The following is a 70,949-nucleotide window of genomic DNA, read 5'->3' on the forward strand; positions in this document are numbered from 1 at the left end:
CTTCTTTTTGCTAGACGGTACACTCCGATGGAGCAGACAGAGTACCCCATTCTGCCTCAATACAGTCCCAGCTACTGGTGTGTGGTTGTTACACTTAAACTCAGAGGGATCCTTTACTGCCGACTTTAACTTATACAGTCCCAGCTACAGGTAGGAGGGTTGCACTCATTATCACTTGAAGAGAATAAAAACCTGACCACCGCTCTGCAGTAGTATTCACAACTCATTATCACTTGAAGAGAATAAAAACCTGACCACCGCTCTGCAGTAGTATTCACAACTCATTATCACTTGACAGATACTCAGCGACCAGGCAGAGTACCTCAAACCCCCTTGTTTCACACACTGTGGGAGTTATCATTCTGACACTTACAGGAGGCAGAGAGTTGAACCAAGGGTTGAACAAAGACAACTAGCTACTGTTTCCCACAGTTGAATAACTTACTATTGACAGTTTTTTATTTTAGAGAACAAGCTGAATGACTGAGCCCTAGTTCCCTACCCTATCCCCTTCTAAATGGACTTATGTATGCTTGTTTGGTGGTTGTCCACAGAGGATGGGTGTCCTGCATGTGGCCCAGCGGATTGAAGAACAGGACGATTTTGAGAAGATCTACAAGAATGGTAAGTGGGCCCCGCCCCTCTAGGCCATCAGTGGCAGCTACTTTAGGTCTTTTTACACTGGATCATTTTAGCCCGGGGCTACCACTAACCTGGGTTAAACTTAGCCCGGGGCTACCACTAACCTGGGTTAAACTTAGCCCGGGGCTACCACTAACCTGGGTTAAACTTAGCCCGGGGCTACCACTAACCTGGGTTAAACTCAGCCCGGGGCTACCACTAACCTGGGTTAAACTCAGCCCAGGGCTAAGGAGGCTGTCAGTGTGTGAACGCAGCTTTTGAGTGTCATATGAGGTTGATCTGTCTAGTCTGTCACACTGCTCTGCTCACTAACAATGTCTTGTCTGTTTTCTGTGATAGCTTGGGCTGACAATGCCAATGCATGCGCCAAGCAGTACGCTGGTACGGGAGCCTTGAAGACTGACTTCACCAGGTATAGAAATGCGTGTGCTGCTGACCTCTGAACTATACAGTGCCTAGAGATATTTTCTACATTTTCTATTTTCTATTTTTCAACGTTTTGTTGTGTTACAGCCTGAATTTCAAATGGATTAAATTGAGATGTTGTGTTACTAGCCTACACACAATAACCCATAATGTCAAGGTGGAATTATGTTTTTCGACATTTTTACAAATGAATAATAAAATGAAAAGCTGAAATGTCAAGTATTTTATGTTATGACAAGCCTAAATAAATTCAGGAGTAAAAATGTGCTTAACAAGTCACATAATAAGTTGCATGGACTCACTCTGTGTGAAATAAGTGTTTAACATTATTTTTTAATGACTACCCCATCCCTGTACCCCACACATACAATTATCTGTAAGGTCCCTCGGTCGAGCAGTGAATTTCAAACACAGATTCAACCACAAAGACTAGGGATGTTTTCCAATGCCTCGCAAAGAAGGGCACCTATTGGTAGATGTGTAAAAATTAAAAAAAAGCAGACATTGAATATCCCTTTGAGCGTGGTGAAGTTATTAATTACATTTTGTACGGTGTATCAATACACCCAGTCACTACAAAGATACAGGCGTCCTTCCTAACTCAGTTGCTGGAGAGGAAGGAAACCGCTCAGGGATTTTAACATGAGGCCAATGGTGAATTTAAAACAGTTGCAAAGTTTAATGGTTGTGATATGAGAGAACTGAGGATGAATCAACATTGTAGTTATTCCACGACAATAACCTAATTGACAGAGTGAAAAGGAAGCCTGTACAGAACAAATATATTCCAAAACATGCATCCTGTTTGCAACTAGGCACTAATGTAATACTGCAAAAAATATGGAAAAGAAATGAACTATGTCCCGAATACAAAGTATTATGTTTTGGGCAAATTTTAATAAAACGCATTAGAGTACCACTTTCCATATTTTCAATCATAATGGTGGCTGCATCATGTTATGGGAATGCTTGTAATCGTTAAGGACTGTGGAGTTTTTCAGGATAATAAATAAATGGAATGAAGCTAAGCACAGGAACAATCTTGGTTGTCTGCTTTCTATCAGACACTGGGAGATGAATTTACCTTTCAGCACGTCAATAACCTAAAACACAAAGCCAAATATTCACTGGAGTTGCTTACCAGGAAGACAGTGAATGTTCATAAGTGGCCGAGTTAGTTTTGACTTAAATCTACTTGAAAATCTATGGCAAGACCGGAAAATGGTTGTCTAGCAATGATCAACAAACAATTTAACAGAGCTTGAAGAATTTTGAAAAGAATAATGGGTAAATGTTGCACAATCCAGATGTGGAAAACTCTTAGACTTACCCAGAAACACTCACAGCTGTAAATGTGATATTTCTGTATTTTATTTTCAATACATTTCTACAAACATGTTTTCACTTAGTCATTATGGGCTGTTGTGTGTGTATATGGGTGAGATAAAAACATATATTTAATCCTTTCAGAATTCAGGCTGTAACACAACAAAATGTGGAATAAGTCAAGGTGTATGAATACTTTCTGAAGGCCCTGTATGCAGGCCTGCATGTCTGTGTGCTGCTGACATCTGAAATATATACAGGCCTGCATGTCTGTGTGCTGCTGACATCTGAAATATATACAGGCCTGCATGTCTGTGTGCTGCTTACATCTGAAATATATACAGGCCTGCATGTCTGTGTGCTGCTGACATCTGAAATATATACAGGCCTGCATGTCTGTGTGCTGCTGACATCTGAAATATATACAGGCCTGCATGTCTGTGTGCTGCTGACATCTGAAATATATACAGGCCTGCATGTCTGTGTGCTGCTTACATCTGAAATATATACAGGCCTGCATGTCTGTGTGCTGCTTACATCTGAAATATATACAGGCCTGCATGTCTGTGTGCTGCTGACATCTGAAATATATACAGGCCTGCATGTCTGTGTGCTGCTGACATCTGAAATATATACAGGCCTGCATGTCTGTGTGCTGCTGACATCTGAAATATATACAGGCCTGCATGTCTCCAGAGACTATGCTTGTTTAGTTGGAGGTCAACTGTTTGTTGTGTGGCTTCAATTTGAGGTCACGTTTTCATTTCTATGCAAACTGTCTAGGTACTATCTGGTTGGTAGATAATGTCCGTGTGGCCATGAGATGTTGATGGTGGTTATTTCTCCTTCACCTGTCATTCGTATTGCTACGTGGACATTATGGTAGACAGTCTGACTACTTGCTTGTTGGTGACTGACAGTGTCTGTTATTGATGGTTGTTATTTCCTGTCTTGTTGGGAGAGTTGACAGTGTGTGTGTGTTATTTCCTGTCCTTCATCAGGACAGGGAAGAGGACCCAGATGGGTCTGGTGATGGACGGTGTGAACTCTGCCATCCGTTACTACAAGAATAACTTCTCTGACGGCTTCAGACAAGTACGTCTGATTTTTAAATTTGAAAAAGGCCTAGAAAAATAACACATTTTGAACTACATAAGGTAGGAATAGTGTATTACTGTCATATCTGCTGTGTAGATGGACCAATTTCCTGCTTAAGACCAATGTTTTCCTCAAATCATAATTTTACAAAAACTATATATAATTCTTCATCCATGTGTTTTAGAGAGACATGGAGTTATTTCACTGTGTTTTTGTTGTCAGTCCTTTTAAGCAATGAAGGGTATGTGTGTTGTCTCCAGGATTCCATTGATTTGTTCCTTGGAAACTACGCTGTTGATGAAACAGACGGACCAACTCCACTTCGCATCCAAAAGGACTGGAAGTTCCTCACGGTCAGTTGCCTCTCTCCATCTCAAAGTAGTAATGGGGATGTATCATGGTCAGAAGTGGGGAGAGGCCTTTTTGGGATGTCCTGGCACCAGTCAGGATGTCCAGACTGATCGTCATGTTTTGTGATTCACTTTACATGACTACGTCTCTGGTCCTCTCCTCCATTTATTTGTATTATTTTTTTAAAATACTGAGTTCTGCTTCCCACCCCAAACTATGAGTAATGTATTTTTGTTGTCTTTGTCTTGCAGCTGCCCATCATCATGGTGGTAGCATTCTCCATGTGTATCATCTGCCTCCTCATGGCTGGTAAGAAAAAACCCATCTGACAACCACTTGTCTAAAGGAACATTCTAGCCTTTTAACTTTTAGCTCTGTTAACCTCAGGACACAAGGGCATGCTAGTTCTGTTTGTGTCCTTAACAATTCGTTGTGATCTCTGGTCACACAAATTTATATATTTATGGTCTCTGACAAGTTTCCCCCTCCATCTTTGTATCCTTGATATTTGTCGTTCTCTGATGAGTGGTGTCCCTCTCTCTTTCCCAGGTGACACGTGGACTGAGACCCTGGCCTATGTGTTGTTCTGGGGCACTGCTGCTGCCGTCACCGCTGCCGTCATCGTCTTCAACGGCCGTGACTTCGTGGATGCCCCCAAACTGGTGCAGAAAGAGAAGATGGACTGAACGTGCGTGTGTGTGTGTGTGTGTGGAAAGCAGCTCGGCCCAGCGGACTCCTATACCTCTTCATCTTCATCCAACTCTTCTTCCTCCCGGCTGCTTGAGGCTCGGACACTGTCCTCCTAGGTTACGTTCCAAATGGCACCCTATTCCCTATATAGTGCACTGGAATAGGATTCCATTTGGGAAGTAACCCTATAGTTTCTATAGGGGTTTCTACTCCGACCCAGAACTCCTGTTTATCAGGCAGCATACCTACTGAAGCCGCTCTGAACTCTACAGTCTCCTATCAGACTCTGTCCTCCTTCACCTCCTTCCTAGCCCTTCCTTCCTTAGATCATGGTGTATGCTGACCTTTTTTATTATGTTTAATTTCTCTGTGTTGGACAAGGCTGGTGTACAGTCGGTCAACCTCGGTGATGGTTTAACCACTTTGAAGGCACCACACGGTAATGGCTATTACAGAGGTCTCTCAGAAAACATTTTGATGGCACTTTAGTGAATTGCAGCGTAATTCTTCATTTTTCATGAAAGCAACTTTAATAAGACGATATTCAATATTCTTGTTATACATTAAATGAATGGTTTCTTTGGTTTAACTTTTCTGTTTACTGTAATTCAAATGCAATGTATTTTTAGACTAGGAAACTACAGAGAAACGGTTGGCACTATAACATGCACTATGACTGGGGTACATTGTTTAGAAAGATAACATGTTTTGGTTGTTCTCTTGAATGTAATAAGCCTTACTATACTACTCGTTTAAAGAACACACACACACATATATATATATCGCTAAACTAGCTAGTTCCCCTAGAGACGAATGACGTGGCGTGGGGGGGAGAATGTATTGCTACTATGAACATAAATCGTGCAAAATATTTATGAATCTATTTTTAAGTAAGGGTTTCTTGCTTAGCTTACCATCTTTTATTTTTTTGTATTTTGGGTGAACATGAAATAAGTTGCACCTAGTATGTGATCTGAGCGGTGGGAGATGTTGTTCATTCATTGTTGATTATAGGGTAGTCACTATACCATAGTTCTGTCATAACCTTGACTTGTCAGTGTTTTCTAGTTTACTTCTCACAGTATTTAGGGATTGTTATGCTCCAGATACAGAATTTAATTTAAATGTACATTTAATTGAATTTAAAACCACACTTTAGACCTGCCTTACAAGCTTGCCCCCCTCCATGATTTGAGGGAGTGGACGTAACCATTCCTTGTTATCGTGAATATGATTTCTCGTCTTAATGGGTTTCGGGATTTTTCCAGATTTTTGTCTATTCAATAGATTTGTTTTGTAGACAGTTTATGTTGCTATGCCTTTGTGTGTCTACTTTCCTGTTCTGATGATTTCCATCTTGAATATGCAGTGTTGAGCACTTATTCTAAATACAGAAGTAGAGGTCACGGTGTAAAATATTTTACAACATCAGCACAATTCCATTGTTCCTTTTAGAATGTGTTATGGTAATCTGCCAGTGATTTACAACATTTTAACGCTAAATTAGAATGTATTAGTTAATATACTAGAACTAATATTTATTCTAGCTGGGCAGTGGTAACTACAAAGGAGGGAGGACCAACTCAAGCTTGTCTACTGTTGTGTTTCCATGAACATCCTTGCAATTATATATATATATATACTGTATATTTTACAATGAGATTGTATGCTGAGCACTTATTTGCAGAGTCTATACTAAATGTAAAGATCAAGCAGTGATTTATATATTTTTTATCTGGATGAGAATTTAGTGATCTTTTGAGTCAACAACCGCATTTTAAAGGCGTATGATTTGCCTGGTGAATATTTTTTGCTTATAATCTTGGGTTTACGTTTTGAATATTTATCTCAGACAGTGGAGGTTGGTAGCACCTTAATTAGGGAGGACGGGCTTGTAATGAGGGGAATGGTACAAAACACATGGTTTCCATGTGTTTGCTGCCGTTCCATTCGCTCCGTTCCAAGCCATTATGATGAGCCGTCCTCCCCCTCAGCAGCCTCCACTGTTCTCAGAATATTAGATGTATTTTGGAATATGGTTGTTTTTGTGAATGTATTAATAGTGGATGATTTTTCTTTTTTGAAACCCATTTTTTCCCTCTGTCACCATTCCTTTTGTTGGTATTCAAAACCCTGAACATTCCCATAATACATGTAACTGAGCTGTGATGTAGCCTGGTCCCAGATGTGTTTGTGCCATCATGCCATGACAAATCAATGAGTGACATGGAGTTGGCATGATAGCACAAAGAGACTGGAACCCAGGATAGCTATGAAGACCCTGGACAGTATATCAACCGACTGAGGTTAGTGGTAGACTTTTACATTTTGTAAGAGTAAGTGGTGGGCTGTTTACTATGAAACTAGTTCTCGATCTTGACTGGTTTACCAGAAAGGCCATGTTCCCAGTAGGTGCGCTAAAAGATCATAGAAACGACTATTGAATAAAAAATATCCAAGTACTGCCACTGGCAAGAACATGTTACTGAGTGGTTCAGGGGTATGACAGGATCAGTAGCTAGCTACAGTAATTTGATTGTACAACTTGATAAATGATTATACTTACATCCAATCAGATGGAATTAAGTAAACGACATAAGATCTAACTGGTAATGTCATTGGCAATTGTGCTCTTTCATCATGAATGGCCATATACTCGAATAGGCCATCCTACCTATCCCTAGCCCAATATTGGACTAAAGGTGCTTAACATTACTCCTTAGGCTCAGTTGAAGGACCTTACATGTTCTATTTAAAGGGCGAATTGGCTATGGATGCCAAAACAGCCAAATACTCCCTCTAAACCTGAATCGATTCACAATTGCGGTACGGTTCTAGAAACAAATCCCTCGACTTTCATATCACATCAAAATACACACGTACTGTAGACTGTTTTTAACCGGTTTTAACACAGTTGCAGCCAACAGTATAGTTTCAGTTACACGTTTGTGGCGTCTGTCTTCCGTTTACACACAGGTGAACACAGTGTGTTCCGTTTACACACAGGAGACGCAGATAGCTAATTAGCACAGGTAGTCAGTCCACTCTGTCTTCCATCTGTGAGCTGTAAATGGCCAGTAAGAACCCTAATCCTGTAAAGGTATCAATTCAACCTTTTAGTTTGACAATTATTTCTCGCTGATATGTAAGATAAGGTCCTTATGCTTCCAAAACCATATTGCAAGCGATCCATGTTAATGTTCAGATCGAGCGTCGCGGTTCTTATTTACAAAACTCCCGCCTACAGAAGACACCTTTTCCCAATGATCCTTATGTGTAATGTAATTGAACTGAGTCACGATTAAGGGTTAACTTTTCCCCAATGTCCTAGGACTAGGTAATGACCTTGCTGTAAATTAAACTGTCAACTGACACATTATTCCCTACTTGTTTGATTCCACGTAAGAGGTTTATGGATGATTTATAAATAAACTAACAATGTTTTGTGCTCAAGTTGATATTTTTTTAAATATATTTTGGGGGCGCATGACAAGGAGTGGCACAAACAGATCTGGGACCAGGCTAGAGAAGTCTTTTTTTGCGCGTGCGCAGAAACGTAATTTCACGACAAGACACGTACAAGGGGTTGTGTTTCATTTAAAGGGTTCACACTTACAGTTGTATGTAAAGAAAAGCGTTACAATTTCAGGTCCAAAACATGAGCACACTATGGATGGGAAACGTGAGTATCGAACTGTTTCAATCGATTTTTTTTTTTAACACTTCCGCTTATTTGCCAGCATACTAACGTTATTTGGTTAGCTAGCTAACGTTAGTGGCTACCTAAATAACGTTAAGTGGCTAGCTAACGTTAGCTAACTGACTTGGTTTATTTGTGCTAAGCTAACTTGATGCAGATGGTACTGCATTTTGACACCTAATGAGTAGCTAAACACAGCCTTTATAACATTTGCAGGTGACGTGTGGTAGCTAACTTATCTACGTTAGCATGTTATGATAACGTCTTACTGTGTTTGTTATGATAGTTGGAGCCCTACATGGACGAGAAGTTCATTACCCGAGCCTTCGGCACCATGGGGGAGTTGGTGGTGAGTGTACGGATTATACGCAACAAGATGACTGGGTGAGTTTTTTCGCTAACGTTAGGGCGTTTGACCTGAAAGTGTAGATCTGGTAACGTTAGCTACAATAAATAGCCACACCAATCTGTTGACATGACAAGGCGTAGCCAGGACAAACATATTTCAACAATTTTACTGATATAGTCGATAGCACGTTTTTGGCTCATTCAGTAATTTTTACCTGAAAGTAGATTCCTGTTGCAAAGTGTTTTAAAGTACAGTTGATATTGCTAAACATTGAAAATGATCATTTAGCTACTTCCTGTTGTCATGGCTTTTTGATTTATGGCGGAGTGTCAAAACTGTTCAAATTCGGTTTAGCTGTACAAATTCATAATCAGTATGCTGAAATAAATTGTGATATTTTGAAGACCAATACATATGTTCCTCCCTACACAAGTCACACTTGTGTTCAGATTACTTGTATTTTGGTAAATTAGTACCTTCTAAACTGCATACCCACCAGTATTTACGAAGTGGTCACTCAAGACTGAAAAATGATTAGCTTATTCTACTGTAATCAATAGCGCATGCAAATGAGTCACTCACAACGGTATTGTCTTGAAGTCAATGGAACTGGGACAATAACAGGAGCAACATGTACTGTTTGCTCTCTTCTAGCAGTTACGAGCATTGGGCCAGTAACCGGAAAGGTCTCTGGTTCAAATCCCAGAGCCGACTAGGTTAAAAATCGGTCTGTGCCCTTGAGCAAGGCACTTAACCCTGATTTGTATGTCAGCTGTAAGACACTCTGGTTAAGAGCTTCTGCTAAATGACCTAAATGTAATGAACTTGGGTATACTACATCTGTTTATAGATGACAACCTGTAATAGCCATTTATCAAGTTCTATATCTGAGAAGATTATTTTTGGTAGATGGCCAATACGGAGAAGGAAACGCAACATTTTTTTGACTGGATAATTTAAACGAATAACCACCTCACATCTGTTTCTAAATAGAGGCAGGGGTTGGGTTTCTTTTAAATGATAGCTTAACTCTCAAATCCATTAATTCATGTGAGACCAGAGACTTTTATAGGAGCAGCCCCCCCCAAAATGGCTAAAGCACCACTTACACCTTCCATGAGTACTCTTGCGATTGAAGGCTCCGTTGTGAGACTGGCTCGGCATACTTTGAAATTTTTCCAAACTCAGTCTTCTTCAGACTGGTCTGTCTGTCAAAGAACAGGAGTTACCAAACTACAGAAGTAGATGAGAAGATGGCAATGGGTTTATGGGATTGCTAGTAATTTGTAAACAATGACCCATTCCTGTTTTACTTTGTGATGGTAATGACATTTGTGTATTACTGAGTGTTTATGGGTAATATGAACAAGGCTTAAGTTCCACTACAGACTGGATTGAGTATGAAAAAGAAAAAAAAACACTGATCAAAATAAACAGATCAATATCTTTGCTTTAGTACCAATCGATTTTGTTGGATCGTGGTCACTATGGACTTTTATGCTAACTTCACCAATCTGAGGTAAAAATATTTGTATTTCTTGTAATTCTTGTGTAGTGAAAACGTTAGTCTGTGTGATGTAGTCACATGGTCGGTCCGCCATTGGGAAATTAGCGTACTGTAACATAATTTAAATTAACACACTCACACATTTTTACAACAATTACATCTAATTCTTCCTACTTTAAGAGTTAAAAAATGCTCCTAACCATAATTTAACCAGGCACTCTAAACTAGAGCGTCCATCGGGTCTCTGCAGCAGGCTGAAGGTTTGACCTCCCTACAAGGAGTGGCATGATAGCACAAACCGACTGGTACCCAGGCTATAGCGACACACAATACACCGCTAAAAGAAGCCATCCTTTTGAATGCAACATTGGACCGATATGTCTTCTCTGTGTTGCTCATCAGTAGGGGTGCAGCAGGCTACTGCTTCGTGGAGCTGACAGATGAAGCCACAGCTGAGCGGTGTCTTCGTAAAGTCAATGGAAAAGCACTACCAGGAGCCACACCGGTAAATATACCGTTTAACAAGGCTACTTGGATGTCATAGATTCTAGTAAGCATCCCGAATGGCACCCCATCCCCCATATAGTTCACTACTTTTGACCAGAGCCCTATGGCACCCTATCCCCTATATAGTTCACTACTTTTGACCAGAGCCCTATGGCACCCTATCCCCTATATAGTTCACTACTTTTGACCAGAGCCCTATGGCACCCCATCCCCTATATAGTTCACTACTTTTGACCAGAGCCCTATGGCACCCCATCCCCTATATAGTTCACTACTTTTGACCAGAGCCCTATGGCACCCCATCCCCTATATAGTTCACTACTTTTGACCAGAGCCCTATGGCACCCTATCCCCTATGCAGACCTAAATTGTAACCGTTTATAAATGCTCCCTTTCGGTGACTTGAGCCAAACACAAGATCTGTATGCCATTAGCCACATTTTAGCTTTTGTAATAGGTTAATGCATATTGTCATCATATTGTAAATGATAATTTTTAAAGGAAGCCTTTTTGTACTTAACAGCCTAGAAGATTCAAGTTAAACCGGGCCACCTTTGGGAAGCAAGGAGAAAGCGGGTATATCAACCAGCTTGATTGTAAGTCAAACTGTATGTCATGAGATGCTGTATAGAAGCGTTGGAAATTAATGGCAAAATTCCTTTTTTCCTTCTCTCTGCTACAGTCCACTCTATTCTCTGTTTGTTGGGGATCTCACACCTGAAGTGGATGACGGGATGCTCTACGAGTTCTTTTACAACCGCTACCCATCCTGTCGTGGGGGGAAGGTGGTGCTGGATGGCACGGGGAACTCCAAGTGAGTCCAGCAGGGTGTTATAATCACTATGCTGCGTTTCCATACATCCAGATTTATGTGATTTAAAAAAAAAAATATATATATTTAACTAGTCAAGTCTGTTAAGAACAAATTCTTATTTACAGTGACGACTACCAAAAAGCCCCCTGCGGCGACGGGGACTGGGATACTTTTTAAAAAAAAGAATTAAATAAAAAATATAGGACAAAACATATCACGACAAGAGACAACACTATATAGAGACCTAAGATGACAACATAGCATAGCAGCAACACAGCACGACGAGAGTGCGGTAGCAGCACAACACGACCACAGCGCGGCAGCGGCGCGACCACAGCGCAGGGTAGAGACATTATTGTGCACAGACAACAGCACAAAGGGCAAGAAGGTAGAGAAGAAAATACATAACGTGAAGTAGATGGCATGACAAGGCTATTTCCACTACATCTACTGTTGCTAGTACACTAAAGGCTATCCTACTATTCATTATAATATGGTCACTACTTCTACACCAGGGTTGGGCAATTCCAGTCGTTGGGGGGGGCCTGATTGGAGTCACAGTTTTGCCCCAGCCAACACACCTGACTCCAATAATCATCTAATCATGATCTCCAGTTTAGAATGCAATTTTGGATTAATCAGCTGTGTTTGTTTTTCCATCCCTAACAGTGTGACATCAATCAGGCCCTCGAGGACTGGAGTTGACCACCCCTGTTCTACACTAACAGTTTAAATGTCTAAACTTCTTCCGCTACATGTACCAAACAAGTCTTCACAGCTGAAGCTTTCTAGTTATTTACTTGCTTTGTTTGAGTGTTTCTCTTGTTTCCAGGGGTTGTGGGTTTGTCCAGTTCCCAGACCAGAGGCTTCAGAAGCTGGCGCTGGAGGAGTGTCAGGGAGCGGTGGGGCTCGGGAGCAAGCCATTACGACTGAGCCTAGCTGCTAACAAGTGAGTTATATTTCAATTCTTACTGTGTTAAAATTCTATAAGCCGTCTCCAGACATGGCTTATATAGTGTAGTAAGAACTTGCGTTCTTCATTTGTAAAACCAGGGTTGTAGCATAACCCGTTAGTTTTCCAAACCATCTTTACATGACCATAAGACACCTTCTCGTCGAACATCTCATTCCAAAATCATTAGCATTAATATGGAGTTGGTCCCCCCTTTGCTACTATAACAGCCTCCACCCTTCTGGGAAGGTTTTCTGCTAGATGTTGGAAGATTGCTGCGAGGGACTTGCTTCCATTCAGCCACAAGAGCATTCGTGAGGTCGGGCACTGATGTGGCGTAATTAGGCCTGGCTCGCAGTCAGCGTTCTAATTCATCTCAAAGGTGCTTGATGGGGTTGAGGTCAGGGCTCTATGCTGGCCAGTCAAGTTCTTCCACACTGATCTTGACAAACCAGTTCAGTATGGACCTTGCTTTGTGAGCTGGGACATTGTCATGCTGAAACAGGAAAGGGCCTTCCTCAAACTGTTGTCACAATGTTGGAAGCACAGAACTGTCTAGAATGTCATTGTATGTTGTTGAGTTTTCCCTTTACTGGAACTAAGGGGCCTAGGCCGAACCATGAAGAACAGCCCCAGACCATTTACAGTTCGCACTATGGATTGGGGCAGGTAGTGTTCTCCTGGCATCCGCCAAACCCAGATTCGTCTGTCGGACTGCCAGATGGTGAAGCGTGATTCATCACTCCAGAGAACACGTTTCCACTGCTCCAGAGTCCAATGGTGGCGAGCTTTACACCACTCCAGCCGACACTTGGCATTTGCACATGGTAATCTTAGGTTTGTGTATGGCTGCTCTGGCATGGAAACCCATTTTCATGAAGCTCCCAACGAACAGTTATTGTGCTGAAGTTGATCCAGAGGCAGTTTGGAACTCGGTAGTGAGTGTTGCAACTGAGAACAGACGATTTTTATGTGCTTCAACACTCGGCTGTCCCGTTCTGTGAGCTTGTGTGGCCTACCACTTCGTGGCTGAGCCGTTGTTGCTCCTAGACGTTTCCACTTCGCAATAACAGCCCTTACAGTTGACCAGGGCAGAAATTTTATGAATTGACTTGTTGAAAAGGTAGCATCCTATGACGGTGCCATGTTGAAAGTCACTGTGCTCTTCAGTAAGGCCATTCTTCTGACAATGTTTGTCTATGGAGATTTTATACACCTGTCAACAACGGATGTGGCTGAAATGGCTTTATCCACTAATTTTGAAGGGGTGTCCACATACTTGTGTATATAGTCTATGCTAAGCTGTGTCTATGTCCTACGTATTATTTGACTATTCCGCTCGTCAGTCTTTTTGCAAAGCTCTCAAGAAGACCTGAGTAGAGTATCTTTTTTTTTTTTTTTACTCATAAAGATATGGGTTTAATCATTATCCGATTCCTCGGGTTACACATAATGTGCTCTCTCTCAATTCAATTTCAATCTAAGGGCTTTATTGTCATGGGAAACATATGTTAACATTGCCAAAGCAAGTGAAGTAAATAATAAACAATAATAAAAATGAACCGTAAACATTACACTCACAAAAGTTCCAAAAGTATAAAGACATTACAAATGTCATTATGTGCAAATAGTTAAAGTACAAAAGGGAAAATAAATAGCCATAAATATGGGTTGTATTTACAGTGGTGTTCTTCACTGGTTGCCTTTTTCTTGTGGCAACAGGTCACAAATCTTGCTGCTGTGTCTCTCGCTGCCCCCCCCTCCTTTTTAGAACTCGGCATAATCAATCAGACAGCAGGGGGTGGGGGTCACACGGAGGAGGCTACAGACACAACCAGAACCAATACAATCAGCACAATCAACAGCCGTACGGTAGTGGATGGGGCTCTTGGGGCTACGACCAGAATGGAGGCAACTATGGCGGCTACAACTACAACCAGTATGATTACACACAGAATCCTGCACAGGTAAGATTGCATCCCTTTACCGGTGACGTGTTGCGTAGCTCAACGTCACTTGTTGTTAGCCATGCAATATTAACACCTTCATGCCTTGTGTTTTCCTTCATGTAGTTATGACTTTTCAATATACACCGTCATTTTATTAAAAACTAATTTAACATTTCAGGAAAATGAAGCTTTTGAAGATGATGGTCTGGAAGGTTGGTGTTTTGTGTTTTTTCCCTACTTGTTTTTCACCAGACTAGTTTGGACGATGAGCTAAAAGATTCTTGAGGAATTTTAGGTGGTTCATAATGGACATCGATTGATATCCTGCATGTTCAGAGGATTTAACAATATATGTAATTTAGCGAAGGTGAGTTGGACTCATGCTTTTGTGATGAGGTAGACCTGCCTGCAACTTCAGAATCATTTGTCTCTCTCGGCCCAAGGGGAACTTCCTCCTAGATCTAATGGTTAAAAGCATTGGTTTCCCCGTTAGAGAGACTGGGGTTCAGATCCCATACGTGACAGCAGCGGGGATCAAATAATCACTGTGGCAACCTTTCCCTCCATTGTAGATCCTAACCCAGAGCTGGATGTGGTGGAAGCCAACAGGAAGTTTATGGAACACAGCGAGGAACTGTATGATGCCCTTATCGAGTGCCACTGGCAACCCTTGGAATCCTCGGAACAAACCTTTGGAACTACGAGTACCCTTCCAGAACCTGTCTACTGTTGAGGCAATATCCTCTTGCTATGTTATTTGGCCTTTCATATTATATTCTGTAGGCTAAAGACATCCCCAGTCCTTGACAATAATTGCCATTTGCTTACAGACATTGTTTGATAATCAACAAAAATGATTTATTTTGTGCATCTATTAACATCTTTTTTTTTCTTTTTTAACAAAAAAAAACAGTGGACACGTGGCTCATCCTGTACCTAAGAATAGCTTCCCATTTTCATGTCCTATGTCCGTATCCTAAATGGCCCTCTATTCATCTAAGTGCAGCATAGCTTTTTTTTTTCCCCCCAGGGCTCGAAGGTCACTGGTCAAAAGGTAGTGCACTATATAGGGAATTAGTGCCATTTCAGTGTTTTAAAAAAAATAATGTTTTATTCATGTATTTTCCCTTCTCAATTGAGGAGTAAGTGATTGAGTAATCTGCAGTGTTACACTGCCTTCTGTCTGTTTCCATATGTGTTTTGTAAAGTAAGAATAAACATATGTATCATGTTGCCAGGTAGAAATGTCCTATAGAATGTCCCAACAAAAATGACAGTTGTTTCCAGTCTCATAGAGTTTAGCAAACGTACAATGTTGTGGAACGGCTGCAGATAGAAATGACATGTCACAGACCTTCTACATGTCACAGAGCTGAGGTGATTCCTTCTACATGTCACAGAGCTGAGGTGATTCCTTCTACATGTCACAGAGCTGAGGTGATTCCTTCTACATGTCACAGAGCTGAGGTGATTCCTTCTACGTGTCACAGAGCTGAGGTGATTCCTTCTACGTGTCACAGAGCTGAGGCGATTCCTTCTACATGTCACAGAGCTGAGGTGATTCCTTCTACATGTCACAGAGCTGAGGTGATTCCTTCTACATGTCACAGAGCTGAGGTGATTCCTTCTACGTGTCACAGCTGAGGTGATTCCTTCTACGTGTCACAGACCTGAGGTGATTCCTTCTACGTGTCACAGACCTGAGGTGATTCCTTCTACGTGTCACAGACCTGAGGTGATTCCTTCTACGTGTCACAGACCTGAGGTGATTCCTTCTACGTGTCACAGACCTGAGGTGATTCCTTCTACGTGTCACAGACCTGAGGTGATTCCTTCTACATGTCACAGAGCTGAGGTGATTTCCTTCTACATGTCACAGAGCTGAGGTGATTTCCTTCTACATGTCACAGAGCTGAGGTGATTTCCTTCTACATGTCACAGAGCTGAGGTGATTTCCTTCTACATGTCACAGAGCTGAGGTGATTTCCTTCTACATGTCACAGAGCTGAGGTGATTTCCTTCTACATGTCACAGAGCTGAGGTGATTTCCTTCTACATGTCACAGAGCTGAGGTGATTTCCTTCTACATGTCACAGAGCTGAGGTGATTTCCTTCTACATGTCACAGAGCTGAGGTGATTTCCTTCTACATGTCACAGAGCTGAGGTGATTTCCTTCTACATGTCACAGAGCTGAGGTGATTCTTCCATTTTTTTCCTATCTCAACGTTCCAAAACATTGTACGCTGCTTAATGTGCCCCGGCCTCTATTGAGTGAGAGGGCTCCGCATGGCCGGTTCAATCAACAGAAAACCACATAACAGTCGCAAGGTTTCCCAGTGACTAAAGGGGAGGCATGGACTACCATAGCCAGAGGGACCTCCATTGAATGAATCCCATGGTGGACAGGATTTGAGATTATTTTGCATGACTAGGTTTACTCTGAGTTTGTGTTTTTAGTTTGAATTCCTTTTTGTAATCCTCTTCTGCAGTTGAGAGACTTCTTCCTCCTTTTATTTGACTTATCTATGTACATATTGTTTTTTAACAAAATTACGATCCCTTTTTATAAACTGATTTGATTGACTATCCACTTCATTACCATACGCTTTACTCACAACCAAGGCCTGTATGCAATGACAGATGACAGTTTTGGACAATGATGTATATAATGCAGTGTTCATGTGCTAGTCAGAACTAGGAAACTCTGAAATATCTGCCTTGGTAACTGGGTGGATGTGTAGAACTACAACCAGTTAGCAAGTTGTACATTTCCTAGTTCTGACTGGCACTTGAATGCGGCATTAAACACTGGATTGCTGAAGCTATGTATTGGCAGTTGAGAGGGGTTGAAGACACCGGTCGGCCATATTGGCACTCCCCAGTGGAAGAAGTCCTCCATAGGAATTAATGGAATTTACTGTGTTTCAAGGACAAAATTACATGTATTTGATTTTTTTTTTTTTTTGTTGTAGTGGGGACGTTAACATTTAGTATTAAAAACAATTTGAAGGATAAAAAAAATATGACTAGTTAAAGGTTACATGAAGAAAAAAAAGTGTGTGTGTATATATATACACACACAATTTTTCTTTACATTGATCTCACATAACTTGTATGCATTATAGTGTCTGTAATAGAATAAACGTGTCAAAAACCAATAGCATTTCTATAGCTTACAAAATGTTGTACAATTGAGTACCAAACAGATTTTGGGGCTACCGAGTGGCGCAGCGGTCTAAGGCACTGCATCCGTGGTTCGATTCCAGGCTGTATCACAACCGGCCGTGATTGGGAGTCCTATAGGGCGGTGCACAATTGGCCCAGCGTCGTCCGGGTTTGGCCGGGGTCATTGTAAATAAGAGTGTTCTTAACTGACATGCCTAGTTAATAAATAAACCAAAAGATGGCTACGCGGTGTCTTTAACGAAGCGTTCCCTGTCAGCAGAGAGGAAGAGCGGGGATTCAACTCGGTGGAAATCTGTCTCACCTCCAGCAGGTGGCTTTTTTCCCGTCTCGTCATTTGGTAAACAAAACAATTGCTTATTTCCTACGTGAGGTTTATTTGCTCGAATATACGTTTCGTAATGCGTAAATTACTACGAGTGAACTGATAAGTATGATACGTGACATACCCGGCAACTTTGAGAAAAAGCACATGGGCGTTGTCTCAAAATGGCTATGCATATTCATAACATGAGGCTAGAAATATATTGAATGCAGGCGGTTGACGTCAACAATTATCGAATATTTAAAAATGGGTGAGACGTATCCACCAATCCAAAGAAAGGATAGGCGGGAGCTAGACAGCCGGTAATGCGCTTCGTGGACAACGACTCCCATTGTTTGGGGAGGAGAGACATTTATCTTGTCAGTTTATCCAAAATCTTGCTGTCAGTTATCCAGGGTTTATACACATCATTGGTGTTGGGAGGGTGGCTTTTTGACGAAGGTGCAAAGCGGATGTTTGCTACAGCCAGCTAAACAAGTAAGAATGTATTATTTTCCGTTTCAAGCGAACTAGGTATAGCTCATGGTGAATTAAAAAGGCACATTTTGTTGACACGGTTTTTCAATTCGCTGTGGGGTTGTCTTCCGCACATGATGTTTCTGTGGTAACTAACGTTGCTAGCTAACGGATATTTACAGCAGCTTCAGACTCGGATGCCTGTCGGCAATCATAGTCGTCATTTCAATTATATAAGTTAGAGCACTCATCATTAGATAGCTAGCTACGTCCTAATAAACATAAGTTATCTAGTTTTATGGATAACATGAGTTAGGTAGTTTGCTACATTAGTTAAATCTAGTTAGCTATCTAACGTTAAGACTAGCTGTAAATAATTTGATTTACCTAACGTTAGCTAGTTACATTGTGAAGGAACTACCCAGCAACTAGGGCTAACGCTTGCTTGTGTCCCACTTTGAGCAAGCTAGCCAGAGATTGAGGAGGCATGTGGCAGTCTGATATTTTGGGATTGAGTATCTGGTCTTCACTCTGGCACTCACTGCCACTGTCTGTGTTTCTTGGACCCCCCCCCCTGTCTAATGGGATGTAATGAACATAACGTCGATTAGCTAATGGTTATCCTAGACACCCTTACTAAGAAAAGCTATTGTTGAACTGACCCAGACGGATTACAAAAGTGTGTAGTCATTACTTTTAACAGATACTATTGTAATGTCAAATCATACTTCACACTTCATTATGAATCTATGACAGCACTTCTCTCCAGTTAGGACTAGGCATTTTAGCTGTTTTGTAACTTGTGACACATTCATTAGGCCTATCTTAGGACAAACTTGTTTTGATAACATTCTCTGTACTCACAGTGATGTATTGATAGCAAAACAAAAAACGAGTTTCTACTTTCTCCTCCCCCAGAGTTTTTCACCCACCTACCTACACTACCGTTCAAAAGTTTGGGGTCACTTAGAAATGTCCTTGTTTTTTAAAGAAAAGCACATTTTTTTTGTCCATTTAAAATAACATCAAATTGATCAGTGTAGACATTGTTAATGTTGTGAATGACTGTTGTAGCTGGAAACGGCAGATTTTTTTTTTAATGGAATATCTACATAGGCGTAGAGGCCCATTTATCAGCAGCCATCACTCCTTTGTTCCAATGGCATGTTGTGTTAGCTAATCCAAGTTTATCATTTCAAAAGGCTAATTGATCATTAAAAAAACCTTTTGCAATTATGTTAGCACAGCTGAAAACTGTTGTGCTGATTTTAAAGAAGCAATAATTGCCCTTCTTTAGACTAGTTGAGTATCTGGAGCAGCAGCATTTGTGGGTTCGATTACAGGCTCAAAATGGCCAGAAACAAAGAACTTTCTTCTGAAACTCGTCAGTCTATTCTTGTTCTGAGAAATGAAGGCTATTCCATGCGAGAAATTGCCAAGAAACTGAAGATCTCGTACAACGCTGTGTACTACTCCGTTCACAGAACAGCGCAAACTGGCTCAAACCAGAACAGAAACAGGAGTGGGAGACCCCGGTGCACAACTGAGCAAGAGGACAAGTACATTAGAGTGTCTAGTTTGAGAAACAGACGGCTCACAGGTCCTCAACTGGCAGCTTCATTAAATAGTACCCTTAAAACACCAGTCTCAACGTCAACAGTGAAGAGGCGACTCCGGGATGCTGGCCTTCTAGGCAGAGTTGTAAAGAAAAAGCCAAATCTCAGACTGGCCAATAAAAATAAAAGATTAAGATGGGCAAATGAGCACAGACACTGGACAGAGGAAGATTGGAAAAAAGTGTTATGGACAGACGAATCTAAGTTTGAGGTGTTCGGATCACAAAGAACATTCGTGAAACGCAGAAAAAATGAAAAGATGCTGGAGGAGTGCTTGACCCCATCTGTCAAGCATGGTGGAGGCAATGTGATGGTCTGGGGGTGCTTTGGTGGTGGTAAAGTGGGAGATTTGTACAGGGTAAAAGGGAACTTGAAGAAGGAAGGCTATCACTCCATTTTGCAACACCATGCCATACCCTGTGGACAGAGCTTAATTGGAGCCAATTTCCTCCTACAACAAGACAATGACCCAAAGCATAGCTCCAAACTATGCAAGAACTATTTAGGGAAGAATCAGTCAGCTGGTATTCTGTCTATAATGGAGTGGCCAGAACAGTCATTGGATTTCAATCCTATGGAGCTGTTGTGGGAGCAGCTTGACTGTATGGTACGTAAGAAGTGCCCATCAAGCCAATCCAATTTGTGGGAGGTGCTTCAGGAAGCATGGGGTGAAATCTCTTCAGATTACCTCAACAAATTGACAACTAGAATGCCAAAAGTCTGCAAGGCTGTAATTGCTGCAAATGGAGGATTCTTTGACGAAAGCAAAGTTTGAAGGACACCATTTCATTTAAAAATCATTATTTATAACCTTGTCAACGTCTTCACTAGGGTTGCACATTTTGGGGAATATTCAGAGATGGAAACTTTACGTGGGAATTAACGGGAATATATGGGAATTAACGGGAATATATGGGAATTAACGGAAATATATGGGAATTAACGGGAATATATGGGAATTAACGGGAATATATGCATATTAATACTGTTTAAATGTAGGTGTTTTTTGTATTGGATATATTTACTATATCATATGGAGACAGAAACACAAACCTTATACCTTATCATAAGTAGACATAATTGCAAATGATTAAATCCTTCTAGTATAATTTTTTTATTTTTTATAATTTGTTACGAATTGAACTTTAATTAAATGAGTTGACTCTTCACATGGGATGATTTCACTGAACAACAAAAGGGAATATTGGAATGATCCATCACATCTCCCAAAAACGTTTTCAACACATCTGTAAAATGATAGTCTAGAAACTAAAGCTTTGGTTGTCTTCCTCTCAGGCTTCCATGTCTTCTCCCTGGACCTCCTCAATGTCCACCTCTTGAACATCAGATTCTGAGGCCTCATCTTCACTGTCACTTTCCAACCTTGTTAAGGATGGCTCGTTGTCAGGCTCAAAAAGACTCAAATTTGCGCAGATGGCCACCAATTTTTCAACCCTTGTATTGGTCAGCCTGTTGCGTGCTTTGGTGTGTGTGTTCCCAAACAAGGACCAGTTGCGCTCTGAGGTGGCTGATGTTGGTGGGATTTGGAGGATGATGGAGACAACAGGGGAAAGAGCCTCAGATCCACAAAGTCCCTTCCACCAGGTGGCTGATGAGATATGTTGGCACGACTGCCATATTGCATCTCCGTCCCAAAGCCCTTGCTTGGAAGTGTACTTTGCCAGACTGCCAAGAACCTTGCCCTCATCCATGCGAAGGTGGCGAGACACTGTAGTGATGACACCATAGGCCTTGTTGATCTCTGCACCAGACAGGATGCTCTTGCCAGCATACTTGGGGTTCAACATGTACGCTGCAGCATGTATGGGTTTCAGGCAGAAGTCTTCACGCTTTTTGATGTATTTCAGAACTGCAGTTTCCTCTGCTTGGCGCAACAGTGAAGTGGGTAGGGCAGTACGGATTTCTTCTCTTACATCTGCAAGTCTGAACATCAGACTGGATGGCATTGTCTCCCTAAATCCGTGCAATGGCTACTGCTATAGGTTTCAGGAGTTTCAGGCTGCTTATCCCTCTCTCCCAAAATACATCATCCAGGACGATCCTCTTGATGTGGCTGTCCATATCGGCAGACTGTGATATGGCCATTTCTTGGAGAGACTCCTTCCCCTCCAGGAGACTGTCAAACATGATGACAACACCACCCCAACAGGTGTTGCTGGGCAGCTTCAATGTGGTGCTCTTATTCTTCTCACTTTGCTTGGTGAGGTAGATTGCTGCTATAACTTGATGACCCTTCCCATACCTAACCATTTCCTTGGTTCTCTTGTAGAGTGTATCCATTGTTTTCAGTGCCATGATGTTCTTGAGGAGCAGATTCAATGCATGAGCAGCACAGCCAATGGGTGTGATGTGAGGGTAGGACTCCTCCACTTTAGACCAAGCAGCCTTCATGTTTGCAGCATTGTCTGTCACCAGTGCAAATACCTTCTGTGGTCCAAGGTCATGGATGACTGCCTTCAGCTCATCTGCAATGTAGAGACCGGTGTGTCTGTTGTCCCTTGTGTCTGTGCTCTTGTAGAATACTGGTTGAGGGATGGAGATGATGTAGTTAATTATTCCTTGCCCACGAACATTCGAGCACCCATCAGAGATGATTGCAATAGTCTGCTTTCTCTATGATTTACTTGACCTTCACTTGAGCTCTGCAACCAGCAAATGAGTAGATAAAGCATGTCTGGTTGGAGGGGTGTATGCTGGGTGAAGAACATTCAGAAATCTCTTCCAATACACATTGTCTGTGAGCATCAGAGGTGAACCAGTTGCATACACAGCTCCAGCAAGACATTCATCAGCATTTCTCTGACTACGTTCCTCCATTGAGTCAAAAAAACTTCTGATTCCAGGAGGACCATGAGCTGTTGCTATCGATAAGGTGTCTGATTCATAATTTTCACCTCGAATAGAAGTAGAGGGACTTTTGTCAGAGGTTGCTTGTTGTGAGTGCTGAGGGAACTTTATGCACTTGGCCAGATGATTCGGCATCTTTGTTGCATTCTTCACATGATTTGGCACAGTATTTGCAAATGTACACAGCTTTTCCTTCTACATTAGCTGCAGTGAAATTTCTCCTCACATCAGATAGTGCCTGTGACATTTTCCTGTAAAGATGAGTAAAAAAACAAACAAATACAATTCCATGTACAGATAAATAGTTAAGCAGTTAGATTAAACAACTCCTTTTGTAAGATAAATGTTTTAAATGAAACATGTATGGAAACCGGTGAATTAACACTCCTCAGTTAGCAGGCTCAAGCAAGCTAAAACTAGCTAGCAGAAATTGTTAACAAGTTAGAGAATTTATACACACTTTGCTGTAGGCTACTATTTACTAGTTAACAACAAATCATGTATGTCATATAAAATATATTCACCCACGCAGTATTGTAATCAAAACTTACCAGAAAGCATGTAGTCCTTGGCTCAGACAGTGTAGTAGTGTGGGCTCAATAGCATCTCATTAGTGTGCAAAATCTTGAGAATCAGCTGTACATGTGATGGAAGAGTGCACTGTGCATGCAGAGGGTTACAACTCCATTGAATTGGGGTTAGTTTAACCAAAATATGCCACAAGACCTAGAATTGCCTTATGTGTATCCCACAAAAAAAAGGTTCACTGTTAGCTGAACTTTTTTTTGTTAATGAATTTAAGCAAAATTCCCAGAATTCCAGGGCTTAAATTCCCACGGAAATTTACCGAAAAGTTTCCGACCCTTTGCAACCCTAGTCTCGACTATATTTCCTGTTAATTTTGCAACTCATTTCATGTATGTTTTCATGGGAAAACAAGGACATTTTTTAAGTGACCCCAGCCTTTTGAATGGAAGTGTACATACGTTCCCAATATACCTGCCACCCAACAGTCTCCACCCAACCCCCAACAGTCTCCACCCAACCCCCAACAGTCTCCACCCAACCCCCAACAGTCTCCACCCAACCCCCAACAGTCTCCACCCAACCCCCAACAGTCTCCACCCAACCCCCAACAGTCTCCACCCAACCGTCTTCACCCTGCCGAAGAGCACACCGCACAGGCAGCAATGTCTTCTGGTAAAGCAGACCGCTATCTCACCCAGCCACGAGACTCCAATACCCTCACCCAGCCACGAGACTCCAATACCCTCACCCAGCCACGAGACTCCAATACCCTCACCCAGCCACGAGACTCCAATACCCTCACCCAGCCACGAGACTCCAATACCCTCACCCAGCCACGAGACTCCAATACCCTCACCCAGCCACGAGACTCCAATACCCTCACCCAGCCACGAGACTCCAATACCCTCACCCAGCCACGAGACTCCAATACCCTCATCCAGACATGCAGCTCCAACATCCAGAAGATCACACAGAACAGTAAGTATTGCTGCTGAGAGTGGGCAAACCAAAGGTAGGAGATTTGAGTAATTTTAAGATTCATTCATGCAAGTCAAGACTTTAATCTATGCTAGATGTATCCTAAAGCCTACAGTTTAGAGGATGTATGTTTTTGCACTTCCCAGCTGCCCAGATAAAGAGCATGGTGAATCAGCTGGGGACGGGACAAGACACCAGCGAACTGAGGGACAGTCTGTAAGTATTCTCGTTGTTTTGCTTGTACATACACTGACAAACGTATTAATGCGCCGAACACAGAACAGACCATATGTGTGTGTGTGTGTGTGTGTGTGTTCTGTTACTCCCTGAGAGTCTGCTATCTCCCTTACTGATTTTGGACATGGGTTCATGTTCATTCAGGCAGCAGATACAGCACTTTACCAACCTGCTTGCCAAGGAGACCAACAAGCACCTGAAAGACCTGGGCTCCGTCTCACCATCTTCAGCACCGTCAGAGCAGGTCAGTGTCTTTTCCAATGAGTTTGTGTGTGTGTGTGACTGACTCCTCAACAATGACATTGGGTAACCTTTGTGTTTGAATAGCTCCAGGTTGAAGTGTCCCATAGGTACTGATCTAGCATCAGCTTCCTCTCCCCCTCAATCCTAACTTTAACCATTACGGGGGAAATGTAAAACTGACCCAAGATCAATGTCTAGGGGTAACTTCACCCTACACCGCTCCTTGACAGTGACAACTCACTGACCGTGACAATGCGTTTTGAATGACCCATTTCTTCTTTGCTCAACCCACAGAGGCAACAGAAGATCCAGAAAGACCGACTGATGAATGATTTCTCCGCTGCCCTCAACAACTTCCAGGTCATCCAGCGCCAGGCAGCACAGAAGGAGAAGGAGTCTGTGGCCAGAGCCCGAGCTGGTTCCCGTCTCTCAGTAAGGCCAATGTCATACCATTGGCAAATTTTCTATTTTCAAACTTTCATGGTGATATTTACCTAACGTAATGTCTGGCTCCTCTCTGTCAGGCTGAAGATGGTGCCTCTGAGGAACAGCTTGTGTCTTTTGATAAGTACGTTCAAGCTTCTCTCTCTCTCAATGGAGGATGTTTTAATACTCCTCTACTTAGGATATGGTTCCTGGTCTCTTAAATATCTCCTTCTCTCCAAAATGTGTTTTCCTCACTGTCCTTTCTTTTCTGCAGCCAAGATGATTGGGCTCAGACAACCACACAGACGACAGAGGAGGCCATAACAGAAGAGGACTTGGTGCTTATCAAGGAGAGAGAGACTAACATCAGACAGCTAGAAGTAAAACTCTCTCACACACTACCTCCATCTCTGTATTCCAAAACATGAGGAAGGTGTTCTTAATATGGAGTTGCACCCCCTTTTGCCCTCAGAACAGCCTCAATTCATCAGGTCATGGGACTCTACAAGGTGTTGAAAGTGTTCCACAGGGATGCTGGCCCATGTTGACTCCAACGCTTCCCACAGTTGTCAAGTTGGCTGGATGTCCTTTCGGTGGTGGACCATTCTTGATACACATGGGAAACTGTTGAGTGTGAAAAACCCAGCAGCGTTGCAGTTCTTGACACAAACCGGTGCGCCTGGCACCTACTACCATACCCCGTTCAAAGGCACTTAAATATTTTGTCTTGCTCTCTGAATGGCACACAATACACAATCCATGACTCAAGGCTTAAAAATCATTCTTTAACCTGTCTCCTCCCCTTCATCTACACTGATTTTGAAGTGGATTTAACAAGTAACATCCATAAGGGATCGTAGCTTTCGCCTGGATTCACCTAGTCAGTCTATATCATGGAAATAGCAGGTGCTCCTAATATTTTGTACACTCAGTGTATAGCGCTCTGTCCAACGGGCGGGCCTCTACAATGTTCAGCAAGGGGCCGCACCATTGGCCACGCCCCTGCCACATCCACCACCTAAGCTCCATTTTGATCCAGAAAGAAATCCTGATTTTAGGATTCAGGGAGCGCCTGGGGACCAGACCAATGCCTATGTTCATCACGTGGCATAAACAGGAAGGCATTATCTTTCTCACTTGAGTTATATTGTTATTTCAGTCAGACATCTTGGATGTGAACCAGATCTTCAAGGACCTGGCAGTGATGATTCATGATCAGGGAGAGGTGATTGGTGAGTCCCATCACTGTTGTAGTACTGGAGTACAGAACCCCAATCTGTTACTTCCTTCATAAAAACCCACCACTCTAAAACATGATTTGAACTCTTTATGATTAGATTTCCCTCGATGCACATGCTTCCAGGTAGATCGCTGACCCAACAACACGTGTGTTTGAAATGAACATGCATCTACACTATATGTGAATGAGTAGGTGTTCTAAAACTTTTGACCGGTAGTGTATGTGTTTTAAAGAAAAGCTGACTCACCTTAAGGCAGTGACAAGCTGAGCCAGGGTGTTTGACCCTCTTTCTGTGTGTGTTTACATGACAGACAGCATAGAGGCCAACGTGGAGAGTGCTGAGGTCCACGTAGACCGAGGGACAGAACAGCTTCAGAGAGCCGCCTACTTCCAGGTAAGAGGAATTATCACAGTTGCAGAGTAAGACTCTACTCCTGAGTGGTGCAGCGGTCCAAGGCACTGCATCTCAGTGCTAAAGGTGTCACTACAGACCCTAGTTCGATTCCAGGCTGTATCGCCACCGGCCCTGATTGGAAGTCCCATAGGGCGGCGCACAATTGTCCCAGTGTCGTCCGGGATAGGCCGTCATTGTAAATAAGAATTTGTTCATAACTGACTTGCCTAGTTAAATATATTTGTTAAATTAACAAGACCCGGTGTCCCCTGCTAGTTAGCGATGGCTGACGATTTTAAAATGAGGGATCCCATTCATTTTCAGTAGGATTGTCTCGTGCCGAACTGAGCGAGGGGAACTGAGCCAGGTGAGAGCGAGGGGAACTGAGCCAGGTGAGAGCGAGGGGAACTGAGCCAGGTGAGAGCGAGGGGAACTGAGCCAGGTGAGAGCGAGGGGAACTGAGCCAGGTGAGAGCGAGGGGAACTGAGCCAGGTGAGAGCGAGGGGAACTGAGCCAGGTGAGAGCGAGGGGAACTGAGCCAGGTGAGAGCGAGGGGAACTGAGCCAGGTGAGAGCGAGGGGAACTGAGCCAGGTGAGAGCGAGGGGAACTGAGCCAGGGGAACTGAGCCAGGTGAGAGCGAGGGGAACTGAGCGAGGGGAACTGAGCCAGGTGAGAGCGAGGGGAACTGAGCGAGGGGAACTGAGCCAGGTGAGAGCGAGGGGAACTGAGCGAGGGGAACTCACTGAACAAAGTGTGAACTGAATTTACATTTAAGTTGGGGAAAGCTGAACATTCTGCATATTCTAAGTGAAATCATGGAGCGATTGACCAATTTAGGCTCACTGTAGCTTTCAGACTACTGGATTGGCTGTTGATCCCTTTGCCCTCAGAACAGCCTCAGTTCATCATGGACTCTGCGAGCTGTTGAAAGTGTATAAACTGAGCAGTATAATAAAGTCTGTTAGCAACAGTTTTTTGTTTCTGCATCTCAACTGTCACCAACCCACCCATCCCTCTGCTCTGTCTCTTACCTCAGCAAAAGTCCCGTAAGAAGATGTGCATCTTGGCCGTGGTCCTGTCCATAGTACTGACCGTACTGGGCATCATCATCTGGCAAGCCACCCAATGAGAAGAGAGACCGCACCCAACCTTCCTCTGTCACTTCTTTATTTGTCACTGTTGGCAGGGTCAGAGGTCAGAGGTCAGGGGAGTGTATCAGTGGCAAAGGGATGGGTCTGGGATGTAACCTTACCTGTTAACTGACACCCCCCCCCCCCCCCCCCCCTCCTGAGCTCAAGGCCTCCAGCTAACCTCCTCTCTGAGACAACGCAGTAGTATTTCTATTCAAATGAAGGAGAGTATTGAAGTAAGTTTGGAGCGTGGATTAATAAAAAGAGACTATCTGTTTGTGATATTTCTGCACTAACATGAACATTCATTGTATTTACAAAAGCAGAATAATTGTTGTTATTGTAGGGGTGTCAATGATGTTTGTAACCTGTACATTTCTGGCACCTTTTGTGTGTTAACAGTTTAGTGTCACACTCCATTCAAGTTATAGGAGAGGTTTCCCCCAACACAATAAACCTCTTCCATGACTAAAATACATTTTTCAATGGAGGTTCTCCATTGAGCTTGTTTTGTTGTTGTCCAGGACTAGCCTTAATCTGTGTTGAGGAAACCACACCATAGTCCTTATATTGCTTAGGTGAGATGAAGTTCTGATAGCAACTTTGTTTTATCCAACTGTATACATGACGATAATAAAAAAACTATGGTTGTAATAAATACATTTAACAACACTGTTGCATGAGCAAACCAGTTGCCGGAATGTTTATTTTTTTTAGTGTAGGACTAGGTATAATCTTTGGCAGGGCAAAAAGCCCTTTGTCAGGGCAACAAACCCTTGCAGTAGTATTATGTAATGCAACTTTTTATTCTTTATGGTTCCTTTCTGGGGTGCCTTTCAGGAACAGGGAGGTTATAGTGGTGAGGAACAGGGACTTTATAGTGGTGAGGAACAGGGAGGTTATAGTGGTGAGGAACAGGGAGGTTATAGTGGTGAGGAACAGGGAGGTTATAGTGGTGAGGAACAGGGACTTTATAGTGGTGAGGAACAGGGAGGTTATAGTGGTGAGGAACAGGGAGGTTATAGTGGTGAGGAACAGGGAGGTTATAGTGGTGAGGAACAGGGACGTTATAGTGGTGAGGAACAGGGAGGTTATAGTGGTGAGGAACAGGGAGGTTATAGTGGTGAGGAACAGGGAGGTTATAGTGGTGAGGAACAGGGACTTTATAGTGGTGAGGAACAGGGACGTTATAGTGGTGAGGAACAGGGAGGTTATAGTGGTGAGGAACAGGGACTTTATAGTGGTGAGGAACAGGGACTTTATAGTGGTGAGGAACAGGGACGTTATAGTGGTGAGGAACAGGGACTTTATAGTGGTGAGGAACAGGGACTTTATAGTGGTGAGGAACAGGGAGGTTATAGTGGTGAGGAACAGGGAGGTTATAGTGGTGAGGAACAGGGAGGTTATAGTGGTGAGGAACAGGGACGTTATAGTGGTGAGGAACAGGGACGTTATAGTGGTGAGGAACAGGGAGGTTATAGTGGTGGGGAACAGGGAGGTTATAGTGGTGAGGAACAGGGACTTTATAGTGGTGAGGAACAGGGAGGTTATAGTGGTGAGGAACAGGGAGGTTATAGTGGTGAGGAACAGGGACTTTATAGTGGTGAGGAACAGGGAGGTTATAGTGGTGAGGAACAGGGACGTTATAGTGGTGAGGAACAGGGAGGTTATAGTGGTGAGGAACAGGGACTTTATAGTGGTGAGGAACAGGGACTTTATAGTGGTGAGGAACAGGGAGGTTATAGTGGTGAGGAACAGGGAGGTTATAGTGGTGAGGAACAGGGACTTTATAGTGGTGAGGAACAGGGACTTTATAGTGGTGAGGAACAGGGAGGTTATAGTGGTGAGGAACAGGGACTTTATAGTGGTGAGGAACAGGGAGGTTATAGTGGTGAGGAACAGGGAGGTTATAGTGGTGAGGAACAGGGAGGTTATAGTGGTGAGGAACAGGGACGTTATAGTGGTGAGGAACAGGGAGGTTATAGTGGTGAGGAACAGGGAGGTTATAGTGGTGAGGAACAGGGAGGTTATAGTGGTGAGGAACAGGGAGGTTATAGTGGTGAGGAACAGGGAGGTTATAGTGGTGAGGAACAGGGACGTTATAGTGGTGAGGAACAGGGAGGTTATAGTGGTGAGGAACAGGGAGGTTATAGTGGTGAGGAACAGGGAGGTTATAGTGGTGAGGAACAGGGACGTTATAGTGGTGAGGAACAGGGAGGTTATAGTGGTGAGGAACAGGGAGGTTATAGTGGTGAGGAACAGGGAGGTTATAGTGGTGAGGAACAGGGAGGTTATAGTGGTGAGGAACAGGGACGTTATAGTGGTGAGGAACAGGGACTTTATAGTGGTGAGGAACAGGGAGGTTATAGTGGTGAGGAACAGGGAGGTTATAGTGGTGAGGAACAGGGACGTTATAGTGGTGAGGAACAGGGAGGTTATAGTGGTGAGGAACAGGGAGGTTATAGTGGTGAGGAACAGGGACGTTATAGTGGTGAGGAACAGGGACTTTATAGTGGTGAGGAACAGGGAGGTTATAGTGGTGAGGAACAGGGAGGTTATAGTGGTGAGGAACAGGGACGTTATAGTGGTGAGGAACAGGGAGGTTATAGTGGTGAGGAACAGGGACTTTATAGTGGTGAGGAACAGGGACTTTATAGTGGTGAGGAACAGGGAGGTTATAGTGGTGAGGAACAGGGAGGTTATAGTGGTGAGGAACAGGGACGTTATAGTGGTGAGGAACAGGGACTTTATAGTGGTGAGGAACAGGGACTTTATAGTGGTGAGGAACAGGGAGGTTATAGTGGTGAGGAACAGGGACTTTATAGTGGTGAGGAACAGGGAGGTTATAGTGGTGAGGAACAGGGACTTTATAGTGGTGAGGAACAGGGACTTTATAGTGGTGAGGAACAGGGAGGTTATAGTGGTGAGGAACAGGGACGTTATAGTGGTGAGGAACAGGGAGGTTATAGTGGTGAGGAACAGGGAGGTTATAGTGGTGAGGAACAGGGACGTTATAGTGGTGAGGAACAGGGAGGTTATAGTGGTGAGGAACAGGGAGGTTATAGTGGTGAGGAACAGGGAGGTTATAGTGGTGAGGAACAGGGAGGTTATAGTGGTGGGGAACAGGGAGGTTATAGTGGTGAGGAACAGGGACTTTATAGTGGTGAGGAACAGGGAGGTTATAGTGGTGAGGAACAGGGAGGTTATAGTGGTGAGGAACAGGGACTTTATAGTGGTGAGGAACAGGGAGGTTATAGTGGTGAGGAACAGGGAGGTTATAGTGGTGAGGAACAGGGACGTTATAGTGGTGAGGAACAGGGAGGTTATAGTGGTGAGGAACAGGGACTTTATAGTGGTGAGGAACAGGGACTTTATAGTGGTGAGGAACAGGGAGGTTATAGTGGTGAGGAACAGGGAGGTTATAGTGGTGAGGAACAGGGAGGTTATAGTGGTGAGGAACAGGGACTTTATAGTGGTGAGGAACAGGGAGGTTATAGTGGTGAGGAACAGGGAGGTTATAGTGGTGAGGAACAGGGACGTTATAGTGGTGAGGAACAGGGACTTTATAGTGGTGAGGAACAGGGACTTTATAGTGGTGAGGAACAGGGAGGTTATAGTGGTGAGGAACAGGGACTTTATAGTGGTGAGGAACAGGGAGGTTATAGTGGTGAGGAACAGGGAGGTTATAGTGGTGAGGAACAGGGAGGTTATAGTGGTGAGGAACAGGGACGTTATAGTGGTGAGGAACAGGGAGGTTATAGTGGTGAGGAACAGGGAGGTTATAGTGGTGAGGAACAGGGAGGTTATAGTGGTGAGGAACAGGGAGGTTATAGTGGTGAGGAACAGGGACGTTATAGTGGTGAGGAACAGGGAGGTTATAGTGGTGAGGAACAGGGAGGTTATAGTGGTGAGGAACAGGGAGGTTATAGTGGTGAGGAACAGGGAGGTTATAGTGGTGAGGAACAGGGACGTTATAGTGGTGAGGAACAGGGACTTTATAGTGGTGAGGAACAGGGAGGTTATAGTGGTGAGGAACAGGGAGGTTATAGTGGTGAGGAACAGGGAGGTTATAGTGGTGAGGAACAGGGAGGTTATAGTGGTGAGGAACAGGGAGGTTATAGTGGTGAGGAACAGGGAGGTTATAGTGGTGAGGAACAGGGACGTTATAGTGGTGAGGAACAGGGACTTTATAGTGGTGAGGAACAGGGAGGTTATAGTGGTGAGGAACAGGGACTTTATAGTGGTGAGGAACAGGGAGGTTATAGTGGTGAGGAACAGGGAGGTTATAGTGGTGAGGAACAGGGACTTTATAGTGGTGAGGAACAGGGAGGTTATAGTGGTGAGGAACAGGGAGGTTATAGTGGTGAGGAACAGGGACGTTATAGTGGTGAGGAACAGGGAGGTTATAGTGGTGAGGAACAGGGACTTTATAGTGGTGAGGAACAGGGACTTTATAGTGGTGAGGAACAGGGAGGTTATAGTGGTGAGGAACAGGGAGGTTATAGTGGTGAGGAACAGGGACGTTATAGTGGTGAGGAACAGGGACTTTATAGTGGTGAGGAACAGGGAGGTTATAGTGGTGAGGAACAGGGACTTTATAGTGGTGAGGAACAGGGAGGTTATAGTGGTGAGGAACAGGGAGGTTATAGTGGTGAGGAACAGGGAGGTTATAGTGGTGAGGAACAGGGACGTTATAGTGGTGAGGAACAGGGAGGTTATAGTGGTGAGGAACAGGGAGGTTATAGTGGTGAGGAACAGGGAGGTTATAGTGGTGAGGAACAGGGAGGTTATAGTGGTGAGGAACAGGGAGGTTATAGTGGTGAGGAACAGGGACGTTATAGTGGTGAGGAACAGGGACTTTATAGTGGTGAGGAACAGGGAGGTTATAGTGGTGAGGAACAGGGAGGTTATAGTGGTGAGGAACAGGGACGTTATAGTGGTGAGGAACAGGGAGGTTATAGTGGTGAGGAACAGGGAGGTTATAGTGGTGAGGAACAGGGAGGTTATAGTGGTGAGGAACAGGGACTTTATAGTGGTGAGGAACAGGGAGGTTATAGTGATGAGGAACAGGGAGGTTATAGTGGTGAGGAACAGGGAGGTTATAGTGGTGAGGAACAGGGAGGTTATAGTGGTGAGGAACAGGGAGGTTATAGTGGTGAGGAACAGGGACGTTATAGTGGTGAGGAACAGGGAGGTTATAGTGGTGAGGAACAGGGAGGTTATAGTGGTGAGGAACAGGGACGTTATAGTGGTGAGGAACAGGGAGGTTATAGTGGTGAGGAACAGGGAGGTTATAGTGGTGAGGAACAGGGACGTTATAGTGGTGAGGAACAGGGAGGTTATAGTGGTGAGGAACAGGGAGGTTATAGTGGTGAGGAACAGGGAGGTTATAGTGGTGAGGAACAGGGACGTTATAGTGGTGAGGAACAGGGACGTTATAGTGGTGAGGAACAGGGACTTTATAGTGGTGAGGAACAGGGACTTTATAGTGGTGAGGAACAGGGACTTTATAGTGGTGAGGAACAGGGACTTTATAGTGGTGAGGAACAGGGAGGTTATAGTGGTGAGGAACAGGGACTTTATAGTGGTGAGGAACAGGGAGGTTATAGTGGTGAGGAACAGGGACGTTATAGTGGTGAGGAACAGGGAGGTTATAGTGGTGAGGAACAGGGAGGTTATAGTGGTGAGGAACAGGGAGGTTATAGTGGTGAGGAACAGGGACGTTATAGTGGTGAGGAACAGGGAGGTTATAGTGGTGAGGAACAGGGAGGTTATAGTGGTGAGGAACAGGGACTTTATAGTGGTGAGGAACAGGGACTTTATAGTGGTGAGGAACAGGGACTTTATAGTGGTGAGGAACAGGGACTTTATAGTGGTGAGGAACAGGGAGGTTATAGTGGTGAGGAACAGGGACGTTATAGTGGTGAGGAACAGGGACTTTATAGTGGTGAGGAACAGGGACTTTATAGTGGTGAGGAACAGGGACTTTATAGTGGTGAGGAACAGGGAGGTTATAGTGGTGAGGAACAGGGAGGTTATAGTGGTGAGGAACAGGGACGTTATAGTGGTGAGGAACAGGGACTTTATAGTGGTGAGGAACAGGGAGGTTATAGTGGTGAGGAACAGGGAGGTTATAGTGGTGAGGAACAGGGAGGTTATAGTGGTGAGGAACAGGGACTTTATAGTGGTGAGGAACAGGGACGTTATAGTGGTGAGGAACAGGGAGGTTATAGTGGTGAGGAACAGGGAGGTTATAGTGGTGAGGAACAGGGATGTTATAGTGGTGAGGAACAGGGACTTTATAGTGGTGAGGAACAGGGACTTTATAGTGGTGAGGAACAGGGACTTTATAGTGGTGAGGAACAGGGACTTTATAGTGGTGAGGAACAGGGAGGTTATAGTGGTGAGGAACAGGGAGGTTATAGTGGTGAGGAACAGGGACTTTATAGTGGTGAGGAACAGGGACGTTATAGTGGTGAGGAACAGGGACTTTATAGTGGTGAGGAACAGGGACTTTATAGTGGTGAGGAACAGGGACTTTATAGTGGTGAGGAACCGGGACTTTATAGTGGTGAGGAACAGGGACTTTATAGTGGTGAGGAACAGGGACTTTATATTGGTGAGGAACAGGGACTTTATAGTGGTGAGGAACAGGGACGTTATAGTGGTGAGGAACAGGGACTTTATAGTGGTGAGGAACAGGGACTTTATAGTGGTGAGGAACAGGGAGGTTATAGTGGTGAGGAACAGGGAGGTTATAGTGGTGAGGAACAGGGACTTTATAGTGGTGAGGAACAGGGATGTTATAGTGGTGAGGAACAGGGACTTTATAGTGGTGAGGAACAGGGACTTTATAGTGGTGAGGAACAGGGACTTTATAGTGGTGAGGAACAGGGACTTTATAGTGGTGAGGAACAGGGACTTTATAGTGGTGAGGAACAGGGACTTTATAGTGGTGAGGAACAGGGAGGTTATAGTGGTGAGGAACAGGGACGTTATAGTGGTGAGGAACAGGGACTTTATAGTGGTGAGGAACAGGGACTTTATAGTGGTGAGGAACAGGGAGGTTATAGTGGTGAGGAACAGGGACGTTATAGTGGTGAGGAATAGGGACTTTATAGTGGTGAGGAACAGGGACTTTATAGTGGTGAGGAACAGGGACTTTATAGTGGTGAGGAACAGGGAGGTTATAGTGGTGAGGAACAGGGACTTTATAGTGGTGAGGAACAGGGAGGTTATAGTGGTGAGGAACAGGGACGTTATAGTGGTGAGGAACAGGGAGGTTATAGTGGTGAGGAACAGGGACGTTATAGTGGTGAGGAACAGGGAGGTTATAGTGGTGAGGAACAGGGACGTTATAGTGGTGAGGAACAGGGACGTTATAGTGGTGAGGAACAGGGACTTTATAGTGGTGAGGAACAGGGACTTTATAGTGGTGAGGAACAGGGAGGTTATAGTGGTGAGGAACAGGGAGGTTATAGTGGTGAGGAACAGGGAGGTTATAGTGGTGAGGAACAGGGAGGTTATAGTGGTGAGGAACAGGGACTTTATAGTGGTGAGTAACAGGGACGTTATAGTGGTGAGGAACAGGGAGGTTATAGTGGTGAGGAACAGGGAGGTTATAGTGGTGAGGAACAGGGACGTTATAGTGGTGAGGAACAGGGAGGTTATAGTGGTGAGGAACAGGGAGGTTATAGTGGTGAGGAACAGGGAGGTTATAGTGGTGAGGAACAGGGACGTTATAGTGGTGAGGAACAGGGAGGTTATAGTGGTGAGGAACAGGGACGTTATAGTGGTGAGGAACAGGGACGTTATAGTGGTGAGGAACAGGGACTTTATAGTGGTGAGGAACAGGGAGGTTATAGTGGTGAGGAACAGGGACTTTATAGTGGTGAGGAACAGGGAGGTTATAGTGGTGAGGAACAGGGACTTTATAGTGGTGAGGAACAGGGAGGTTATAGTGGTGAGGAACAGGGAGGTTATAGTGGTGAGGAACAGGGAGGTTATAGTGGTGAGGAACAGGGAGGTTATAGTGGTGAGGAACAGGGAGGTTATAGTGGTGAGGAACAGGGACTTTATAGTGGTGAGGAACAGGGACGTTATAGTGGTGAGGAACAGGGAGGTTATAGTGGTGAGGAACAGGGACTTTATAGTGGTGAGGAACAGGGAGGTTATAGTGGTGAGGAACAGGGAGGTTATAGTGGTGAGGAACAGGGAGGTTATAGTGGTGAGGAACAGGGAGGTTATAGTGGTGAGGAACAGGGAGGTTATAGTGGTGAGGAACAGGGACGTTATAGTGGTGAGGAACAGGGACTTTATAGTGGTGAGGAACAGGGACTTTATAGTGGTGAGGAACAGGGACTTTATAGTGGTGAGGAACAGGGAGGTTATAGTGGTGAGGAACAGGGACTTTATAGTGGTGAGGAACAGGGACTTTATAGTGGTGAGGAACAGGGAGGTTATAGTGGTGAGGAACAGGGAGGTTATAGTGGTGAGGAACAGGGACTTTATAGTGGTGAGGAACAGGGACGTTATAGTGGTGAGGAACAGGGACTTTATAGTGGTGAGGAACAGGGACTTTATAGTGGTGAGGAACAGGGAGGTTATAGTGGTGAGGAACAGGGACTTTATAGTGGTGAGGAACAGGGAGGTTATAGTGGTGAGGAACAGGGAGGTTATAGTGGTGAGGAACAGGGAGGTTATAGTGGTGAGGAACAGGGACGTTATAGTGGTGAGGAACAGGGAGGTTATAGTGGTGAGGAACAGGGAGGTTATAGTGGTGAGGAACAGGGACGTTATAGTGGTGAGGAACAGGGACTTTATAGTGGTGAGGAACAGGGAGGTTATAGTGGTGAGGAACAGGGAGGTTATAGTGGTGAGGAACAGGGACTTTATAGTGGTGAGGAACAGGGAGGTTATAGTGGTGAGGAACAGGGACTTTATAGTGGTGAGGAACAGGGAGGTTATAGTGGTGAGGAACAGGGAGGTTATAGTGGTGAGGAACAGGGACGTTATAGTGGTGAGGAACAGGGAGGTTATAGTGGTGAGGAACAGGGAGGTTATAGTGGTGAGGAACAGGGAGGTTATAGTGGTGAGGAACAGGGAGGTTATAGTGGTGAGGAACAGGGACGTTATAGTGGTGAGGAACAGGGAGGTTATAGTGGTGAGGAACAGGGACGTTATAGTGGTGAGGAACAGGGAGGTTATAGTGGTGAGGAACAGGGAGGTTATAGTGGTGAGGAACAGGGAGTGTCACACCCTGGCCTTAGTTATCTTTGTTTTCATTATTATTTTAGTTAGGTCAGGGTGTGACATGGGGAAGTTTGTGTGTTTTTTGTATTGTCTAGGGTGTTGTATGGTTTAGGGGGTTTTAGTAGAGGAGATGGTTTAGTGTTCAGTGTAGGTGTCTAGGAAAGTCTATGGTTGCCTGAATTGGGTCTCAATTAGAGACAGCTGGTTATTGTTGTCTCTGATTGGGAGCCATATTTAAGGCAACCATAGGCTTTAGCTTTTTGTGGGTAATTGTCTATGTCAGTATGTAATGGTCAGTGTCAGCACCATTTTGTTATTATAGCTTCACGGTCGTTATTTTGTTTGTTTAGTTGTATAGTGTTCGTTTCGTGTTTTTTTTCCCTCTTCTGAATAAAAGAAGATGTACTTTCCACACGCTGCGCCTTGGTCCAATCTCTCACCCAAAGACGATCGTGACAGAATTACCCACCAATCCAGGACCAAGCGGCGTGTCAAGCGGCAACAGGACCCACCTACACAGGATTCATGGACATGGGAGGAGATATTGGATGGAAAGGGACCTTGGGCACAACCGGGAGAATATCGCCTCCCTCGTGAAGAGCTGGAGACAGCTAAAGCCGAGAGGAGGCGATATGAGGAGGCAGCACGGAAGCAAGGCTGGAAGCCCGTGAGTACAACCCAAAAATTTCTTGGGGGGGGCCTTAAAGGGAGTGTGGCGAAGTCAGGTAGGAGACCTGCGCCTACTCCCTGTACTTACCGTGGAGAGCGAGAGTACGGGCAGACACCGTGTTACGCAGTAGAGCGCATGGTGTCTCCTGTACGTGTTCATAGCCCGGTTCGGTACATTCCAGCTCCACGTATCGGCCGGGCTAGATTGAGCGTTGAGCCGGATGTCATGAAGCCGGCCCAACGCATCTGGTCACCAGTGCGTCTCCTCGGGCCGGCTTACATGGCACCAGCCTTACGCATGGTGTCCCCGGTTCGCCTACATAGCCCGGTGCGGGTTATTCCACCTCCCCGCACTGGTCGGGCGACGGGGAGCATACAACCAGGTAAGGTTGGGCAGGCTCAGTGCTCAAGGGAGCCAGTACGCCTGCACGGTCCGGTATTTCCGGCGCCACCTCCCCGCCCCAACCCAGTACCACCAGTGCCTCCTCCACGCACTAGCCCTATGGTGCGTGTCTCCAGCCCTTTACCACCAGTGCCTAAACCACGCACCAAGCCTCCTGTGTGTCCCCAGAGTCCTGTGCGTCCTGTTGCTGCTCCCCGCACTAGCCCTGAGATGCGTGTCCCCAGTCCGGTACCACCAGTTCCGGCACCACGCACTAGGCCTAATGTGCGCTCCCAGGGTCCAGTATGCCCTGTTCCTTCTCCCCGCACTAGCCTGAAGGTGCGTGTCCTTAGCCCGGTGCCTCCAGTTCCGGCACCACGCACCAGGCCTACAGTGCGCCTCATCCGGCCAGAGCCATCCGTCTGCCCAGTGCCATCTGAGCCATCCGTCTGCCCAGCGCCATCTGAGCCATCCGTCTGCCCAGCGCCATCTGAGCCATCCGTCTCCCCAGCGCCATCTGAGCCATCCGTCTCCCCAGCGCCATCTGAGCCATCCGTCTCCCCAGCGCCGTCTGAGCCATCCGTCTGTCCAGAGCCATTAGAGCCGCCCGTCTGTCCCGAGCCGTCAGAGCCGTTAGTCAGTCAGGAGCCGCTAGAGCCATTCGTCAGTCAGGATCTGCCAGAGCCGCCAACCAGACAGGATCTGCCAGAGCCGCCAACCAGACAGGATCTGCCAGAGCCGCCAACCAGACAGGATCTGCCAGAGCCGCCAACCAGACAGGATCTGCCAGAGCCGCCAACCAGACAGGATCTGCCAGAGCCGCCAACCAGACATGAGCGTCCAGAGCCGTCAGCCAGCCATGAGCGTCCAGATCCGTCAGCCAGCCATGAGCGGCCAGATCCGTCAGCCAGCCATGAGCAGCCAGATCCGTCAGCCAGCCATGAGCAGCCAGATCCGTCAGCCAGCCATGAGCAGCCAGATCCGTCAGCCAGCCATGAGCAGCCAGATCCGTCAGCCAGCCATGAGCAGCCAGATCCGTCAGCCAGCCATGAGCAGCCAGATCCGTCAGCCAGCCATGAGCCGTCCAGCCAGGATCCGCCAGAGCCGTCATCCAGCCAGGATCCGTCCCTCAGTCCGGAGCTGCCGTCCCTCAGTCCGGAGATGCCCCTTAGTCCGGTACTGCCCCTTAGTACGGTGCTGCCCCTTAGTCCGGTGCTGCCACTTAGTCCGGTGCTGCCCCTTATTCCAGTGGGGTTAAGAAAGCGGGTAGTGACTATGGTGGGGTGGGGACCACGACCAGTGCCAGAGCCGCCACCGTGGACAGACGCCCACACAGACCCTCCCCTAGACTTTATGCTGGTGCGCCCGGAGTTCGCACCTTAAGGGGGGGTTATGTCACACCCTGGCCTTAGTTATCTTTGTTTTCATTATTATTTTAGTTAGGTCAGGGTGTGACATGGGGAAGTTTGTGTGTTTTTTGTATTGTCTAGGGTGTTGTATGGTTTAGGGGGTTTTAGTAGAGGAGATGGTTTAGTGTTCAGTGTAGGTGTCTAGGAAAGTCTATGGTTGCCTGAATTGGGTCTCAATTAGAGACAGCTGGTTATTGTTGTCTCTGATTGGGAGCCATATTTAAGGCAACCATAGGCTTTAGCTTTTTGTGGGTAATTGTCTATGTCAGTATGTAATGGTCAGTGTCAGCACCATTTTGTTATTATAGCTTCACGGTCGTCAGTTTGTTATTTTGTTTGTTTAGTTGTATAGTGTTCGTTTCGTGTTTTTTTTCCCTCTTCTGAATAAAAGAAGATGTACTTTCCACACGCTGCGCCTTGGTCCAATCTCTCACCCAAAGACGATCGTGACAGTGAGGTTATAGTGGTGAGGAACAGGGAGGTTATAGTGGTGAGGAACAGGGAGGTTATAGTGGTGAGGAACAGGGAGGTTATAGTGGTGAGGAACAGGGACTTTATAGTGGTGAGAAACAGGATATGATCATAGTTGTATATGTGCTGTTAAACGGTATTTATCACTGATATTCTCATTATGATGCAACTCTGTGTGTGTGTATACAGTTGAAGTTGGAAATTTACATACACCTTCAGCCAAATACATTTTAAACTCAGTTTTTCACAATTCCTGACATTTAATCCTAGTAAAAATTCCCTGTCTTAGGCCAGTTAGGATCACCACTTTATTTTAAGAATGTGAAATGTCAGAATAATAGTAGAAAGATTGATTTATTTCAGCTTTTATTTCTTTCATCACATTCCCAGTGGGTCAGAAGTTTACATACACTCAACTAGTATTTGATAGCATTGCCTTTAAATTGTTTAACTTGGGTCAAACGTTTCGGGTAGCCTTCCACAAGCTTCCCACAATAAGTTGGGTGAATTTTGGCCCATTCCTCCTGACAGAGCTGGTGTAACTGAGTCAGGTAGTAGGCCACCTTGTTCGCACACGCTTTTTCAGTTCTGCCCACAAATGTTCTATAGGATTGAGGCCAGGGCTTTGTGATGGCCACTCCAATACCTTGACTTTGTTGTCCTTAAGCCATAACTTTGGAAGTATGCTTGGGGTCATTGTCCATTTGGAAGAGCCATTTGTGACCAAGCTTTAACTTCCTGACTGATGTCTTGAGATGTTGCTTCAATATATCCATATAATTTTCTTTCCTCATGACGCCATCTATTTTGTGAAGTGCACCACTCCCTCCTGCAGCAAAGGACCCCCACAACATGATGCTGCCACCCCCGTGGTTCACGGTTGGGATGGTGTTCTTTGGCTTGCAAGCCTCCCTCTTTTTCCTTCAAACATAACGATGGTCATTATGGCCAAACAGTTCTATTTTTGTTTCATCAGACCAGAGGACATTTCTCCAAAAAGTACAATCTTTGTCCCCATGTGCAGTTGCAAACCGTAGTCTAGCTTTTTATGGTGGTTTTGGAGCAGTGGCTTCTTCCTTGCTGAGCGGCCTTTCAGGTTATGTTGATATAAGACTTGTTTTACTGTGGATATGGATACTTTTGTACCTGTTTCCTCCAGCATCTTCACAAGGGCCTTTGCTATTGTTCAGGGATTGATTTGCACTTTTCGCGCCAAAGTACGTTCATCTCTAGGAGACAGAACGAGTCTCCTTCCTGAGGGGTATGACGGCTGCGTGGTCCCATGGTGTTTATACTTGTGTATTATTGTTTGTACAGATGAACGTGGTACCTTCAGGCTTTTGTAAATTGCTCCCAAGGATGAACCAGACTTGTGGAGGTCTACAATTCTTTTCTGAGGTCTTGGCTGATTTCTTTTGATTTTCCCATGATGTCAAGCAAAGAGACACTGAGTTATGAAGGTAGGCCTTGAAATAAATCAACAGGTACACCTCCAATTGACTCAAATTATGTCAATTAGTTCACCAGAAGCTTCTAAAGCCATTACATCTTTTTCTGGAATTTTCAAAGCTGTTTAAAGGCATGGTCAACTTAATGTATGTACACTTCTGACCCACTGGAATTGTGATACAGTGAATTATATGTGAAATAATCTGTAAACAATTGTTGGACAAATTACTTGTGTCATGCACAAAGTAGATGTTCTAACCGACTTGCCAAAACTATAGTTTGTTAACAAGACATTTGTGGAGTGGTTGAAAAACAAGTTTTAATGACTCCAACCTTTCGACTTCAACTGTATATATATTATAAATCATTATGATTTTTTTCCAGGTACAAAAAAAATAATATTTTAAATGCAAAGCTACCTGTTTCTTTTATTGATTTATTTTACTTCTATCGGTATAAATAAATACTTAATTCTTAAGTGTTTATATTGGTGTACTTTCTAATGTCCAAAAAATGTAGTGGTTTGCACGGAAGTTCCTTTTATTTATTTTTATTTTTTTTATTTTACTGGGGATGAAAGATTAACACAAACATTTCAGTGTGTATGTGTCACTTTTGGTTTGTTTTGTACGGTGAAGGTAAAATACAAAACACACTGTCCTGTAGGAGGTGGGATATGGTAGAATATGGTGGCCAGCAGGTGTCAGTGCAGCTCTGAATACAGGCTGAGGGTGAAGATGTAATGTTCATGGAAGAGCTGCAAACTGCTGATTTCAACTATCTGGTTCAGATGCACTGCGTCTACGTAGATTCACACTGAATGGTAATAAGAATGGAGTAGAGTTTAATTATTTCATTACCAATGAAACAAGTTGAAATTTATGACGTGGTTTATAGCTTGCGTGTGGATGCACATGCACATTTAGTTGACAAGTAGGTAAGACACCAATTTGCATCAGCAGAAGCAGTCTTCAAAGTCTGTCTATACGGTGTCACAAGTATGTTCTGTTAGATCCCGTCCTTTCGGGAGTGGGACGATTCCCTGGCTTTTGCGTGTTTCATTAAAACAGACGATGAACATGACCCAAGTAATTGATTTTCACATCTGCTTCTACTGGCTCTGAAACCTCCAGCTGAGTCACTGCCATATATACAGACCCTTTACATCCAGCACTCCAGACAGAACTCCAGACAGAACACCAGACAGAACACCAGACAGAACACCAGACAGGCGGTGAATTCCAAACCACCCCCTCACCTCTACCAACTCGCTCAGAGGGCCCTCCGTTGTCACGGGTTCCTAAACTAAACTCTGAGGGTGACTTAAGCACCACAGGTAACTTCCACGAAGCTGTGAACGATCTGAGAGACAAGGCAAGAAGGGCCTTCTATGCCATCAAAAGGAACATAACATTTGACATCCCAATTAGGAGCTGGCAAAAAATATATACTTGAATCGGTTATAGAACCCATTGCCCTTAATGGTGACAAGGGGCTACTGTCCATTACGGCTTACAAAGGAAGACCCAACCGTGCCCAACTATGCCTCTCTTCCAGACGAACTCAATGCATTGTATATACGCTTCGACAATAACAACGGCGTGCGTGAGGGCCCCCATCGAACCAGAGGACGGGGTGATCTCGCTCTGCGAGGCCGATGTAAGGTCTTTAATCAGCTAAACACTCACAAGGCGGACTAAATTCCAGGGCGCGTTCTCAGAGCATGCACAGATCACTGTAATTTTCAACCTCTCCATGTCCCAGTCTGTAATGTTCAACGTCTCCTCGTCCCAGTCTGCAATGTTCAACCTCTCCTTGATCCAGTCTGTAATGTTCAACCTCTCCTTGTCCCAGTCTGCAATGTTCAACCTCTCCTCGTCCCAGTCTGTAATGTTCAACCTCTCCTTGTCCCAGTCTGTAATGTTCAACCTCTCCTCGTCCCAGGCTGTAATGTTCAACCTCTCCTCGTCCCAGGCTGTAATGTTCAACCTCTCCTCGTCCCAGGCTGTAATGTTCAACGTCTCCTCGTCCCAGTCTGCAATGTTCAACCTCTCCTTGACCCAGTCTGCAATGTTCAACCTCTCCTTGTCCCAGTCTGTAATGTTCAACCTCTCCTCGTCCCAGTCTGTAATGTTCAACCTCTCCTTGTCCCAGTCTGTAATGTTCAACCTCTCCTTGTCCCAGTCTGTAATGTTCAACCTCTCCATGTCCCAGTCTGCAATGTTCAACCTCTCCTCGTCCCAGTCTGTAATGTTAAACCTCTCCTTGACCCAGTCTGTAATGTTAAACCTCTCCTCGTCCCAGTCTGTAATGTTCAACCTCTCCTCGTCCCAGTATGTAATGTTCAACCTCTCCTCGTCCCAGTATGTAATGTTCAACGTCTCCTTGTCCCAGTCTGTAATGTTCAACCTCTCCTCGTCCCAGTCTGTAATGTTCAACGTCTCCTTGTCCCAGTCTGTAATGTTCAACCTCTCCTCGTCCCAGTCTGTAATGTTCAACCTCTCCTTGTCCCAGTCTGTAATGTTCAACCTCTCCTCGTCCCAGTCTGTAATGTTCAACCTCTCCTCGTCCCAGTCTGTAATGTTAAACCTCTCCTCGTCCCAGTCTGTAATGTTCGACCTCTCCTCGTCCCAGTCTGTAATGTTCGACCTCTCCTCGTCCCAGTCTGTAATGTTCGACCTCTCCTCGTCCCAGGCTGTAATGTTCGACCTCTCCTCGTCCCAGGCTGTAATGTTCGACCTCTCCTTGTCCCAGTCTGTAATGTTCAACCTCTCCTCGTCCCAGTCTGTAATGTTCGACCTCTCCTCGTCCCAGTCTGTAATGTTCGACCTCTCCTCGTCCCAGTCTGTAATGTTCGACCTCTCCTCGTCCCAGGCTGTAATGTTCAACTTCTCCTCGTCCCAGTCTGTAATGTTCAACCTCTCCTCGTCCCAGTCTGTAATGTTAGACCTCTCCTTGTCCCAGTCTGTAATGTTAGACCTCTCCTTGTCCCAGTCTGTAATGTTAGACCTCTCCTTGTCCCAGTCTGTAATGTTCAACCTCTCCTTGTCCCAGTCTATAATGTTCAACCTCTCCTTTCCCAGTCTGTAATGTTCAACCTCTCCTCGTCCCAGTCTGTAATGTTCAACCTCTCCTCGTCCCAGTCTGTAATGTTCAACCTCTCCTCGTCCCAGTCTGCAATGTTCAACCTCTCCTCGTCCCAGTCTGCAATGTTCAACCTCTCCTCGTCCCAGTCTGTAATGTTAGACCTCTCCTCGTCCCAGTCTGTAATGTTAGACCTCTCCTCGTCCCAGGCTGTAATGTTCAACCTCTCCTCGTCCCAGGCTGTAATGTTCAACTTCTCCTCGTCCCAGTCTGCAATGTTCAACCTCTCCTCGACCCAGTCTGTAATGTTCAACCTCTCCTCGTCCCAGTCTGTAATGTTCAACCTCTCCTTGTCCCAGTCTGTAATGTTCAACCTCTCCTTGTCCCAGTCTGTAATGTTCAACTTCTCCTCGTCCCAGTCTGTAATGTTCAACTTCTCCTCGTCCCAGTCTGTAATGTTCAACCTCTCCTCGTCCCAGTCTGCAATGTTCAACCTCTCCTCGTCCCAGTCTGTAATGTTAAACCTCTCCTCGTCCCAGTCTGTAATGTTAAACCTCTCCTCGTCCCAGTCTGTAATGTTAAACCTCTCCTCGTCCCAGTCTGTAATGTTCAACCTCTCCTCGTCCCAGGCTGTAATGTTCAACCTCTCCTCGTCCCAGGCTGTAATGTTCAACCTCTCCTCGTCCCAGGCTGTAATGTTCAACCTCTCCTCGTCCCAGGCTGTAATGTTCAACCTCTCCTCGACCCAGTCTGTAATGTTCAACCTCTCCTCGACCCAGTCTGTAATGTTCAACCTCTCCTCGTCCCAGTCTGTAATGTTCAACCTCTCCTCGTCCCAGTCTGTAATGTTCAACCTCTCCTCGTCCCAGTCTGTAATGTTCAACCTCTCCTTGTCCCAGTCTGTAATGTTCAACCTCTCCTTGTCCCAGTCTGTAATGTTCGACCTCTCCTTGTCCCAGTCTGTAATGTTCGACCTCTCCTCGTCCCAGTCTGTAATGTTCAACCTCTCCATGTCCCAGTCTGTAAACCTCACGTCTTTAACTTTCCACCATCATTCCTGTTCCTATGAACTCTAAGGCTTCATGCCACAATGACTACTGCCTTGTATCACTCACATCTGTAATCATGAAGGGCTCCCGAGTGGCGCAGCGTTCTAAGGCACTACATCTCAGTGCAAGAGGTGTCACTACAGTCCCTGGTTCGAATCCAGGCTGCATCACATTCGGCTGTAATTGGAAGTCCCGTAAGGCAGTAGACAATTGGCCCAGCGTCATCAGGGTAGGCCGTCGTTGTAAATAAGAATTTGTTCTTAACTGACTTGCCTAGTTAAATAAAGGTTAACATTTTAAAAAATGTGCTTTGAAAGGCTGGCAATGAAAAACATGAACTCCATCATCCAATCAATCACATGTATTTATAAAGCCATTCTTACATCAGCTAATATCTCAAAGTGCTGTACAGAAACCCAGCCTAAAACCCCAAACAGCAAGCAATGCAGGTGTAGAAGCACGGTGGCTAGGAAAAACTCCCTAGACAAGCCATAACCTAGGAAGAACGAGGCTATGCCGGGTAGAGATTATAACAGAACATGGCCAAGATGTTCAAATGTTTATAGATGACCAGCAGGGTCATAAATAATAATAATAAATAATAATAATCACAGTGGTTGTAAATGGTGCAACAGGTCAGTACCTCAGGGGTAAATGTCAGTTGGCTTTTCATAGCCGATCATTTAGAGTATCTCTACCGCTCCTGCGGTCTCTAGAGCCACTCCAATTTGCATACCGCTCCAACACATCCATAGATGATGCAATTTCAATTGCATTCCACACCCACCTATATAAGAAGAATACCTGTGTGAGAATGCTGTTAATTGTTCTACAGATCAGCTTTCAACACCATAGTCTCCTCCAAGCTCGTCACCAACTTTAGGATTAGATCCTGGACTTCCTGATGGGCCGACCCCAGGTGGTGAGGTTACGCAACATCACCTCTGCCACGCTGACCTTTAAACACTTCAACATTCACAAGGCCGCAGGGCCAGACGGATAACCAGGACGTGTACTCCGAGCATGCGCTGACCAACTGGCAAGTGCCTTCACTGACATTTTCAATCTCTGAGTCTGTAATGCCAACATGATTCAAGAAGACCACCATAGTCCCTGTGTCCAAGAACACAAAGGTAACCTGCCTAAATGACTATTGACCCGTAGCACTCACGTCTGTAGCCATAAAATGCTTTGAAAAGCTGGTCATGGCTTACATCAACACCATTATCCCAGAAACCCTGAACCCACTCCAATTTGCATACCGCACCAACAGATCCATAGAAGATGCAATCTCTATTGCACTCCACACTGCCCTTTCACACCTGGATAAAAGGAACACCTATGTGGGAATGCTATTCATTGACTACAGCTCAGCGTTAAACACTAAGGACTAAACACCTCCCTCTGCAACTGGATCCTGGACTTCCTGACGGCCGCCCCCAGGTGGTAAGGTTAGGTAACAACATATCCGCCACGCTGATCTTCAACACGGGGGCCCCTCAGGGGTGCGTGCTCAGTCCCCTCCTGTACTCCCTGTTCACTCATGACTGCACGGCCACGCATGACTCCAACACCATCATTAAGTTTGCTGATGACACAACAGTGGTAGGCCTGATCACCGACAACGATGAGACAGCCTATAGGAAGGAGGTCAGAGACAAGACCGTGTGGTGCAAGGACAACAACCTCTCCCTCAACGTGATCAAGACAAAGGAGATGATTGTGGACTACAGGAAAAGGAGGACCGAGCATGTCCCCATTCTCATCGACGGGGCTGTAGTGGAACAGGTTGAGAGCTTCAAGTTAACCTTGGTGTCCACATCACCAACAAACTAACATGGTCCAAGCACACCAAGACAGTTGTGAAGAGGGCACGACAAAGCCTACTCCCGCTCAGGAGTCTGAAAAGATTTGGCATGGGTCCTCAAATGCTCAAAAGGTTCTACAGCTGCACTGCCTGGTATGGCAACTGCTCGGCCTCCGACCGCAAGGCACTACAGAGGTAGTGCGTACGGCCCAGTACATCACCAGGGCCAAGCTTCTTGCTGTCCAAAACCTCTATACCAGGCAGTGTCAGAGGAAGGCCCTAAAAATGATGAAAGACTCCAGCCACCCATGGTCATAGACTGTTCTCTCTGCAACCGCACGGCAAGCTGCACCAGAACGCCAAGTCTAGGTCCAAGATTCTAAACAGCTTCTACCCCCAAGCCATAGGACTCCTGAACAGCTAATGAAATGGCTACCCAGACTATTTGCATTGCGCCCCTCTACGCTGCTGCTACTCTCTGTTGTTATCTCTCTGTCATTAGCTGTTTTGTCATTAGCTGTTTTGCCATTAGCTGTTCTGCCATTAGCTGTTCTGCCATTAGCTGTTCTGCCATTAGCTGCTTTGCCATTAGCTGTTCTGCCATTAGCTGTTCTGCCATTAGCTGTTTTGCCATTAGCTGTTCTGCCATTAGCTGTTTTGCCATTAGCTGTTCTGCCATTAGCTGCTCTGCCATTAGCTGTTTTGCCATTAGCTGTTCTGCCATTAGCTGCTCTGCCATTAGCTGTTTTGCCATTAGCTGTTCTGCCATTAGCTGTTTTCCCATTAGCTGTTTTGCCATTAGCTGTTTTGTCATTAGCTGTTCTGCCATTAGCTGTTTTGTCATTAGCTGTTCTGCCATTAGCTGTTCTGCCATTAGCTGTTCTGCCATCAGCTGTTCTGTGAAAGTCAGCCAAGAAAACGAAGAGGAAAGTCAGACTCAATGTGTGAAAATAGGACAACAAATCAAACAGCAGACAAATTAATTGGCAGTGTAAACAGAGCACATGGATATAGTCTACTGTTGACAGTGTAAACAGAGCACATGGATATAGTCTACTGTTGACAGTGTAAACAGAGCACATGGATATAGTCTACTGTTGACAGTGTAAACAGAGCACATGGATATAGTCTACTGTTGACAGTGTAAACAGAGCACATGGATATAGTCTACTGTTGACAGTGTAAACAGAGCACATGGATATAGTCTACTGTTGACAGTGAAAACAGAGCACATCGATATAGTCTACTGTTGACAGTGTAAACAGAGCACATGGATATAGTCTACTGTTGACAGTGTTAACAGAGCACATGGATATAGTCTACTGTTGACAGTGTAAACAGAGCACATGGATATAGTCTACTGTTGACAGTGTAAACAGAGCACATGGATATAGTCTACTGTTGACAGTGTAAACAGAGCACATGGATATAGTCTACTGTTGACAGTGAAAACAGAGCACATGGATATAGCCTACTGTTGACAGTGTAAACAGAGCACATGGATATAGTCTACTGTTGACAGTGTAAACAGAGCACATGGATATAGTCTACTGTTGACAGTGTAAACAGAGCACATGGATATAGTCTACTGTTGACAGTGTAAACAGAGCACATGGATATAGTCTACTGTTGACAGTGAAAACAGAGCACATGGATATAGTCTACTGTTGACAGTGTAAACAGAGCACATGGATATAGTCTACTGTTGACAGTGTAAACAGAGCACATATACAGTATCAGTCAAAAGTTTGGACACACCTACTCATTCAAGGGTTTTTATTTATTTTGACTATTTTGTACATTGTAGAATAATAGTGAAGACATCAAAACTATGACATTTTATTTTTTATTTCACCTTTATTTAACCAGGTAGGCTAGTTGAGAACAAGTTCTCATTTGCAACTGCGACCTGGCCAAGATAAAGCATAGCAATTCGACACATACAACAACACAGAGTTACACATGGAATAAACAAAACATACAGTCAATAATACAATAGAAAAACAAGTCTATATACAATGTGAGCAAATGAGGTGAGATAAGGGAGGAACAGGCAAAATAAAGGCCATGCTGGCGAAGTAAATACAATATAGCAAGTAAAACACTGGAATGGTAGATTTGCAGTGGAAGAATGTGCAAAGTAGAAGTAGAAATAATGGGGTGCAAAGGAGCAAAATAAATAAATAAATACAGTAGGGGAAGAGGTAGCTGTTTGTGCTAAATAATAGATGGGCTATGTACAGGTGCAGTAATCTGTGAGCTGCTCAGATAGCTGGTGCTTAAAGCTAGTGAGGGAGATAAGTGTTTGCAGCTTCAGAGATTTTTGCAGTTCGTTCCAGTCATTGGCAGCAGAGAACTGGAAGGAAAGACGACCAATGGAGGAATTGGCTTTGGGGGTGACCAGTGAGATATACCTACTGGAGCGAGTGCTATGAGTGGGTGCTGCTATGGTGACCAGTGAGCTGAGATAAGGCGGGGCTTTACCTAGCAGAGACTTGTAGATAACCTTGTAAATAACACATATGGAATCATGCAAGCTTTCACACATATGGAATCTCAAATCTAAAATATATTTGGATTTGTTTAACACTTTTTTGGTTACTACATGATTCCGTATGTGTTATTTCATAGTTTTGATGTCTTCACTATTATTCTACAATGTAGAAAATAGTAAAAATAAAGAAAAACCCTTGAATGAGTAGGTGTGTTCAAACTTCTTAAACTTTTGACCGGTAGTGTATATAAATGTGCAGGCACCTACAGTACCTGGTTGGGCTTCTGCTCTTACACATCAGACCCCTACCTGGTTGGGTTTCTGCTCTTACACATCAGACCCCTACCTGGTTGGGTTTCTGCTCTTACACATCAGACCCCTACCTGGTTGGGTTTCTGCTCTTTATACATCAGACCCCTACCTGGTTGGGTTTCTGCTCTTACACATCAGACCCCTACCTGGTTGGGTTTCTGCTCTTACACATCAGACCCCTACCTGGTTGGGTTTCTGCTCTTACACATCAGACTCCTTCCTGGTTGGGTTTCTGCTCTTAGACATTAGATCTACACCATAATCATGGGAAGCCCTTACTAGGACTTGTTCACCTCCTGTACTTCAGTCTTTAACCCATCTCTTTGCACATGTTGTGTTTGGTGTGCCTGGTATGTGTAGCAGAGGCCCACCACTGTACTGTACTGTACACTCTCCTCCCTGTCTGTCTGAACGCATGAGAAGGTTTTATCACTGGCCTGGGTATACAGGCAGGCTCTGATGACTCACCATAATTGCTTCAGCATTTGGAATTGTTCTGTTGTGCACATTCCTCTAGAATGGCTTGTTTTGGATGCCAGAAAGATTCTGGCAGTGGAATGGCTTGTTTTTGGATGCCAGGAAGATTCTGGCAGTGGTTTGGATATCAGTAGCTTTTTTGCAATGGGGAAGGCACATTTCCAACATAACCAGGGATACTTCCAAATGCATCCTATTCCCTATATAGTGCACTACTTTAGACGAAGTGCTTTACTTCTGACCATGGAATAGGGTGCCATTTGGGACACAGACCAGTACAGCTGTACTGCAGGTTTGGTGGAATTTGCTATTGTGCCCATGTGTGCATATGCACGTGTTTGCTTTTGTGGTTGCCTTATTATTTTGCAGATGAACAAACAGGCCACAAAATCAGAGTGGAATATGCTCCTTATGTCTGTTTAGCATGACAAGGCAACGCCTGACACTGCAAGCTTCACGAGGGGAACCACCTACACACACACTGAAATGTGACGCTTGCAAAATCAAGTTGACTTCAAATATGGCCAGAGTCACTCCACTCCTCAAGAAACCAACACTCCACTCCTTTGACGTCAAAAACTACAGACTGGTAATCCCTTCTTTCTTTTCTTTCCAAAACAATTGAGCGTGCTGTCTCTGACCGACTCTCTCGCTATCTCTCTCAGAACGATCTTCTTGACTCTAACCAGTCAGGCTTCAAGACGGGTCACTCAACCGAGACTGCTCTTCTCTGTGTCGCGGAGGCTCTCCGCACTGCCAAAGCTGACTCTCTTTCTTCTTTTCTCATCCTCATAGATCTGTCCGGTGCCTTCGACACTGTGAACCATTAGATCCTCCTCTCCACCCTCTCAGGGTTGGGCGTCTCAGGCTCTGCACACTCTTGGATCGCTTCCTATCTGGCAGGTCGCGTCCAGGTGACGTGGAGAGAATCTGTGTCTGCACCACGTACTCTCACTACTGGTGTCCCCCAGGGCTCGGTTCTAGGTCCTCTCCTCTTCTCTCTATACACCGGCCCGTGTTATCCTCTCATGGTCTCCTATCATTGCTATGTGGATGACACCCAGGTGGCGACACGTGTAGTCCCGTGTGGCTCAGTTGGTAGAGCTTGGCGCTTGCAACACCGGGTTTGTGGGTTTGATTCCCACGGGGGACCAGTATGAAAAAGTTTGCATTCACTACTGTAAGTCGCTCTGGATAAGAGCGTATGCTAAATGACTAACATGTCATCTCTGGGTACCTGGCAGATATCTCAGCTTGGATGTTGGCCTACCAGCTAAACCCTCAACAAGTCGGAGCTGCTCTTCCTACCGGGGAAGGCCTGACTGCTCCAAAACCTCTCCAGCATGGTTGACAACTCCACGTTGTCCCCCTCCCAGAGTGTAAAGAACCTTGGTGTGACCTGTTGTTCTCTGAAAACATCAAAGCAGTGACTTGTTCATGCTCTACAACATCTGCAGAGTATGACCCTACCTCACACAGGAAGCGGCGCAAGTCCTAATCCAGGTGCTTGTCATCTCCCGTCTGGACTACTGCAACTTGCTGTTGGCTGGGCTCCCAGCTTGTACCATCAAACCCCTGCAACTGACCCATAACGCTGCAGCCCGCCTGGTGTTTAACCTTCCTAACTTCTCACCCTGCTCCTCCGTACACTCCACTAGCTTCCAGTCGAAGCTTGCATTTACTGCAAGGCCATGGTACCTGCCTACGAAGCAGCGAAGCCCTCCCTACCTTCAGACTCTGCTAAACCCCTACACCCCAACCTAAGCCCTTTGGTCTCGGCTCTCCCACCACTACGGGAGGGCAGCTCCAGCTCAGCCCTGTCCAAGCTCTTCTCTGTCCTGGCACCCCAATGGTGCAACCAACCTCCCCCTGAAGCAAGAACAGCAGAATCCCTGACCCATCTTCTGAAAACATCTGAAACCCTACCTCTTCAAAGAGTATTGTAGATAATCCCACAGCACACCACCTCGCGTCACCCCAAAAATTTTTTTTATGTGAACTAACACTCACACTGGATCCCCCCCCGCACACCCCTATCTCTGACCTTGCTGGTAGCTACTTTGTTGAGGAAAAATGTATTTACTATGACTGTGATATGTGGATGTCCCACCTAGATGTGTTAAGATGGACACACTAACTGTAAGTCTCTCTGGGACAACAGTGTCTACTAAATGACTAAAATGTCAACTTAATAACAGAGAGACGTGCCAACTGAAAAGACATACAGGTAACTGCCAAAATAAAGGAAACACCAACATAAAGTGTCTTAATATGTCATTGGGCCAACACGAGCCAGAACAGCTTCTAATGCCTCTACTGCAAATATACAAAATAATGAACATCAATGCAACATCGTTCCATTGTGTTATGTATTTACATTCCAATGGCTTGTGTCACATTTTCCATGAGTTTCACCTGAGCATAATTAAGGGGTGTAATGGGTTGCAGATGTCGGTCATGGTTGGTGATGATGGAGCGGAGAGGAGCATTGGCCCATACAGACCGGCTAGGGCCTCTGGGTGTCCCATGTCAGGGCTAAGAGCCTGGCTCAGTCTCTGGGTGTCCCATGTCAAGGCTAAGAGCCTGGCTCAGTCTCTGGAGGCCCCATGTCAAGGCTAAGAGTCTGGCTCAGACTCTTTGTGCCCCATGTCAGGGCTAAGAGCCTGGCTCCGTCTCTGGAGGCCCCATGTCAAGGCTAAGAGCCTGGTTCAGTCTCTGGGTGTCCCATGTCAAGGCTAAGAGCATGGCTCAGTCTCTGGGTGTCCCATGTCAGGGCTAAGAGCCTGGCTCAGTCTCTGGGGGCCCCATGTCAAGGCTAAGAGCCTGGCTCAGTCTCTGGAGGCCCCATGTCAAGGCTAAGAGTCTGGCTCAGACTCTTTGTGCCCCATGTCAGGGCTAAGAGCCTGGCTCCGTCTCTGGAGGCCCCATGTCAAGGCTAAGAGCCTGGTTCAGTCTCTGGGTGTCCCATGTCAAGGCTAAGAGCATGGCTCAGTCTCTGGGTGTCCCATGTCAGGGCTAAGAGCCTGGCTCAGTCTCTGGGGGCCCCATGTCAAGGCTAAGAGCCTGGCTCAGTCTCTGGGTGTCCCATGTCAAGGCTAAGAGCCTGGCTCAGTCTCTGGAGGCCCCATGTCAAGGCTAAGAGCCTGGCTCAGTCTCTGGAGGCCCCATGTCAAGGCTAAGAGCCTGGCTCAGTCTCTGGGTGTCCCATGTCAAGGCTAAGAGCCTGGCTCAGTCTCTGGGTGTCCCATGTCAAGGCTAAGAGTCTCAGTACAGGCTTGTCTTCAAACCCCTTAACAGAGTTGTGCACTACATAGGGAATAGGGTGAGTTGTGCACTACATAGGGAATAGGGTGCCATTTAGGACACAGCCCATGTGAATGGGACAACGCCCTGGCTGGCTCTACTAGTTAACTGCACTCTGGCTCTGCTATCTCTTGTTCACGCCTGGAACCTCAGATCAAGACTGTGTCCTAAATTGCACCCTATTCCATATATAGCTCACTACTTCTGACCAGAGCGCATACGGCTCTGTTTAAAAGTAATGCACTACACAGGGAATAGGGTGCCATTTGGGACACAGATCAAGCCTTTTCTTTACTTCACTGCTGATATAATACAGTCAACACCATCCCTAGGTAGTGCTGTATAGGTCTCCAGTCTCTCTGGCTACTTTCTACATGACAATAAGTATGGATTTATTTTTTAGTTGTGTGGGAATAAGGGATACATTTTTCATTTTACGTTCAGCTAGAAATTCTGTCATCAGCTCCACCCAGGGTCTCAGGAGAAATTTTACAAAGCTGGATAAATATCAACCTCGTCCCAAATGGCACCCTATTCCCTGTTTAGTGGACTGTTTTTGTCCAGGGCCTATAAGGCTATCGTGTGTCATTGGGGACGTACCCAGAGTGGGTTGATATTCATCCAGCTCGGTGAGACTTGTCCCCTTCGTTTCCCTCGACTCCCTTACTGTTGTAATAGCTAGCAGTTTGTCACTTCTCAATGCAGCTTTTTGGCTTTTCTCCTCCATCCAAACGGTCGTTGCATCTTTCAGCTGGAATATCAGCAGATCTGTAAATCTCATACAATTACAACATCAATACTTAACTCCTCCAACTATGAAGTATGAAGCTTCAACTGTAAACACTGTGAAATAACTTATCACAAGTTGCTATTCCCATACCCGAAATCTAATATATTGACATAAAGTGCATTTGGAAAGTATTCAGACCCTTTGACTTTTTCAAAAAAAATATATGTTACAGCCTTATTTTAAAATAGATTAAAAATATATATATTCATCAATCTACACACAATACCTCATAATGACAAATGTCAAATTTGCATAAGTATTCAGACTCTATACTCAGTACTTTGTTGAAGCACCTTTGGCAGCGATTACAGCCTCATGTCTTATTGTTTTTTTAATTTATTTTTATTTATTTAACCTTTATTTAACTAGGCAAGTCAGTTAAGAACAAATTCTTATTTACAGTGACGGCCTACCAAAAGGCAAAAGGTCTCCTGCAGGGACAGGGGCCTGGGATTAAAACAATTATAAAATAAATACAATATAAATACAGGACAAAACACACATCACAACAAGAGAGACAACATAAAGAGAGACCTAAGACAACCACATTACAACACAAAATCCGGGGAGGGGCCAACTGAGTATAAGACTGTATTATCTGCATATAAATGGAGGAGAGAGCTTCCTACTTCCTGAGCTATGTTGTTGATGTAAATTGAGAAGAGCGTGGGGCCTAGGATTGAGCCTTGGGGTACTCCCTTGGTAACAGGCAGTGGCTGAGACAGCAGATTTTCTGACTTATACACTGCACTCTTTGAGAGAGGTAGTTAGCAAACCAGGCCAAAGACCCCTCAGAGACACCAATACTCCTTAGCCGGCCCATGAGAATGGAATGGTCTACTGTAACAAAAGCTTTGGCCAAGTCAATACAAATAGCAGCACAACATTGCTTAGAATCAAGGGCAATGGTGACATCATTGAGGACCTTTAAGGTTGCAGTGACACATCCATAACCTGAGCAGAAACCAGATTGCATACCAGAGAGAATACTATAGCCATCAAGAAAGCCAGTCAGTTAATTATTGACAAGATTTTCCTTATAGGCCTATAACAGTTAGGATCAGCTTGCTCTCCCCCTTTAAATAAAGGAGGAACTGTGGCTGCCTTCCAAGCAATGGGAACCTCCCCAGAAAGGAGAGACAGGATAAAAAGGTCAGAGATAGGCTTGGTGATGATAGGGGAAGCAACCTTAAAGAAGAAAGGGTCTAAACCATCTGACCCAGATGTTTTTTGGGGGTCAAGTTTAAGGAGCTCCTTTAGCACCTCAGACTCAGTGACTGCCTGCAGGGAGAAACATCGGGGATAGTCGCATTAGAAGGGGTGGGAGATGAGGAAATGTTGGACGGGCAAGGAGGCATGGCTGAGTCAAATAGGAATCCTGACTTAATGAAGTGGTGATTAAAGAGCTCAGCCATGTGCTTCTTGTCAGTAACAACCACATCATTAACATTAAGGGAGATGGGCAGCTGAGAGGAGGAGGGTTTATTCTCCAGGTCTTTAACCGTTTTCCAGAACTTCTTGGGGTTAGACCCACAGAGAGAGAACTGCTCCTTAAAGTAACTAACTTTGGCCTTCCGGATAGCCTGAGTGTACTTATTTCTCATGTTTCTGAACGAGAGCCAGTCAGCCTGAGTATGCGTGTGCCGAGCCTTTCGCCAAATGCAATTCTTGAGGTGGAGTAACTCTGCAAGATCACGTTTGAACCAGGGGCTGAACCTGTTTTTAATTCTCATTTTCTTTATGGGGGCGTGTTTGATAACAATACCACTGAAAATATAAAAAAAGAAGGTCCAATCGTCTTTGACAGAGGAGATCAAGCTGATTCTATACCAATTTACAGCCAGTTCATGAAGGAAGGCTTGCTCGTTAAAGTTTTTTAGCAAGCGTCTATCCCAAATCAGGACAGGTCGTTTCACTGAGCAGCCATTACGAACACAGGCTGTAAAACAGTGATCATCACTAAGGTCATTACAGAAAACACCTATAGATACCTATCAGAACCTATCAGAATTATTTGTGAGAATAACATTGAGGAGAGTAGCCTTTTCTGGGTGTTTGGAGTGATACCTTTTGGGATTGGTAATAATCTGAGAAAGATTTAGGGAGTCCCATTGCTTTAGGACCTGGTCAGGTGGTTTAAGCATGTCCCAGTTTGGGTCACCTAGCAGGACAAATTCAGACTTAGTGTAAGGGGCCAGGAGAGAGCTTAGGGCAGGTAGGATACAGGTCGGTGCTGATGGAGGACGATAGCACCCAGCAACAGTCAATATAGAGCTATTTAAAAGTTTAATGCTTAAAGCCAGCAAATCAAATTGTTTTGGGACAGACTTGGTGGAGACAACCGAGCACTGAAGGTGATCCTTGGTAAAGATTGCCACTCCCCTACCTTTGGAAGATCTGTCTTGCCGAAAAGGTCATAACCAGAAAGGTTAACATCAGTATTCAAAACACTCTTCCTTAACCACGTCTCAGTAATGACCAACACATCTGGATTGGAGCTGTGAACCCACACATTCAATTGATCCATTTGAGGTAATAAGCTTCTAGTGTTTAACATGCAGAAAACCCAGGCTTTAAGTAACATGAATACAAAGCTGGTGAGAGGTGGTTAGAATAGGATGGGAGAGGGCCTCCCGGGTGGCGCAGTGGTCTAGGGCACTGCATCGCAGTGCTAACTGCGCCACCAGAGTCTCTGGGTTCGCGCCCAGGCTCTGTCGCAGCCGGCCGCGACCGGGAGGTCCGTGGGGCGACGCACAATTGGGCTAGCGTCGTCCGGGTTAGGGTGGGTTTGGCCGGTAGGGATATCCTTGTCTCATCGCGCTCCAGCGACTCCTGTGGCGGGCCGGGCGCAGTGCGTGCTAACCAAGGGGGCCAGGTGCACGGTGTTTCCTCCGACACATTGGTGCGGCTGGCTTCCGGTTTGGAGGCGCGCTGTGTTAAAGAAGCAGTGCGGCTTGGTTGGGTTGTGCTTCGGAGGACGCATGGCTTTCGACCTTCGTCTCTCCCGAGCCCGTACGGGAGTTGTAGCGACAAGATAGTAATTACTAGCGATTGGATACCACGAAAATTGGGGAGAAAAGGGGATAAAATTAAAAAAAAAAAAAAAAAAAAAAGAATAGGATGGGAGGCCAAAAGTCTGTGTAACCTATAGAGAGTCAGAGTCCTGAGTGTGGGAACAAACATAGTCTGTCCCACGGTTGGGTAAAGAAAGTTTGTAGTCAACAAAGTATGCAGGAGTCATGAGGCAAATAGCAAAATAGCAAAATGCACACAAAAAAAATACACAAAAAATAAAAACGAATATACACTGCTCAAAAAAATAAAGGGAACACTTAAACAACACAATGTAACTCCAAGTCAATCACACTTCTGTGAAATCAAACTGTCCACTTAGGAAGCAACACTGATTGACAATAAATTTCACATGCTGTTGTGCAAATGGAATAGACAAAAGGTGGAAATTATAGGCAATTAGCAAAACACCCCCAATAAAGGAATGGTTCTGCAGGTGGTGACCACAGACCACTTCTCAGTTCCTATGCTTCCTGGCTGATGTTTTGGTCACTTTTGAATGCTGGCGGTGCTCTCACTCAAGTGGTAGCATGAGACGGAGTCTACAACCCACACAAGTGGCTCAGGTAGTGCAGCTCATCCAGGATGGCACATCAATGCGAGCTGTGGCAAGAAGGTTTGCTGTGTCTGTCAGCGTAGTGTCCAGAGCATGGAGGCGCTACCAGGAGACAGGCCAGTACATCAGGAGACATGGAGGAGGCCGTAGGAGGGCAACAACCCAGCAGCAGGACCGCTACCTCCACCTTTGAGCAGGAGGAGCACTGCCAGAGCCCTGCAAAATGACCTCCAGCAGGCCACAGATGTGCATGTGTCAGCATATGGTCTCACAAGGGCTCTGAGGATCTCATCTCGGTACCTAATGGCAGTCAGGCTACCTCTGGCGAGCACATGGAGGGCTGTGCGGCCCCACAAAGAAATGCCACCCCACACCATGACTGACCCACCGCCAAACCGGTCATGCTGGAGGATGTTGCAGGCAGCAGAACGTTCTCCACGGCGTCTCCAGACTCTGTCACGTCTGTCACATGTGCTCATGTGCTCAGTGTGAACCTGCTTTCATCTGTGAAGAGCACAGGGCGCCAGTGGCGAATTTGCCAATCTTGGTGTTCTCTGGCAAATGCCAAACGTCCTGCACGGTGTTGGGCTGTAAGCACAACCCCCACCTGTGGACGTCGGGGCCTCATACCACCCTCATGGAGTCTGTTTCTGACCGTTTGAGCAGACACATGCACATTTGTGGCCAATCAGATCGGCTACAACATTTGGTCGGGCTCCACTGTTAGCAACGGTTCCGTCTGCCCCAGTCGCAGGTTAGGTGAATTACAGGTTAGGATAACTAAATTGGCAGGTTAGGATAAGTAGCGTAGCAGGTTAGGTGAATTCACGTGGCAGGTTAGGTGAATTCACGTGGCAGGTTAGGTTAAGGTTAGGAAAAGAGTCAGAGTAAGGCACCCCGACCTAATCAGGTAGCCTGACCTAATCAGGTCGTGACAAATGTTAATGAACATCAGATTGATACTTACAATTCAGTGTCCATTTTCAGACTCAGAAGTTGACAGTTACCCTGTGGATAATTCAGAGGACAGTGTAACGGCAGTCTAAGTCGTCCTCCTCCTCAGACGAGGAGAGGCGAGAAGGATCTGAGGACCAATGTGCAGCGTGGTAATTTTCCATGATTTAATTAACACAAAACAAGACACTATACAAAATGACAAAACAAACTAACCGTCACAGTCCTAGCTGGTGCAGACAAAACACAAAGACAGGAAACAACCACCCACAATCCCCAACACAAAACAAGCCACCTATATATGATTCTCAATCAGGGACAACGATTGACAGCTGCCTCTGATTGAGAACCATATTAGGCTGGACACAGAAACAGACGAACTAGACACACAACATAGAATTCCCACCCAGCTCACGTCCTGACCAACACTAAACAAGCAAAACACATAAGAACTCTGGTCAGGACGTTACAGTACCCCCTCCTGAGGTGCGGACTCCGAACGCACCCCTAAAACTCAAGAGGAGGGTCTGGGTGGGCATCTGTCCGCGGTGCCGGACGAGGACACCACTCCACCACTGTCTTTGACCCCCTCCTTAGCGTCCTTTGAGTGGCGACCCTCGCCCACGACCTTGGCCTAAGAATCCTCCCCAAGGTCCCCACATGATTTAGGAGGTAGCTCAGGACAGAGAGGTAGCTCAGGACAGAGAGGTAGCTCAGGACAGAGAGGTAGCTCAGGACAGAGGGGCAACTCCGGATAGAGAGGCAACTCCGGACAGAGAGGCAGCTCAGGACTAATGGCAGCTCCGGACTGAATGGCAGCTCCGGACTGAATGGCAGCTCCGGACTGAATGGCAGCTCCGGACTGAGTGGCAGCTCATGACTGAGTGGCAGCTCATGACTGTAGGGCAGCTCATGACTGTAGGGCAGCTCATGACTGTAGGGCAGCTCATGACTGTAGGGCAGCTCATGACTGTAGGGCAGCTCATGACTGAAGGGCAGCTCATGACTGGAGGGCAGCTCATGACTGGAGGGCAGCTCATGACTGGAGGGCAGCTCATGACTGGAGGGCAGCTCATGACTGGAGGACAGCTCATGACTGGAAGGCAGCTCATGACTGGAGGGCAGCTCATGACTGGCGGGCAGCTCATGACTGGAGGGCAGCTCATGACTGGAGGGCAGCTCATGACTGGCTGGCGGCTCTTGACTGGCTGGCGGCTCTGGCAGCTCCTGACTGGCTGGCGGCTCTGGCAGCTCCTGACTGGCTGGCGGCTCTGGCAGCTCCTGACTGGCTGGCGGCTCTGGCAGCTCCTGACTGGCTGGCGGCTCTGGCAGCTCCTGACTGGCTGGCGGCTCTGGCAGCTCCTGACTGACGGACGGCTCTAATGGCTCGGGACAGACGGGCGGCTCTGAAGGCTCGTGGCAGACGGATGGCTCAGATGGCGCTGGGCAGACGGACGGCTCAGATGGCGCTGGGCAGACGGACGGCTCAGATGGCGCTGGGCAGACGGACGGCTCAGACGGCGCTGGGCAGACGGATGGCTCAGATGGTGCTGGGCAGACGGATGGCTCAGATAGCGCTGGGCAGACGGATGGCTCAGACGGCGCTGGGCAGACGGATGGCTCAGACGGCGCTGGGCAGACGGATGGCTCAGACGGCGCTGGGCAGACGGATGGCTCAGACGGCGCTGGGCAGACGGATGGCTCAGACGGCGCTGGGCAGACGGATGGCTCAGACGGCGCTGGGCAGACGGATGGCTCAGATGGTGCTGGGCAGGCAGGCAGCTCAGACGGCGCTGGGCAGACGAGCAGTGCAGGCGGCGTTGAGCAGGCAGGCAGTACAGACGGTGCTGGGCAGACGAGCAGTGCAGGCGGCGTTGGGCAGACGGCCGACTCTGACCTGCTGAGGCGCACAGTAGGCCTGGTGCGTGGTGCCGGAACTGGTGGTACCGGACTGGAGACACGCACCTTAAGGCTAGTGCGGGGAGCAGGAACAGGGCACACTGGACTCTCAAAGCGCACTATAGGCCTGGTGCGTGGTACCGGCACTGGTGGTACCGGGCTGAGGGCACGCACCTCAGGGCGAGTGCGGGGAGAAGGAACAGTGCGTACAGGGCTCTGGAGACGCACAGGAGGCTTGGTGCGTGGTGCCGGAACTAGAGGTACTGGGCTGGAGACACGCACCACAGGGAGAGTGCGTGGAGGAGGAACAGGGCTCTGGAGACGCACTGGAAGCCTGGTGCGTGGTGTAGGCACTGGTGGTACTGGGCTGGGGCGGGAAGGTGGCGCCGGATATACCGGACCGTGCAGGCGTACTGGCTCCCTTGAGCACTGAGCCTGCCCAACCTTACCTGGTTGAATGCTCCCCATAGCCCGTCCAGTGCGGGGAGGTGGAATAACCCGCACTGGGCTGTGTTGGCGAACCGGGGACACCATTCGTAAGGCTGGTGCCATGTACACCGGCCCGAGGAGACGTACTGGAGGCCAGATATGTTGAGCCGGCTTCATGGCACTTGGCTCAATGCTCAATCTAGCCCGCCCAGTGCGGGGAGGTGGAATAACCCGCACCGGGCTATGCACACGTACAGGAGACACTGTGCGCTCTTCCGCATAACACGGTGTCTGCCCGTACTCCCGCTCTCCACGGTAAGCATGGGAAGTGGGCGCAGGTTTCCTACCTGCCTTCGCCACACTACCCTTTAGCCCCCCCCCCCCCCCCCAAGACATTTTTGGGGTTTCTTCACGGGCTTCCAGCCACGCTTCCGTGCTGCCTCCTCATACCACCGCTCCTGGGCTTTAGCTGCCTCCATCTCTTCCCGAGAGCGGCGATATTCTCCAATGTGAGCCCAGTGTCCTTTACCCTCCAGAATTTCCTCCCATGTCCAGGATTCCTGTGTAGTGGGTCGCTGCTGCTGCTGCTGCCCGTACTCACGCTGCTTGGTCCGAGTTTGGTGGGTGGTTCTGTAACGGCAGTCTAAGTCGTCCTCCTCCTCAGACGAGGAGAGGCGAGAAGGATCTGAGGACCAATGTGCAGCGTGGTAATTTTCCATGATTTAATTAACACAAAACAAGACACTATACAAAATGACAAAACAAACTAACCGTCACTGTCCTAGCTGGTGCAGACAAAACACAAAGACAGGAAACAACCACCCACAATCCCCAACACAAAACAAGCCACCTATATATGATTCTCAATCAGGGACAACGATTGACAGCTGCCTCTGATTGAGAACCATATTAGGCTGGACACAGAAACAGACGAACTAGACACACAACATAGAATTCCCACCCAGCTCACGTCCTGACCAACACTAAACAAGCAAAACACATAAGAACTCTGGTCAGGACGTTACAGACAGAGAGTCAGTGAACCAATTTCCCCCAAAATGAAGTCTAGGGATTAATATTGAGCAACTAGCTACCTAAATTATACAAAAGACAAACCTACAAGGATGTAGATGCTATTGTGGTCAGTGAATTTATGAATTTGATTTATGTATTTATATACATAAACAATGGAAACAGTAATAACAAAGCCTTTGTGGTTGGCTAACCCGATGAAATAGGTTACCAAAACATTGAGGATGATACATGTAATCTGTCATCATCTCCCACTACCAGGCGCTCTCATGTTCCTGGGAGCGAGCCGGCGGCGGCATCGTCAGTGTTTCCAGTGACTCTGGGGAGAGATCAACTGTACCCGGCTTAGGCTCAATTCTCCCTAGCTCCTCCTACACGGAGTGGTGGTGCCATTGGGTGCCGTTGTTTTGACCCGCTGGCAAGCCCTGCCTGAACCCGCTTTCTTACACCAACCTGGAAACAATGTCCAGCTTTTTATGAACAATTGGCAGAAGAGACGGAGAAGAGACGGATTCCGCCAACACTGTCATCCCTCCTAACCCTCCAGCCCCTCACCCCTGTGGCCTCCCATCCAGGACCCTGGTCCATCAGCACCAGCTCGCCTTGCGGTCAGTCACTTGGCCTGTTTTTTCCGCCTCGTTCTCCACGCCAGATCAACACAGATTCCCTCTAATGTGATCCAGATGCCAGGATTCTCCCTTGAGGAAGCAGATCTCTGTCTCTGTCTCTGTCTCTGTGTCTGTCTCTCTCTCTCTCTCTCTCTCTCTCTCTCTCTCTCTCTCTCTCTCTCTCTCTCTCTCTCTCTCTCTCTCTCTCTGTCTCTGTCTCTGTCTCTGTCTCTGTCTCTGTCTCTCTCTTTCTCTGTCTCTCTCTGTCTCTCTCTCTCTCTGTCTCTCTCTGTCTCTCTCTGTCTCTCTCTGTCTCTCTGTCTGTCTCTCTCGCTGTCTCTCTGTCTATCTCTGTCATGGCAGCCAGGGCCTGATGGGAACCCAGAGCTGAGAGGAAACGAGTGGGAAGCTGAGGCTAAAGAATCACAGGGCCTTTCTTCATTCCTCCTCCTCCCCTCCTCCCCCCACCTCCTCCTTTTCCTCCTCCTTCTCCTCCACCTCCACCCACTCCCTTCTCCACCACCTCCTCCTCCTTCTCCTCCCCTCCACCTTCTCCTCCCCCTCCTTCTCCTTCTCCATCTCCACCTCCTCCATCTCATCCCCCCCTTCTCCACCTCCACCTCCTCCATCTCCTCCTCTCCTCAACTTCCTCCCCCCACCCCTCCTCCCCCTCCTCCCCCTCCACCACCTCCACCTCCTCCTCTCCTCCCCCCACCTTCTCCACCACCACCTCCTCCTCCTCCCCCTCCTCCTCCACCTCCTCCTCCTCCACCTCCACCACCTCCTCCTCCTCCTCCCCCACCTCCTTCTCCTCCTCCTCTACCTCCACCACCTTCTCCACCTCCTCCTCTCCTCCACTTCCTCCACCTCCTCCTCTCCTCCTCCTCCACCTCCACCCCCTCCTCCACCCCCTCCTCCTCCATCTCCACCTCCTCCTCCTCCACCTCCACCACCTTCTCCACCTCCTCCACCTCCTCCTCTCCACCTCCACCTCCTCCATCTACACCACCTTCTCCACCTCCTCCTCTCCTCCTCCACCTCCTCATCTCCCCCCCCACCTCCTCCACCTCCTTCTCCACCTCCACCACCTCCTCCTCCTCCTCCCCCTCCTCCCCCTCCACCTCCACCACCTTCTCCTCCTCCTCCCCCCCTCCTCCACCTCCACCTCCTCCTCTCCTCCCCCACCTTCTCCACCACCACCTCCTCCTCCTCCCCCTCCTTCTCCTTCTCCTCCGCCTCCTCCACCTCTTCCTCCTCCTCCCCCTCCTTCTCCTCCTCCTCCACCTCCACCACCTTCTCCCCCTCCTCCTCTCCTCCACTTCCTCCACCTCCTCCTCTCCTCCTCCTCCACCTCCACCCCCTCCTCCACCCCCTCCTCCTCCATCTCCACCTCCTCCTCCTCCACCTCCACCACCTTCTCCACCTCCTCCACCTCCTCCTCTCCACCTCCACCTCCTCCATTTACACCACCTTCTCCACCTCCTCCTCTCCTCCTCCACCTCTCCTCCTCCTCCACCACCCACTCCTCCACCTCTTCCTCCTCCTCCACCACCTCCTCCTCCTCCTCCCCCTCCTCCCCCTCCCCCTCCACCACCTTCTCCTCCTCCTCCCCCCCTCCTCCACCTCCACCTCCTCCATCTCCTCCTCTCCTCCACCTCCTCCCCCCCACTTCCTCCTCCCCCTCCTCCTCCACCTCCACCTCCTCATCTCCTCCTCCTCCTCCTCCCCCTCCTCCCCCTCCTCCCCCTCCACCTCCGCTACACTATATGAATGAAACCCGGCTGCGTTATGTAATCTCTTACAACATCTTTGTGTGACCTCTGACCCGTCTCCCGCCCACGTGTCTTTAACTGTCCCTCACTCCCTTGTCCCCCAGCCCCGTTCTGTTGTTATACTGTACTCGTTTTCTGGGAAAACACAAAGGCTTTGGGATCCCGTAACACCAGTGTGTTTTCTCAACCTGCTAAATCATTTGTGTCACCCAAGCCGAACGAGACGGAGTGATAGTTGTTGTTTTTGTGCAGTCGGCTGGTACATACGTAATAATAACTTTGGTTCTTCGTGGGCACAGCACACTCGCCCCCTCTGTGAGTCTATATCATCCACACTATTCATGTTGGAAAAGCTTTTTCTTAGGCAGTCAAAGTTGGGTGAGTAGGGTGCATAGTGTTTATAGGGTTTATAGGGTGCATAGGGTTAATAGGGTGCATAGTGTTTATAGGGTTTATAGGGTGTATAGGGTGTATAGTGTTTATAGTGTTTATAGGGTTTATAGGGTGTATAGGGTTAATAGGGTGCATAGTGTTTATAGGGTTTACAGGATTTATAGGGTTTATAGGGTGCAGAGTGTTTTTTGGCTGCATAGTGTTTCTATGGTTTACAGGGTTTATAGAGTTTATAGTGTTTATAGTGTTTATAGGGTGCATAGTGTTTATAGGGTTTACAGGGGTTTATAGTGTTTATAGTGTTTATAGGGTTTATAGGGTGCATAGTGTTTATGGAGTTTACAGGGTTTATAGGGTGCATAGTGTTTATGGTGTTTATAGGATTTATAGTGTTTATAGGGTGCATAGTGTTTATAGGGTGCATAGTGTTTATGGTGTTTATAGTGTTTATAGGGGTTTATAGTGTTTATAGGGTACATAGTGTTTATAGGGTTTATAGTGTTTATAGGGTTTATAGGGTGTCTCTCTCTGTCTCTCTGTCTGTCTCTGTCATGGCAGCCAGGGCCTGATGGGAACCCAGAGCTGAGAGGAAACGAGTGGGAAGCTGAGGCTAAAGAATCACTGGGCCTTTCTTCATTCCTCCTCCTCCCCCTCCTCCCCCCACCTCCTCCTTTTCCTCCTCCTAGGGTGCATAGTGTTTATAGGGTGCATAGTGTTTATAGGGTTTATAGGGTGCATAGTGTTTATAGGGTTTATAAGGTGTATAGTGTTTATAGGGTTTATAGGGTGCATAGTGTTTATAGGGTTTATAGCGTGCATAGTTTATAGGGTGCATAGTGTTTATAGGTTTTATAGTGTTTATAGTGTTTATAGTGTTTATAGTGTTTATATATAGTGTTTATAGTGTTTATAGTGTTTATAGTGTTTATTGGGTTTATAGTGTTTATAAGGTTTATAGTGTTTATATGGTGCATAGTGTTTATGGTGTTTATAGTGTTTGTAGTATTTATAGGGTTTATAGTGTTTGTAGTGTTTATAGGATTTATAGTGTTTATAGTGTGTATAAGGTTTATAGTATTTATAGGGGTTATAGTGTTTGTAGAATTTATAGGGGTTATAGGGTGCATAGTGTTTATGGTGTTTATAGTGTTTATAGGGGTTTATAGGGTTTATAGAGTGCATAGGGTGCATAGTGTTTATGGGGTTTATAGGGTTTATAGAGTGCATAGGGTGCATAGTGTTTATAGGGGTTTATAGGGTTTATAGAGTGCATAGGGTGCATAGTGTTTATGGGGTTTATAGGGTTTACAGGGTGTATAGGGTTTACAGGGTGCATAGTGTTTATAGGATTTGTAGTGTTTATAGGGTGCATAGTGTTTATAGGGGTTTATAGTGTTTATAGGGTGCATAGGGTGCATAGGGTTTATAGGGTGCATAGGGTTTATAGTGTGCATAGCGTTTATAGGAGTTATAGGGTGCATAGCATTTATAGAGTTTATAGGAGTTATAGGGTGTATAGTGTTTATAGGGTGCATAGTGTTTACGGTGTTTATAGGATTTATAGGGGTTTTAGGGTGCCTAGTGTTTATAGGGTTTATAGCGTGCATAGTGTTTATAGTGTTTATGGGATGCATAGTGTTTATAGTGTTTATAGGGTTTGTAGTGTTTATAGGGTTTGTAGTGTTTATAGGGTTTGTAGTGTTTATAAGGTGCATAGTGTTTATAGTGTTTATAGGGTTTGTAGTGTTTATAAGGTGCATAGTGTTTATAGGGTTTGTAGTGTTTATAGGGTTTGTAGTGTTTATAGGGTTTGTAGTGTTTATAGGGTTTGTAGTGTTTATAGGGTTTGTAGTGTTTATAGGGTTTATAGTGTTTATAAGGTGCATAGTGTTTATAGGGTTTATGGGATGCATAGTGTTTATAGGGTTTGTAGTGTTTATAGGGTTTATAAGGTGCATAGTGTTTATAAGGTGCATAGTGTTTATAGTGTTTATAGGGTTTGTAGTGTTTATAGGGTTTGTAGGGTTTATAGTGTTCCCCATCCTCTCCCCTGTAAATATTCCCCAGGTCGTTGCTGTAAATGAGAATGTGTTCTCAGTTAACTTACCTGGTCAAATAATAAAATAAAAAAATAAAAAAGATGAATTCATGGTTAGATCAGATTCTCCGCCATAATCACTGGCCTGTACAGAGAATTAAGTCAAATCCAGAAGTCCAATTCCCCATCTCCATCCATGGCTGATTTAGCAAGCTAGCTACTGCAGGCCATCAACTCAAACAGACCAGAAACAGACAAGTTTTTCTAAAAATTTGGTTTTGCTTTAGGAAGTGATTTGATTGGTCTGATTCCAAACCAAACTGGCCTCCCTTGGGGGGTGTTTTGCTGCACCAGGACAACCCACAGTTGAGCTCAGATCAACGCTGATTGGCTAATTATTTTATACTTTTTTTTGTCAAAGGAGGCCAAATTCTTGCTGGCCTCAATCAATCAAATGCTACGGCGGCATCATGTCGTACTCTTTTGGTCCAGACAGCATCTGTAACGGCAGCCTTCCTCCTCTTCATCTGAAGAGGAGGTGTAGCAGGGATCTGACCAGGACGCAGCGTAGTTTGTGTTCAACATGTTTAATAAACGACGATAATGTGAACACTACACAAATACAAAATAAAAAAACGTGGCAAAACCGTTACAGTCCTATCTGGTGCAGAGAACACAAAGACAGAAGACAACCACTCACAAACCCCAACACAAAACAAGCTACCTAAATATGGTTCCCAATCAGAGACAATGACTAACACCTGCCTCTGATTGAGAACCATATCAGGCCATACATAGAAACGGACAAACTAGACACACAACATAGAATGCCCACCCAGCTCACGTCCTGACCAACACTAAAACAAGGAAAACACAAAAGAACTATGGTCAGAACGTGACAGCATCAGATACATAGGACACACATACTGAGACAGAGGGGTGTTGTTTCCCTCGCTCGGATGATTTCTCCGGTGAGATTAAGCCACTTGCGAATTGACGGAAAATTATGAAAACACAGAGAGCGAGACGAAGACAAATTATTTTAGAATTTGTATTTTTTTTTACTGGTGAAATACTTTGGGAAGCCTGGCATTGTCACGTTCCTGACCTTGTTTTCCCTTTGTATAGTTGTGTTTAGTGGGTCAGGACGTGAGCTGGGTGGGCAGTCTGTGTTTGTTCTATGTTAAGTGTCAGGTTTAATTGACCTTGTATGGCTCTCAATCAGAGGCAGGTGTTTTACGTTTTCCTCTGATTGAGAACCATATATAGGGAGGTTGTTTCACATTGTTTGTTGTGGGTGGTTGTCTCCTGTGTCCGTATATGTTACCACACGGGACTGTATCGTTTGTTTGTAGTCGTGTACCTGTTCGTGCGTTCTTCGTTATATGTAAGTTCACATGTTTTAGGTCAGTCTACGTTCGTTTGTTGTTTTGTAATTTTCCAAGTGTTTTTCGTGTTCGTCTTTGACTTCAGTTAATAAATCATTATGTCATCATACCTCGCTGCACATTGGTCTTCCGATCCCTCTCTCCTCTCCTCGTCCGAGGAGGAGGAAGAGCTAGAGATTCGTTACAGAACCACCCACCTCTCAAGGATCAAGCAGCGGGGAAAAGGGCAGCGACAGCAACCGCAGAAATCCCAGGATTCATGGACATGGGAGGAGATCTTGAACGGAGAAGGACCCTGGGCACAGGCTGGGGAGTATCGCCGCCCCAAAGCTGAGCTGGAGAAAGCGAAAGCTGAGCGGCGGCGATATGAGGAGGCAGCAAGGCAGCGCGACAGGTACGAGAGGCAGCCCCATAATTTTTTTGGGGGGGGGCTAGAAAGGAGTGTGGCTAAGCCAGGTAGCAGACCTGAGCGCACTCCTCGTGCTTATTATAAGCAACGCGTCACTGGTCAGGCACCGTGTTATGCGGTGAAGCGCACGGTGTCGCCAGTGCTGCCCATAGCCCGGTGCGCTATAGGGCAGCCCCCCGAAAGTGTCGTGTGAGTGTGGGCATCCAGCCGGGGCGTATTGTGCCTGCTCAGCGCGTCTGGTCTCCGGTACGCAGTTTCGGTCCAGGGTATCCTGCGCCGGCTCTGCGTGCTGTGTCTCCGGGGCGCTGGGAGGGTGCAGTGCGTCCTATGCCTACGCTTCGCTCGTACCGGGCAAATGCGGGAGTGGAGCCTAAGAGAGAGGTGCGCGTAGTAGGCACTAGATCTCCAGTGCTCATCCACAGCCCGGTTCAACCTGTGCCTGCACTCTGGAGGGTACGGGCTGGAATAGTACTCCAGCCTGGGGGAGTGGTGCAAAGGCTGCGCACCAGAGCTCCAGTGCTCCCCCACAGCCCGGTCCTTCAGGTGCCTCCTTTTAACATCAAGCCTCCTGTAGGTCTCTCCAGCCTGGTGGGTCCTGTGGCAGCCCCACGCACCAGGCTGTCTCTCCGTCTCCTCCCTACAGGTGTGCCAGTCTGTCATGAGCCGCCTGCACTGCCAGTCTGCCCAGAACTGTCTGTCTGTCCCGAGCTGTCAGAGCTGCCCGTTTGTCCAGAGCCGTCGGCCAGCCAGGACCAGCCAGAGCCGTCGGCCAGCCAGGACCAGCCAGAGCCGTCGGCCAGCCAGGACCAGCCAGAGCCGTCGGCCAGCCAGGACCAGCCAGAGCCGTCGGCCAGCCAGGACCAGCCAGAGCCGTCGGCCAGCCAGGACCAGCCAGAGCCGTCCAGCCAGGACCTGCCAGAGCCGTCCAGCCAGGACCTGCCAGAGCCGTCCAGCCAGGACCTGCCAGAGCCGTCCAGCCAGGACCTGCCAGAGCCGTCCAGCCAGGACCTGCCAGAGCCGTCCAGCCAGGACCTGCCAGAGCCGTCGGCCAGCCAGGACCAGCCAGAGCCGTCGGCCAGCCAGGACCAGCCAGAGCCGTCGGCCAGCCAGGACCAGCCAGAGCCGTCGGCCAGCCAGGACCAGCCAGAGCCGTCCAGCCAGGACCTGCCAGAGCCGTCCAGCCAGGACCTGCCAGAGCCGTCCAGCCAGGACCTGCCAGAGCCGTCCAGCCAGGACCTGCCAGAGCCGTCCAGCCAGGACCTGCCAGAGCCGTCCAGCCAGGACCTGCCGTCCCTCAGCCCGGACCTGCCGTCCCTCAGCCCGGACCTGCCGTCCCTCAGCCCGGAGCTGCCGTCCCTCAGCCCGGACCTGCCGTCCCTCAGCCCGGAGCTGCCGTCCCTCAGCCCGGAGCTGCCGTCCCTCAGCCCGGAGCTGCCGTCCCTCAGCCCGGAGCTGCCGTCCCTCAGCCCGGAGCTGCCGTCCCTCAGCCCGGAGCTGCCCCTTATCCCGGTGCT

The 70,949-nt window shown here is 46.4% G+C and overlaps 3 protein-coding genes across 6 annotated transcripts in view; all 3 read left to right on the top strand.

Moving 5' to 3' along the window:
• Positions 1 to 7,001, top strand: part of LOC120022480 (phosphatidylinositol-3-phosphatase SAC1-A) — a 37,602-nt gene extending 30,601 nt beyond the window's left edge. The window contains exons 15-20 of the mRNA XM_038966400.1: positions 555 to 624; positions 982 to 1,054; positions 3,396 to 3,489; positions 3,753 to 3,845; positions 4,095 to 4,152; positions 4,393 to 7,001. Coding sequence (XP_038822328.1) covers positions 555 to 624; positions 982 to 1,054; positions 3,396 to 3,489; positions 3,753 to 3,845; positions 4,095 to 4,152; positions 4,393 to 4,529 — 525 coding nt within the window. The 3' untranslated portion in view covers positions 4,530 to 7,001. The remainder of the gene's footprint in view (positions 1 to 554; positions 625 to 981; positions 1,055 to 3,395; positions 3,490 to 3,752; positions 3,846 to 4,094; positions 4,153 to 4,392) is intronic.
• A 1,078-nt stretch (positions 7,002 to 8,079) lies between these two features.
• Positions 8,080 to 17,470, top strand: LOC120022481 (tRNA selenocysteine 1-associated protein 1-like). Of its 3 annotated transcripts, XR_005472605.1 has the most exons (10): positions 8,080 to 8,215; positions 8,520 to 8,617; positions 10,492 to 10,594; positions 11,120 to 11,172; positions 11,279 to 11,410; positions 12,243 to 12,359; positions 14,134 to 14,329; positions 14,490 to 14,523; positions 14,884 to 16,476; positions 16,508 to 17,470. XR_005472605.1 is itself a non-coding variant. In XM_038966401.1 (9 exons), exons 1-9 carry the CDS (start codon positions 8,192 to 8,194, stop codon positions 15,042 to 15,044), a joined length of 918 nt encoding a protein of 305 aa, XP_038822329.1. In that variant the 5' UTR covers positions 8,080 to 8,191; the 3' UTR covers positions 15,045 to 17,470. The 3 variants fall into 3 exon arrangements, 2 of the variants coding, with proteins under 2 accessions (XP_038822329.1, XP_038822330.1); XM_038966401.1 differs by having other exon boundaries at positions 14,884 to 17,470; XM_038966402.1 differs by having other exon boundaries at positions 10,495 to 10,594; positions 14,884 to 17,470.
• Positions 17,471 to 23,359: 5,889 nt separating this feature from the next.
• Positions 23,360 to 28,615, top strand: LOC120022720 (syntaxin-12-like). Of its 2 annotated transcripts, none has more exons than XM_038966704.1 (9): positions 23,360 to 24,266; positions 24,413 to 24,482; positions 24,648 to 24,747; positions 25,041 to 25,178; positions 25,271 to 25,314; positions 25,447 to 25,552; positions 26,332 to 26,404; positions 26,724 to 26,806; positions 27,844 to 28,615. In XM_038966704.1, the coding sequence occupies exons 1-9, from the start codon at positions 23,951 to 23,953 to the stop codon at positions 27,934 to 27,936; spliced, it is 1,023 nt and encodes a 340-aa protein (XP_038822632.1). In that variant the 5' UTR covers positions 23,360 to 23,950; the 3' UTR covers positions 27,937 to 28,615. The 2 variants fall into 2 exon arrangements, with proteins under 2 accessions (XP_038822632.1, XP_038822633.1); XM_038966705.1 differs by lacking the exon at positions 27,844 to 28,615 and adding an exon at positions 27,131 to 27,834.
• Positions 28,616 to 70,949: the final 42,334 nt, after the last annotated feature.

This window comes from Salvelinus namaycush, chromosome 27 (assembly GCF_016432855.1).
Source record: "Salvelinus namaycush isolate Seneca chromosome 27, SaNama_1.0, whole genome shotgun sequence".
In the NCBI taxonomy this organism is placed as follows: Eukaryota; Metazoa; Chordata; class Actinopteri; order Salmoniformes; family Salmonidae; genus Salvelinus; species Salvelinus namaycush.

Coding starts and splice junctions, on each gene's coding strand:
- LOC120022481 (XM_038966401.1), top strand. CDS start 8,192: ATGAGCACACTATGGATGGGAAAC. Junction 12,360..14,133: donor CTGAGCCTAGCTGCTAACAA/GTGAGTTATATT, acceptor CCTCCTTTTTAG/AACTCGGCATAATCAATCAG. Junction 14,330..14,489: donor ACACACAGAATCCTGCACAG/GTAAGATTGCAT, acceptor TTAACATTTCAG/GAAAATGAAGCTTTTGAAGA.
- LOC120022720 (XM_038966704.1), top strand. CDS start 23,951: ATGTCTTCTGGTAAAGCAGACCGCTATCTCACCCAGCCACGAGACTCC. Junction 24,267..24,412: donor CCAGAAGATCACACAGAACA/GTAAGTATTGCT, acceptor TGCACTTCCCAG/CTGCCCAGATAAAGAGCATG. Junction 24,483..24,647: donor AGCGAACTGAGGGACAGTCT/GTAAGTATTCTC, acceptor ATGTTCATTCAG/GCAGCAGATACAGCACTTTA.